Raw genomic sequence first — 72089 nt, 5'->3', positions numbered from 1 at the left:
GTAAAAAAAAGGAAAAAAGTATGCCCCTCCATACCATAACGACGGAGGCCAAAAGACACTCCTTTGGCCTCTGACGGGTAAATGGAGGCCTATGTCTACGCTCTGTGTATTCGTCGGGAGCTTTCCTGGCGCATATATGCCAAACGTGTTTTCATAGCAATATGTGAACATAGCATTAAACCTCTGCAATGGGTCATCATGCAATGTGTGGTCGCCTTGAGAATGCCAGGGAGGGAACCATTTTTTTCAGAAGCTACCACTCTGGGTAATAGAAGGGGGTCCTTGAGTATTAACTGGTCATAAGAAGCAGCAATCACAAGAAGAAGGATTAGGACAAAAGAAAACTGACCTAACTGGTTAAGTAAAGCATCTAAGTCCACAATAATCATATTAATCACATGATCCAATTTCTTGAGCTAAGTCTGAGAACTAAGATCCCTTAATGGTATGTAGATAAAATGAGCTATGTACGGTCCTAGATGTAAAGCACATTGGAAGTATGATCATGTGTCTGAAACCAGATGGCCACAACCTCCCCCCAGATCGTCGGAAGGGTCACTGCACCCCAAAAATCCTAATGACGAAAAACTTGCAAAAAGTTAACAATAAAAATATAGAAATAAATGATAAGTGCTTGGCAACAATGGCCTAGTCCTCTTACTCAAATGGTATAAAAGGACACCCTACTCACCCAGTGAGTTCACTATCTCCAAGTGATTTTGGATTGCCCACTGGGTCACCCCTCCCAACCTCATGGCTAAGATTAGGTGGCCGCCTGGGTTACCTACAGGTAGCATCTAAACCAGCCGTTGTACTACCTTGTGTAAGGTGATGGAGGGGAGAACTAGAGGGAGTAGGTATATAGAGAGGCTTGGGTAAGGAGGAAAAGATGCAAGGGACTGAGGGATGCTGAAAGTATTACCCATAATAATTGTCACACCGTGTCTATTTCCTAGTGGGAGATTTAAAGGGGCGTTCCAGGACTTTAACATATCGACATCTGACCTCCAGGACAATCAGCACAATAAGCCGCGGCTTGAATTAAATGGGACAAGCTGCAGTACCAGGCACAGCTGCTCGTACAGACAAGCCGAGCAGATTTATCCAAACTGTCTAACAGTAAAGCTGTCCTTGTTGTCCACAACAACCAATCACCCGAGGACGGCTACGTTGGTAGCGAAACATGTCGGGGGCTTTCTCTTTCGTTTTAATCTCAACGCTTAGCTGATAGTTAAAACGTGTGTGTATATATATATATATATATATATATATATATATATATATATATATATATATCGCTTCCGACCAAGTGTATTTTGGCAATGTGCCATACTAACTAGTTACTGTCAGCTGGTGTTGGCTACTTTTAATTGTGTGGTTATTGTTAGTTTACTGTTAGTTTATAAAAATTCAATGAAAGCTATATTTTAGTACCAACTTTATTTAGGTAGCCGGAAATTAGGGTATCTTTTTGCCTATTGGCAAATTAGTAACATTTTGAATAATTCTTATACCTGCCGGTTGCTAGCGTCTTTATCTTGCTTTAGTATTAGCAACCAATCACAGCACAATTTTATATTTTTCAGAGCATCTTAAGAAATGAAAGCTGAGCTCTGATTGGTTGCTATGGGCAACAAGGACAGTTTTATTGTCAGACAGTTCAGATGAACCTGCCCACTTTGTAAACAATGAAGACAGCTTCTTCATTGTGCTGATTGGCAGGGGTACTAGAGGTTGGATCCCCACAGATCAATCATTGATATCCTATAGATAGGCCATCAATGTTAATGTTAAGCCATTCAGAATTCAGGTCTAATTTTTCAAAGGTCCTTTTTTAAATGAAAGCTGCAATGTGATTGGTTGCTATGAGGAACCTGGCTCTCCACTAGCTGGGCCCTATATCTGTGGTGCATTCTGCCTCTCACCAAATATTATATATATATATATATATATATATATATATATATATATATATATATACACGAGTGGGACAGCAAAGGTTAATGTTTTTTTGTGTTTTTTTGGTGTGTATTAATTTATTTAAAGGGAACCTGTCACCAGCATTTCACCTATTGAACTTTACTTCTCCCTCACTGGCCGCTGCTATAAAAAGTTAATTGCCGTTATCCCCTCTGCTAAACTCCTCTTCCGACTGTAAATATCGGTCTGCAAACGTTTTGCGCCTTTTATCGTAATTATGCGGTGTCCCTTTGTGCGCACACACCAAAAGAGGACATCAATGCACAAGCGCAGGATTTTGTGTGCTGGGGGGAGGTGAGGAGCTGTCAATCAAAAGTAAGGAGGCAAAGTAAACTTGGAAAGACTTGAGGAATGAAGATTTGACTCTTTTCAAATGAAGATTTGACTCTTTTCAAATGAAGATCTGACTCTTTTCTGCTCATTAGCATACGGTGTGGGAACACTAAAAAGCTAAATACTAAAGCTACAGAGCCGACTAAGAAGATAATTATAGGTTATATAGAAATTATTTTTCACCCACTACCACCAGGTATAGTCATTTTAAGGGTATGTTCACACGAGGGCGTCCGTTACGGCTGAAATTACGGGGATGTTTCAGCCTGAAAACATCCCCGTAATTTCAGCCGTACCGGCATGTGCAGGCGCTTGAACGCCGCGTCAATTACGGCCGTAATTAGCGCTGCTATTCATTGGAGTCAATGAATAACGGCTCCAATTACGGCCAAAGAAGTGACAGGTCACTTCTTTGACGCGGGCGTCTATTTACGCGCCGTCATTTGACAGCGGCGCGTAAATATACGCCTCGTGTGAACAGACAAACGTCTGCCCATTGCTTTCAATGGGCAGATGTTTGTCAGCGCTATTGAGGCGCTATTTTCAGACGTAATTCGGGGCAAAAACGCCGGAATTACGTCCGTAAATAGGCCGTGTGAACATACCCTAATAGGTGAAATGCTGGTGACAGGTTCCCTTTAAAGGGGTTGGCCTACAAAAAATATTCATTACCTATCCACATCATAGGTGATAAATGACTGATCGCTGGGGGTCCCAGCGATCACGAAGAACGAGGGTCCCGTATTCTCCGTTTGAATGGAGCGGCTGACATGTGCGCATCCCCACTCCATTCACTATCTATGAAACTGACGTAGCTCGCCAAAATACAGTGCTCAGCTATGTCCGCTAGTAGGATAGACAGTGGTAGTGTGCACGTGTGTCCGATGCTCCATTCAAACCCTTGTGAATGTGGGGGACCCAGCGCTGTGGGTCAACCCCTTTAATGCTACTATACAGATATAGCAGAGCTGAATTTGTTATTTAACGTTTTGTGGCTGCATTTTTTGTACATTGTGAAAGTTTTCTGTATAGTAATAGAGTAGGTTTACCAGCAGTCCTAGTTACAGAAACAGATAACACATCAGGATATCCCCATGAGATGTGCCAGATGACAAACTCAGCTCTACATACAATGCTATAGAGACAATTCATTTTAATGATGCAAATCACAACTGAATCGACAACGCGTATTTTAAAAAAATCCTCAAATATGGGTAACCATTAAACAACAACGATCTATTTGACTCTAGAAGACTTTTCTGATTTATGATAATGCATTAGGTGTTCCTGCATATATTGTCCACATTGTGGTGTCACCCCATGACAACCTCAACCCTGCTGCACCGGACAACCTTGGCTCTGCTATTTGTGTACATAGCTCATACTCACTGCTCCTCCACCAGTTGCCTTTGATACTCCTCATACTCTTCATGGGTCATTCCTTGGGCAGCAGCCGGGTCAGTAGTATCTCCACTTTCCTTCTTCTCCTCACTCGATTCTCCAAATCCAAAGCTCTTCACCTGGTTGCCCACCATGCTCTTGATTAAGAACGCCATGTCGCTGCCTATTCAACCATACAAACCTTAGATAAAATAGGAATAGAGTGTATAAAGTCAGGCAGGGGAGATATGTGCAGCAGTACCAGCTGGTCAAGGGCACACTGTTACCGGGAACTGTATGCCAAAAATGGTTTGTCAGCCATAATCTGGATTAGCGGGTGAACTGCTCCGTACTGAGGCAGATGGTTCAGATTACTTCAAAAATCATTAGATGCAGCTGCCTACTTTCCATATTAATACCTTAAGCTAATTTCCAATCAACGTATATGAAATAGAAGAAGGAATATTAGGAAGGTTGAAAATTTAATTCAGAAGGTAAAAAAATGTATAATTTTAAGTGGGTTTATTACATTTTTATCCTCAAATTAAAAGTCCTTGACTTGTCCCCTTTTGTCAAGTTATAAAAAATTTATTTCAACAGATTCTTAGGCCTCATTCACACGGCTGTATTACTGTGGAAGCTGCCCGTTGTATGGAGTCGTAATACGGCACCAACCGAATTCCATTAGGCCCTACAGTACCTCTGTGCGACTCAGATCTCATAAAGAGGCATATAGAGGTTTTCTATTGGATTTTTTATGAAACCTATGTTTTATCAGATGCCGTATTACGGAAGTACTCTTGTATTACTGTCAAGTAATGCTGGGAGTTGTAGTTATGCATTAGTTGAAAAGCCATATAGTACTTATCTGCTTTTGAAATCTGATACAGCAGCAGGTCTGGATTATAGGGAGAGCACAAGGCGCACATACCTTGGGGTCCCCACAACCTAAAAGTCCTATTACATAGCCTGATATCGGCTGTGAAAACAAGCGCCGATCAACGAGGCTTGTCGTTGATCGCCGCTCTTTTGCTCCTGTCACAAGGAGCAATGATTGGTTATGTATGGGGACCAACGATTATAAGGGTATGTTCACACGCAGCAAAATACGTCTGAAATTACGGAGCTGTTTTCGCCTGAAAACAGCTCCTGATTTTCAGACGTTTTTTTAACAACTCGCGTTTTTCGCAGAGTATTTTACGTCATTGGAGCTGTTTTTCAATGGAGTCAATGAAAAACGGCTCCAAAAACGTCCCAAGATGTGAAATGCACTTCTTTGACGCGGGCGTCTTTTTACGTGCCGTCTTTTGACAGCGACGCGTAAAATTACACCTCGTGGGAACAGAACATCGTAAAACCCATTGCAAGCAATGGGCAGATGTTTGTAGGTGTAATGGAGTCGTTTTTTCAGGCGTAATAAAATGCCCGAATTACGTCTGAAAACAGTGCGTGTGAACATACCCTTACTACGATCGTTGGTCCCCATACATTTCCATCATGTCGGCAGCACATCTTCCTGTTTTGCTGTTGACAACAATAATATTTATTGCTGCATAAACAAGCTGATCAGCCGATGAACGAGCATTTGCTCATTCATTGGCTGATTGTTGCCCTGTATACACATGGGGTTCCAAAAGCCCAGACCTGTTCTTCTGAACCAGACGGAGAGGACCAGGCGTGGCTCTCTCCTATATGGGGCGGGAGGGGGGGGGGGGTTTAGGTGGGATCTCAGTCCCCAGCTTTGTAATGGATGTTTCCACCAACTTTATCGAGTCATGTACAGCAGACACAAATACTGATGCCGCATTTTCATTGCATCTATGATTTTGCCATCGTGGGGTTGTCAACTTTGGTAAGGTTCAGAACAAAAGCTAACGAGTAATTCTAGGAATAAAATGAAATAAAGTTATTTGTGGGGTGAAATTGGAAAACAAAACCAGTAATTCCTCCATTGTTCTTTGGGGTTTGTTTTTATGGCCTTCACCGTGCAGTAAAAAACGTCATGTTAACTGTATTTTGCTGGTCAATGCGATTATGGCGATACCAAATTTATATCGTTTTCCACCCACAGTGTTCACCCGGTAGATTAAATAATGTGATATTTGACTAAAGAGTCAAAGGCAGGCACAGCATGTATATTGCCACATACCCTGTAAACCGCAGAAGCTGAACGACAAAAGAAGGGGTATGTATGAGGCAATGAAAGAATGTCATATAATGACCATATGAATATGCAAAATATATTCATTTAATTAATCAAGACTCAATATGCAAAACAGAGGTTAAAAACATTTAAAATCGGCACCAAAAATGCCATATAGGAATCATTTGGAGGGGGGAGAGAGAGAGAGCCACCATGATAGGCGGCAACAAGTATAGTAACCCCCACTCGCTCACCTAAACCCCTAGAGCAGACATGCAATGCAAGAGATAATGATCAAAGAACAAACATGTTGCATCAGGTAAGCATAGATCAGCATGTCCTCTATGAAGTCTGTTAGGGGAGGAGACAGATACCCCACGCGTATCGCCAACAAGTGGCTTCCTCACGGCTTGAGGGGGCCCGTGCCGCTAGCTGACACGCCCCTCATATGTCCGGTGGCGCAGCTAGCAGCCGTTATGGCTGCTACAGCGGTAGCAACGCTACTACGGGGCCCATGCTGCCGAGCCGCTAACGTTTATAGGCCGGGTGACACGGGCCCTCTCATGCCCGGGGGCGTCGCTAGCACCGGAGGGGGCCCCGGTGCTAGCGACAGCCACGCCATCTTGCAGTAATTGTACCTGCGTCTATAGCACGAGGTACAAATACATGCATTAGCGCTGAATGGCCGGCCCGAACATTCAGCGCCTTACAATGATGATGATTGGCGGGGCAAAATGACTTGCCCCGCCAATGAGCGACTTTCAACGATGCTAGTGGCACGATGACATCATCACGCCGCTTCCATGCTTGAAAAGCGCTGATTGACGGGGCAAATTAATCTGCCCTGCCAATCAGCGCATTTGAATGATGTGTCATTCAGCTCCAGCAGACCTGCTCAGAATAGAGCAAGTCTGCATTGTCACCGGACGGCGCGGGGACAGGATCATGTATGTAAAGTTTTTTGTTTTTTTCTAATAAAACTGTGAGTGGCATTATTTAGAGGGGGGTTTATATGTGGGCCACTGTATACAGGGGGGGTCTATATGTGGGCCACTGTATACAGGGGGGGTCTATATGTGGGCCACTGTATACAGGGGGGTCTCTATTTGGGGATGTGGGGCACTATTTACATGGGGATCTATATGTGGGGATGTGGGGCGCTATATACAGGGGGGTCGATATGTAGGGATATGGGGTGCTATTTACAGGGGGTCTATATGTGGGGATGTGGGCCACTATATACATTGGCGTCTACATGTGTGGATATGGGCCACTATACACAGGGGGGTCTATATGTGGGGCACTATCTACAGGGGGGTCTATATGTGGGGCACTATCTACAGGGGGTCTATATGTGGGGCACTATATACAGGGGGGTCTCTACGTGGGAATGTGGGGCACTATATACAGGGGGAGCTATATGTGGGACACTATATACAAGGGTGGGATATATGTAGAGCATTATCTATAGGGGAGCTATTTGTAGGGCACTAGCTATAGGGGTGGGCTATATGTGGGACACTATATACAGGGGTGGGTTACTTGTTTGACACTAGCTACACAGGGAGCTATATATAGGCCACTGTCTACAGGGGTAGGCTATATGTGGTACACTATATACAGGGGGAGCTATATGTGAGGTACTATCTATAGAGGTGGGCTATATGTGGAGCACTATCTATAGGGGGAGCTATTTGTAGTGCACTATCTACAGGTGTGAACTATATGTGGGATACTATATACAGGGGTGGGTTACCTGTGGGGCAATATCTACAGGGGGGCTATATGTAGGGCACTGTCTACAGGGGTGGGCTATATGTGAGGCACTATCTACAGAGGTGGGCTATATGTGGAGCAGTATCTATAGGGGAAGCTATATGTAGGGCAGCATGATGGCTCAGTGGTTAGCACTATTGCCTTGCAGCTCTGGAGTCCATATGTGGGCACTATCTACAGAGGGCTGTATGTGGGGCACTATCTACAGAGGCTTATATGTAGGGCACTATCTACAGAGGCTCTATGGGGGTCACTGTCTACAGGGGCACTATCTACAGGGGGCACAGTGTGTGTGTGTGTGTGTGTGTGTGTGTGTGTGTGTGTGTGTGTGTGTGTGTGTGTGTGTGTGGGTGTGTGTGTGTGGGGGGGGGGACACAGTGTATGGTACTATTATAATCAGGGACACAGTGTATGGTGTTATTATAATTAGGGGTGCAGTTTATGGTACTATTATAATCAGGGACACAGTGTATGGCGCTATTATAGTTAGTGGTGCAGTGTATGGCGCTTTAGAGGTGTTGAAAATGTTAAAGAGGCTCTGTCACCAGATTTTGCAACCCCTATCTGCTATTGCAGCAGATAGGCGCTGCAATGTAGATTACAGTAACGTTTTTATTTTTAAAAAACGAGCATTTTTGGCCAAGTTATGACCATTTTCGTATTTATGCAAATGAGGCTTGCAAAAGTACAACTGGGCGTGTTGAAAAGTAAAAGTACAACTGGGCGTGTATTATGTGTGTTACATCTGGGCGTGTTTACTACTTTTACTAGCTGGGCTTTCTGATGAGGTGTCATCCACTTCTCTTCAGAACGCCCAGCTTCTGGCAGTGCAGACCTGTGACGTCACTCACAGGTCCTGCATCGTGTCGGCACCAGAGGCTACAGTTGATTCTGCAGCAGCATCAGCATTTGCAGGTAAATAGCTACATCGATTTACCTGCAAACGCCGATGCTGCTGCAGAATCATCTGTAGCCTCGGGTGCCGATGTGTCCTCGCTCGTCTGACACGATGCAGGACCTGTGAGTGACGTCACAGCGTGATCTCTGGAGAACACGGCTGTGTCTGCACTGCCAGAAGCTGGGCGTTGTGAAGAGAAGTGGATGATACTTCTATACACAACGCCCAGCTAGTAAAAGTAGTAAACACTCCCCGATGTACGCACATAATACACGCCCAGTTGTACTTTTACTTTTCAACACGCCCAGTTGTACTTTTGCAAGCCTCATTTGCATAAATACGAAAATGGTCATAACTTGGCCAAAAATGCTCGTTTTTAAAAAATAAAAACGTTACTGTAATCTACATTGCAGCGCCGATCTGCTGCAATAGCAGATAGGGGTTGCAAAATCTGGTGACAGAGCCTCTTTAACTTTGTTTATAGGTACAGACATTTATTAAAAGTGAGAAGCTGAAGACATCTGAGCGGCAAACTGCAGAAATTGATCATGGCCGGTAGAAATCCATCATAGAGGTCTGGACCGGAGGGAGTAGAAAAGAACTAGAATCTGAGACGTCACAGGTGAGTCACTTAATGTAAATGTTTATTCTGCCTCTAATCAGCACTGTAGTCGCTGCATGATCTGGAGCGAGATGATGGGTGGTATGATTTTTTTTTTTGAAACAGCATCTCCCAGCATATCCTTACGATTGTTCGGGCCATGCTGGGAGCTGTAGCTTTACACCGTACAAACCTATACGGCAGGGGTTGCACTAAATTGAGCTGTATTTGTTCTGGTGTTGTATATATGTACTGAGCTTTGTTCTGGGGCTGTATATATGTACTGAGCTTGGTTCTGGTGTTGTATATATGTACTGACCTTAGTTCTGGGGATGTATATGTCAAAGCTTGGTTCTAGTGCTGTATTTATGTACGAAGCTTGGTTCTTGTGCTGTATTTATGTACTGAGCTCGGTTCTGGTGCTGTATATATGTACTGAGCTCAGTTCTGGTGCTGTATATATGTACTGAGCTCGGATCTTGGGATGTATATCTGTATTTAGCTTTGTTCTGGAGCCAAATATGTCAGAGCTTGATTCTGGAACTGTAATTATGTAGAATATACTTATATAACAAAATTGAAGGGCAGATGGAATTGTTCTCAATTTATTGTATATTTCATGGGAACCTGTATGGTAGTTTTAACCCCTTGAACTGCCACCATGCGGTATTATGACCGGACAATATTTCCAAATGTATGTTTTTTTCAGATGCAGCAAAATCTTTAAAATCCACTTTTAAAACGGCGCACACTATATGCTAATTACTCATTAAAGGGTCATGGGGTGGTGCCGCTATCCTGAAGAGTCTCATAGTCCTGCCTCCAAACACACCTTTCCATGTTTGATTAACATCCCCCTGGCAGATACAACTTTCTCGGATGCACCATTGCCTTGTGGCACTATACACAAGGGGGGCTGTCTGGCACTATACACAAGGGGGAGCTGTGTGGCACTATACACAAGGGGAGCTGTGTGGCACTATACACAAAGGGGAGCTGTGTGGCACTATACACAAGGGGCTGTGTGGCACTATCTACTAGGGGGGCTGTATGGCACTATTTACAAGGGGGAGGGATGTGGCTCTATCTACAGCGGGCTGTGTGTGGCACAATCTACAGGGGTCTGTGTATGGCACTATCTACTAAGGGGGGCTGTGCGGCACTATCTACTAAGGGGGCTGTGCGGCACTATCTACAAGGGAGGGGGGCTATGTGGCACAATATACAGTGGCAGCTGAATAGCGCTATATACAGGAGTGGGCTTTATGGCAATATCTACAGGGGGCTGTATGGCACTATCTACAAGGGGGAGGTGGGGGCGCTATCTACAAGTGGGGTGTGACACGGTCTATAGGCAGGGCTGTATAGCACTGTCTACAGGGGGATGTATGGCACATAATACAGGGGGCACTATCTATAAGGGGGGCTGCTTGTGGCACCTGCGGGGGGCCCAGTCAAGAGTTTTCTATGGGGCCCAGTCTTTCCTAGTTACGCCCCTGGTTGTGGGGTTGGGTGATCGGGCTATTGACCACAGCATCTGAGTGGTTAAATGGCCGGGATCAGAGTTATCTCCGATGTCAAGTGTTTGAATTAGCCAGCTCCTGAATCCGTGGCATCTTGGTGTAGGGGATATTTGATGTAACTGTACGTCAAAAGTTGCCTTGGGGTTAAAGAGAATCTGTCATGACGACCGATCTATTTATATTAGCGCATCAGTATGATATCCTTATAGCTATACAAGTGCATGTAACTACCACCACTATGCAGCCCACTAAAGTGCCAATCAGAGGACTGAACATAAAGCACTTCCTGGTGCTGTGGATTCACATGGTGTGTCACATGACCCCTCCCAGCAAGTCAGCTGCTTTGAAAAGGGCCATTTGCCATACACTTCACGACTCCTCCGAAACAGTAGTCACCGATTACGTCACAATCCTTTTCTGCTGACTGGCTTAGATGAATCATGGGATACAATTTGTGGCTCCACAGAACCAGGTAGTAATTATTTTTTTTATACAGCTCCCATTTGACATTGTACCCAATAATTCTATTAGTGTATAACCCTGCTGTTCTCATTTTAAAAGGTCCCTTAAAGTGATAGGTTCCCTTTAAGCACATTGCTTTATAATAGTCCATATAGATTATTTGTTTTATGGGGACATCTAGTAATTAACCCCTTCAGGATCAGGCTAAGTTTGAACAATTTTTTTTTGCATTCCGGGGTCATATAACTTTTTGTGCTTTTAGGTTGTCGTAGCTGTACGAGACCTTGTTTTTTGCAGGATGAGTTGTACTTTATGAACATATAAATTAACATTTAATCTATATTCATTTTTATTTTATAACCAGTACTGAAAAAATAAATTCCACTAGTTTTTTGTTCTGCTGTACAGCGATCATCATAAATTATTGTATCAGTTTTTGCGGTTGTGAAGAGATTAAGTAATTTTAATTATTAACATTTATTTTACAGATTTAATTTTTTACTAGTTTTATTTTTAGGTTTAATAATACAATGTACTGGCATATATTTATGTGCCAGTACATTAGCACATGTACTAGAGTACACATGCAGTTAGGACATACTCAAGTATAACATAACGGCGGGTATTATGGCCACACAACTCTGGGGTCCTGCAACGAACCCTGGGCTATCTGCCCATAGGTATGGGCTACGGTCATGTCACAGGCATTCATCAAAGAGCGTGCCCCCCCCCCCATAGTCTCTGCCGTTGTATGCTGCGATCAGCATTGATCGCTGCATACAAAGGGTTAAACTTCAGAGGTTTCTCTAATCTCTGCTGTTGAAATAGTGGCGTATGCTCATCATGATACGACTACTGGTCGTCAAGCAGAAAACGAGTTATAAATTACATTTCCTAACATGCAAGAAATGGGAATAGGCAGGAATACGTAGGTAGTCATTTGCATGCGGACTCATCAGGGCATGTACTAAACCATCAGTGCAATCAGCTTAATCACAAATCTCTAGAAGAACGGCTATTTTAAGAGTCGGTAAAAGGCGGAGTTTCCTTAATTCCATCATTTGCATTAGTCGCTTTCTAATTAAATTACTCGCTGTTCCCAGAAAGTTGTGGATATTCTGTAATCCCAGATTATCAGCGATCATTTCAAAGAAATTAACTCTCCTTATAAAATCAACACAAGCCAAGGGAAACAAATGGATTGTTCTCACTCGTCCACAACACACTTAATCCTGGCCGTGATTTTACAGCTTCGTTAGTAACGTCTGTATATCCATGTACAGTCTCTCTATAATATAGCGGTCTCTATATGGACCAGGATCATTGCCCAGACTTCCATTTAAAGAGGCTCATTACAGCAGTGTTTTTTTTTTTATATAGAAAAACGATCATTTTTGACGGAGTTATGACCTATATAAGCTATATGCTAATGAGTTTCTCAATGGACAACTGGGCGTGTTTTACTTTTTGACCAAGTAGGCGTTGTACAGAGGAGTGTATGACGCTGACCAATCAGTGACCAATAAGCGTCATACACTTCTCTCCATTCATTCACACAGAACATAGCGATATAGCTATCTGCAGCCTCATACACACACTATAACATTACTGCAGTGTCCTGACAATGAATATACATTACCTCCAGCCGGAACGTGTATTCAGAATCCTGACCACTTCTGTAGCGTCTCTGTGCTTTACAGCACAGCGAGATCTCGCTGTAAATGACAGCTTACATAGTAATCTCACGAGACTACACTTGCTATGCTGTAAGGCCTCATTTACACGAACGTATTATACGCGCGTGCGACGCGCGTGCTTTGCACGCATGTCGTACGCACCTATATTAGTCAATGGGGCAGTTTAGACGATGCGTGAATTGCGCTCAGCGCGCGTGCGTAGAAAAAAACTCACGACATGTTCTATAATCGTGCGTTTTTCGCGCACTCACGCACCCATTGAAGTCAATGGGTGCGTGAAAACCACGCATGCCGCACGGAAGCACTTCCGTACGAACTGCGTGATTCGCGCAAGAGCTGTCAAACTCCTGAATGTAAACAGAAAAGCACCACGTGCTTTTCTGTTTACAAACATCCAAACGGAGTGTCAAATTCGAGATGAGCGCACCGAACTTCACCGGGTTCGGCCAAACTCGTTTTGACCGAAACCGGTAAAAAATGTTCGGGTACGCGACGTCAGGAGACAGTCACTGTCCACGGTGCTGAAAGCGTTAAACTGGTTCAGCACCATGGACAGTGACTTCCGCGCCGAAAATCCATGAACCTGTAAAAAAAAAAAGACGTTCTGACTTACCGATAACTCCGGTCCGACCTCCCGGGATGACAGTTCAGTCAAAGTGACAGCTGCAGCCAATCACAGGCCAAGCACAGGCTGCAGCCAATCACAGGCTGCAGCGGTCTCATGGACTGCGGCGTCATCCTGGGAGGTGGGGCCGGATGACAAGAGAGGGACGCGTCACCAAGGCAACGGCCGGGAGCCCGGACTGGGGGAAGCAGGAAGTTCTTGGTAAGTATGAAAGTCTTTTTTTATTCACAGGTTGGTGTATATTGTGTTCGGCATTCACTGTCGAGGGTGCTGAAAGAGTTACTGCCGATCAGTTAGCTCTTTCAGCACCTTGGACAGTGACGGGCGTCGACTAGCCTCATCTCTATGATGGCGGCTGCGCGAAAATCACGCAGCCGCGCATCATACACGGATGACACACGGAGCTGCCAAGTGCCTTTTGCGCGCGCAAAACGCAGCGTTTTTTGCGCGCGCAAAACGCACACGCTCGTGTAAATGAGGCCTAAATCACAGAGACGCTACAGAAGTGTCAGGATTCTGAATACACATCACGTCCTGGCTGGAGGTAATGTATATTCATTGTCAGGACACCGCAGTAATGTTAGTGTTTGTGTATGTGTACGTGGCTGCACATAGCGATATATCTATATCGCTATCTGCAGAGTAAATGAATGGAGAGAAGTGCATGATACTGATTGATCACTGGTCAGCGTCATACACTCCTCTGTACAACTTCTTGGTCAAAAAGTAAAAAACACGCCAAGTTGTCCATTAGCATAAAGCGAATATAGGTCATAACTCCGTCAAAAATGATAGTTTTTCTATATAAAAAACACACTGCTGTTATCTACATTACAGTGCCGATCACATTATGTACAAGATAGGGCACTTATAATGTGGTGACAGAGCCTCTTTAAAGTGTAGCTAAACGTTTGACAAACTTCTGACATGTCAGTTTGGATTGGTGGGGATCCGAGCACCGAGACCGCCACCAGCCGCTGAAATAAATAGATCGGTGTACGGACTCAATAGAAAGTCTGTGAGCCCGTACTCCGATACATCGGCTTTCTGGAAAAAGCTGACAAGACACGAAGCGGCTGGGCGCTCACACGAGCACTTCAGATGCTTCGTTCTAGCGATTGGTGGGGTCTCAGTGCCCGGACCCCCACCAATCCAAACTTCTGACATGTCTCTATTACATGTCAGAAGTTTGTCAAACGCTTAGATACACTTTAAGGCCTCATTTACACGAACGTATTATACGCGCGTGCGACGCGCGTGCTTTGCACGCATGTCGTACGCACCTATATTAGTCAATGGGGCAGTTTAGACGATGCGTGAATTGCGCTCAGCGCGTGTGCGCAGAAAAAAACTCACGACATGTTCTATAATCGTGCGTTTTTCGCGCACTCACGCACCCATTGAAGTCAATGGGTGCGTGAAAACCACGCATGCCGCACGGAAGCACTTCCGTGCGAACTGCGTGATTCGCGCAAGAGCTGTCAAACTCCTGAATGTAAACAGAAAAGCCTAAGGCCTCATTTACACGAGCGTGTGCGTTTTGCGCGCGCAAAAAACGCTGCGTTTTGCGCGCGCAAAAGGCACTTGGCAGGTCCGTGTGTCATCCGTGTATGATGCGCGGCTGCGTGATTTTCGCGCAGCCGCCATCATAGAGATGAGGCTAGTCGACGCCCGTCACTGTCCAAGGTGCTGAAAGAGCTAACTGATCGGCAGTAACTCTTTCAGCACCCTCGACAGTGAATGCCGATCACAATATACACCAACCTGTGAATAAAAAAAGACTTTCATACTTACCAAGAACTTCCTGCTTCCCCCAGTCCGGGCTCCCGGCCGTTGCCTTGGTGACGCGTCCCTCTCTTGTCATCCGGCCCCACCTCCCAGGATGACGCCGCAGTCCATGAGACCGCTGCAGCCTGTGATTGGCTGCAGCCTGTGCTTGGCCTGTGATTGGCTGCAGCTGTCACTTGGACTTTACTGTCATCCCGGGAGGTCGGACCGGAGTTATCGGTAAGTCAGAACGTCTTTTTTTTTTTACAGGTTCATGGATTTTCGGAGCGGAAGTCACTGTCCATGGTGCTGAACCAGTTTAACGCTTTCAGCACCGTGGACAGTGACTGTCTCCTGACGTCGCGTACCCGAACATTTTTTACCGGTTTCGGTCAAAACGAGTTTGGCCGAACCCGGTAAAGTTCGGTGCGCTCATCTCGAATTTGACACTCCGTTTGGATGTTTGTAAACAGAAAAGCACGTGGTGCTTTTCTGTTTACATTCAGGAGTTTGACAGCTCTTGCGCGAATCACGCAGTTCGCACGGAAGTGCTTCCGTGCGGCATGCGTGGTTTTCACGCACCCATTGACTTCAATGGGTGCGTGAGTGCGCGAAAAACGCACGATTATAGAACATGTCGTGAGTTTTTTTCTGCGCACACGCGCTGAGCGCAATTCACGCATCGTCTAAACTGCCCCATTGACTAATATAGGTGCGTACGACATGCGTGCAAAGCACGCGCGTCGCACGCGCGTATATTACGTTCGTGTAAATGAGGCCTAAGGGGGGATTCACACGAGCGTGATTTGGCAGCGTGTAGGCCGCGTGGTTTTCGCGCGGCACGCAATGCCCTATAGAAGTCTATGGGGCAGTACACACAGTCCGTGTATTTTGGGCAGCGTTTGTTCGCTGCGCAAAATACGCGACAGGTTCAATAACTCTGCGTATTTCACGCATCACGCACCCATTGAAGTCAATGGGTGCGTGAAAACCAGGCAGGTCGCACGGAAGCTCTTCCGTGCGAACCAACTGAAACAGCGCACGAGCTGTCAAAAGGATGAATGGAAACAGAAAAGCACCACGTGCTTTTCTGTTTCCAAGCATCCAAACGGAGTGTCTTTGCGAGGAGCGAACCCCGACAACCGAAGCTAACTTCACCGGGTTCGGCCAAACTCGTTTTGGCCGAACCCGGCAAAAAAAATTCCGGTCCGCGACTTCGGGAGACATTCACTGTGCATGGTGCTGAAAGAGTTAAACTGTTTCAGCACCATGGACAGTGACTTGCGATCCCAAAATACATGAACCTGTAAAAAAACCCGAAGTTCTAACTTACCGATTACTCCTGTCTCCTTCCTGCAGTCCGACCTCCCGGGATGACACTTCAGTTCAAGTGACAGCTCCAGCCAATCACAGGCCAAGCACAGGCTGCAGCGGTCACATGGACTGCCGCGTCATCCAGGGAGGTGGGGCCCGATGTCAAGAGAGGCGCGTCACCAAGGACGCGTCACCAAGGCAACGGCCGGGAAGTTCTCGGTAAGTAGGAACTTTATCTTTTTTTTTTTACAGGTTTTTCGCTGTTGTGTTCGGCATTCACTGTCGAGGGTGCTGAAAGATTTAGCTCTTTCAGCACCTTGGACAGTGACGGGCGTCGACAAGCCTAATCTCTATGATGCCGGCTGCGCGAAAATCACGCAGCCGCGCATCAGACACACGCAGCTGTCAAATGGTTTTTGCGCTCGCAAAACGCTGCGTTGTTTGCGCGCGCAAAAACGCAACGTTCGTGTGAATCTGCCCTAAGGGTAATTTTTAACTAAAAAATAAACACTAAAAAACTCACCTCAGTTCTGACCCTTCTTAGTTATATTGGTTTCTGGCAAAGCTGGTTAACAAGCAATAGGCCTCCCTACCTTATATTATGCATCGGCTATTTTTATTAAAATCATTTAAAGGGAAGGTGTCACGGAAAACATTTTTTTATATGTTATTGCTTTTAGTATGTCATTAAAATAAATTTTATTTATTTGTGTTTTTGTGTTGTACTTTTTTCTCTCTTTTATTTCTCTATGGGGCTGCCATTTTTTTTTTCATCTCTGTATGTGTTGATTAACGACACATACAGAGATGGAATACGGCACATACATCCCCATAGAGAATACGAACGGGAGCCGTTCCATTCACTATAATGTACGCCGTCTATGTGGGAACGGCGCATGCGCCGCTCCCACACAGTCCAAAAGGAAGGTCTTCAGCAGTGACATCCGGCGCCATTTTCATGTGGACCGGAAGCCGCGGCCGGACAGTAAGATGACTACTTCCGGTCGCGGCTTCCGTCCATATGTTCAGAAGCAAGGACTAAGAGCGGAGGCAGCAGGAGTAGGTAAGTTGTTTGTGTATGTTCGTGTTATACTGTCTGATTACCACTGTATCTAATCCTCCTACACTGTACATTCGCTCAAAAAATTTCGGCACACAGTGTAGGAGGTTTGAACATTCCACCCCCTCCTTTCTCCTGGCACTAGCCAGGATAAAGGAGGGGGGCTTGTTTGACGACACTAGAGCGAATGTGTCTTTTCCAATTTTGCAGCATAAAGCAATGAGGTTGCTTTACCACATGCCAATGCTGCAATTTTGGGAATTGCTCCCTCTAGTGACCAGCACATGGAAATGTTATAAATTAGAATCTAATTTAGAATATTTCCTGACTTGTGAAAAAATTAGAACAATGTGTAATCACTTATATACTAACAGTTTAACTAAAAAATATATATATTTTTCTAGCGACACATTCCCTTTAATGTTGCTTATATTGCATCAACATATTCTGCAGCGCTGTACAGATTATCATCACTTATATCAGTCCCGGTCCCCAATAGGGCTCACAATTGTGAGGTCAGACATGGATGTTGGAGGAGATGGTTGGCTTGCAATTGCAGATCCAATTCATTGTAACGGTGTTGGATAGGGTTGTGGTCAGGGCTCTGTGTAGCCACTCAAATTCTTTCACACCAAACACCTCACCCCCATGTCTTTATAAGGCTTGCGGGGTGCACTGGGGCATAGTCATGCTAGAACAGGCCGACGCTCAAACTTCCCACATATTTGGAAACTACAGCTGTGTAAAATATATTTTTATTGTGTAGCATGAACATTTCTCTTCACTGGAAATAAGGGACCAAGCCGTAAAAAGCCCCAGACCATTATCCCCACCAAATATTACAGTTGGCATTGTGTTCCGGTAGTTAGCGTTCTCCTGGCATTCGTCAAACCCAGACTCGTCCATCAGACTCCCAGATAGTGAGACATGATTCATCACTCCATAGAACATGTGGCTCCAGTCCAGTGGTGGTGTGCTTTGCACCACTCCAGCCGACACTTGACATTGTGCATGGTGACCATGGAAACCCATTTCTTGAAGCTTTGGACACACAGTTCTGGTGCTGAGGTTACTTCCAGAGGCCCTTTGGACCTCTGTAGTGAGTGATATAAGAGAGGATAGGCAAATTTTTACACATCATATGCTTCAGCACTCGGCAGGCCCATTCTGTGGCTTATCTGGTCTATTGCTTTGTGGCGGAGCGGTTGTGGCTGACACTTCCACTTCACAATAATTGTACTCATAGGTGACCGGGGTAGATCTAGCAGATCAGAAAGTTGACAAACAAACTTGTGGCAAAGGTGGCATCCAATGCCACGTTTCAATTCACTCAGCTCATCAGTACGACCCATACTACTAGTAATGTTTATCTTTGGTGATTGCATGGCTATGTGCTTGATTTTATGCATCGGTTTGCAACGGTTGTGGCTAACGGAGCACTCTGGACTAATCAAGTTTTAATCTTAAAACAATTGAACCAAGAACCAAATTAATCATTTTATGCATTTATTCTTTTTTGTTTAAAAAAAACAAACAGAACATTGCCCAATTTACACAATTGAACACCCAAACAGGTCTACCCAGCACGGACGCGGTCCTACTCCTGAAACACTGGTTGCATTTGTGAATTGCCAATATCCAGAGAACATCTACATGGAGATAACACAACAAATGCATTGTATTCATTACAGGAAACCATGAGGGAGACACATTGTTGGCCGACTGTGTTACAACATTGAGCTGTTCCATTGGAAATGTATCCACCAGTTGTATAATATGTATCCCAGCTGTAGTAATGGCAGTGGTATTCTTTACAGTCAGTGATTGATTTTCATATTCTTTGCTTGGCTGTTCTCACTTTTGAAGGGATCTTCGGCTTTTACCTAATTTGGTTGTTATTCACATTTTTTATTTTCTTAAAAAGGGGTTGTACAAGATTAGAAAACCTGGCTGATTACTTTATTAAAAAAACAAAACAAAAAAAAAAAAAACAGTGCCGCACATGTCCACAGGTTGCATGTGGTATTGCAGCTCAGTACCCATTCAATTCGAAAGAGCTGAGCTGCAATAACAGACAACCCATGGACAGGGGTGGCACAGTTTCTGGAAGAAAGCAGCCATGTTTTCAAATCTTGTACAACCCCCTTTAAAGGAACATTCTGGGCAAATCTGATCTACTGTGGTACAGGGCCTGTGGCAGTGGTGCATGACACAGGGATTCTCTCTTTGTTGTTCTTTGAATACCTGTGTCATACCCTCTCACACCCTGAACTTGGTATAACACAATTGGTTTTGTCCAGAAATCCTGAGAGAGATTAGCCCAATATACCCAGGAAGGAAATACTTACAGGGGTAGTCTGAAGACCATTGCTACAGGACACTCCTCATTCTGCATTTTGGTGGATATTTAGGGACTCTGAGTGCCCCCTTTAAAAGGGTTGTCCAGCAAGAACAACCCTCTTTGCAAATTCAAACACCCTCCCCCGCTGTAATCAGTAGATCACCAAGGTTCCCTATTGATCAGCTGTCAAGGGAAAATGTAGCAAAATTAAAATCAATGAACAACCATGTAATACATTATTGCGCAGAGTCCACCAGAGCGGTAGTCACTCTTTGAGGGAGCTTTAATGGGGGATGGATGATGTTCTAGACCTAATAAACCATATAGACCTCCCCATTGGTCTCTAAATGTATAAATGTAACAGAAAGCTCTATCTATCGCTCGCTCGCACGCACCCCCCCCCCCCCCTGATTTTCTAGCACCTGTCTTGATCAGGGGTGTTCCAGTAGATTAGAAAAACCCGGACCCCGTTATGACCGGTAGGTGTCCACGGGAGGTTCCAGCTTTTGACGCAATAAAACAAAGACGCAAAGAAGACTAATATCAGGTCAACTTAATTCAGCTTACAACATGGATGGGTACAATGGAGATTTGCACCAGAAAATTCAGATAATACACAGTATATTCTGATATCTGTTTAATTCAATGGTCTATGAAGTTGTATCCGTACCCAAAATGTCTGGCCGTGGCACCAGTGAAATACACAAACTCTTATGAGTCGGCTGATGCTGTAGTCAGAGGAGTAAGGACAGCGTGGGAACTTAGAAACCCTTCCATGTAAAGGGATAACTGCTGTACATTTTCTACAGTGGTAGAAAGTGGAGCTACAAGTTTCTCTAGAGACGAAACGTATATTAAGGCAGCAAAAATGACACTGCACAAAGACACGAACGTTGGGTCTATATTTGATGATACACAGGCAGCAAGTCAATGTTACAATTAAGATGGGGTGGGGGGGGGGGGGGGGGGGGGCAGCCACCTGTATCAACAGGGAGAGGAATTCCAGCAGCATGGAGTCATGTGTATACAGGTCAGGGATAGAACTAAAAGATACAATTCTGGCTCCCTGCAGCCACCACTAGGGGGAGCTTCGGCACTTACTGCAGAATGTTTATTGGCGTTCAATTTAGAGAGTAAATTCCTAATGTCCCCCTAGAGATGGCTGCTGAAAACAGAGCTCAAGCTCCCACGGCCACACTGGGCTGGGGGTTAGGCTTGTAATGGACTTTCATTGCGACGACGCGTGCTGTGGGCATAACAGTTGGATCTTTGTGCCATGTGCCAACCCTTAAAGAGGCTCTGTCACCAGATTTTGCAACCCCTATCTACTATTGCAGCAGATAGGCGCTGCAATGTAGATTACAGTAACGTTTTTATTTTTAAAAAACGAGCATTTTTGGCCAAGTTATGACCATTTTTGTATTTATGCAAATGAGGCTTGTAAAAGTACAACTGGGCGTGTTTACAGTAAAAGTCCAAGTGGGCGTGTATTATGTGGGCGTTTTTAATACTTTTACTAGCTGGGCGTTCTGACGAGAAGTATCATCCTCTTCTCTTCAGAACGCCCAGCTTCTGGCAGATCACGCTGTCACGTCACTCACAGGTCCTGCATTGTGTCAGACGAGCGAGGACACCGGCACCAGAGGCTACAGTTGATTCTGCAGCAGCATCAGCGTTTGCAGGTAAATAGCTACATCGACTTACCTGCTAACGCCGATGCTGCTGCAGAATCAACTGTAGCCTCTGGTGCCGGTGTCCTCGCTCGTCTGACACGATGCAGGACCTGTGAGTGACGTGACAGCGTGATCTGCCAGAAGCTGGGCGTTCTGAAGAGAAGAGGATGATGGATGATACTTCTCATCAGAGCGCCCAGCTAGTAAAAGTATTAAAACCGCCCACATAATACACACCCACTTGGACTTTTACTGTAAACATGCCCAGTTGTACTTTTGCAAGCCTCATTTGCATAAATACAAAAATGGTCATAACTTGGCCAAAAATGCTCGTTTTTTAAAAATAAAAACGTTACTGTAATCTACATTGCAGCGCCGATCTGCTGCAATAGCAGATAGGGGCTGCAAAATCTGGTGACAGAGCCTCTTTAACTCCAAAACACATCGCGAACATCTCTATCAGCTATGAGTGCAGTGCACCGAGCTGCTGTAATAGTCCGATGCAGTACACACATCACATTTTTGCACGCGGTCGATATAGGTTTGAACGTCTCTTTGGATTTGTGTCGGTCTGAACCGATTGTTCACACCTAAAAACGTTCAAGTTATTGGCACATATGATTGACAGTCACAAACAGTTGGAGATTTGGAGACTGATAACACTTTTGTTTTACTAATACTGGACCGGGGGTTCTTTATCTTACGCGGTTTAGTCATGAAAGAAAAAAAAAGAAAAGAAGAAGTATTATAACCTTTAGGCCTCATGGACAGAGTGGTTTCACAGATCCACAATACGGCACCCATAGATTGTTATAGTCCATAATGTACCTCTAAATGGAGTCAACTATGGTTTTCATTCTGGTTGCCATAGCTACGTCCAGGTTCATGTTTACATCACCATAGTAATTGTATTTATTTCACTTCTATTCTAGAAAGTTCTGAACATCGGCATGCGTACTAAATGTCACACGTAATATAGTGTATATTCATATTTCTATTTACATGTATACATAAATACATGTTCCTGGGACATACCACGGCAACCAGAATAAAAATATATCCCTTATAAATAAAGTCGGTTACAACGTTTCTTTTTTCATTCCATGATTAAACAACTTTACTTATAAAGACAACCCCTTTGTAAAAAAACAAAACCCATCAAGTGGTTTTCTTCAGTCAAAACATAAGCATGTAAAAAAAAAAAAAAGACTAAAAAAAACACAAAAAAACAAGCTTAATTATAAAATGGTTGAATTAGCACATTTAGGGTGAATTAGGCATTTTCAAAAAGGAGAAAAAATAAGTTTTGCCCTGAGTCAACGAGTCAAACATATTAAATAAAGAGACCAAATTTTAACGTAACCGGATGCAAGATGGGGAGCTCTCCTATGAACGAATTTTTAAAAAATAGATTAAAAAAATATTTCTCTTCCTCCCATCCCCCGTATCCACGACCGTTCTTCAATAAACAGTAGTTTTCGCTCTCTGTCTCCCCCCCCCCCCAAAAAAAAATCAATAATTTAATCTAGGTGAGCAATACTAAAAAGCCCCTCGTGTACAAACATACGCCAGGCATAGCGCAGAGTTTGCATACAAAGTGACATGTCCCATCAAAAGAACTTCTTGGCCGCCGCTTCTTGTTGACTTCTGCAAAACAAAGAAGAGAAAACGGACCGTCAAACTCCAATACTTCTAGTACACAGGCTACATACAGAGTTGTCGCTGAAAAAAATATTCTAGTGAGTGATCGAGTGCTGACTGCTCAGATCCTGGGCGCAAATTTTTTTCAAACACAGCACAAACTGAAGTTTAGCAAAGAGACCCAAAAAACCTGCGACATCATGGATTTCTGTCTAGAACAACGTGCATGGGAGATGATGGGAAGACAATCTGTGTCCTCCCTTCATTTGTTGATGTACAAATCACAGCTAATAGTTATCTAATAGGAAGTAGCCACTATTATGTGAGATCTGTATGTGGAGAAATGCAGGGAGGGCACGGATTATGTACCATAATCCCTGTAATTTTAGCCATAAAGTACACATACCCATCTGCACTGTAAAAAAAAAAAAATACATCTCTCTCTGGGCAAGCACCGTGGCCACATAAAAAGTAAAGATGAAATTTAAAAATAATAAAAATTAAAAATTATTATTTTTTTTTTTTTTTAAAAAGGTAACTTTTTGAAAACTTGGATTCTCCTTAAGGCTATGTCCAGGCTGAGAAATACAAGGCTGATTTAGAAAGCAAGCAGCCTCCGAAATCCAGGTGTTTGAGACGATTTTCAAAGAATTTTTGATTTTTAAAATGTTTTTGACGTGTCAATGGGAAATGGCTTGTAAAATGCCATTTTACGACAGCCACTTTTTCACTAAGCCTGTTTTACGAGGCGTTTCTTAGCCTACAAAAAAAAAAATATGACTGATTAACTACACAGCGTATTTCACAGTTAAATTAATGGAAAGCTGTTTACAGGGTATTTCGTAGTGTAATACGAGCGTTTTACAAAATGCTGTGTGAACATGGCCTTAGTAATCGTTCTGACTCTGTAATGAAGGCCTTCATGTTCTCTGCTTCTCTAGTAAAAATAGCCGATCTTGCAAGTTGCACACGGGCAGTGAACACCATGCTTACTTATCAAGGCTTGCAACGAGTTCAAAAAAAGCGTAGTGGGTGTAAACTGCGGCTTATGATGGTTAGAAGCACTCGTTCTCCCCACCCCCACCTGCATTCACAACCTGATCCTTGCCCGATCATTGCTTCCACACATCTGCTCAGCTAGAACACGTAACTTTGTAGCCATACAAAAAGATTTTCCAGCCATCCGACGACCCTTCAGATTATTTTGCTAATAGGACTGCTCGTTGACAAAGGGTCATACACAAATATATATTTGCATTTAGACGCATTTTGCATCTTTCGCAATATAAATCCGCATCTGCATCTAAATTTGTATGGCCTCCTCTGTATTTCTCTCAGGCGGAAGTAAATAAGGCTTCAAAACGCCAATAACTGACAAAGACACACCAAATCATCACATTGTAGGGACCGAAACCGGTTAATGCCGCAAGTTCATAAAATGTTACGCTGACTCAAGGACAACCATGTACAAAGCGAAGAAAATGCATAGAAAATACATTGTTCAATCTAAAATGCGTGTAAATCTATGTAAGGTCAAAAACAGAGTAGAAGGAATGTGCAGCCCTCACTTGTACATGATGTAGCCGATGAATAATATGCTCTGCACAGCGACGAATATAAAGAAGTGCGCCGTAGATAGACACGAGGGAACAGGACTTTCAGGGCATTTCTGTTTTTCATGTGGCTGCAAAAAAAAAAAATAATAATATCTATATATAATAATATCTCTATATATGATCACACCACACACACACACACACACACACACACACACCACACACACACACGCGAACACACACACGCGAACACACACACGCGAACACACACACACACGCGAACACACACACACACACACACACACACACACACACACACACACACACACACCTGACATAGCCATTCATTTGTACAGCAAGCAGTGCTGAACACGCTACCTGATCACATTTCCATAATTATAATCCAGAGCTGCATTCACAAGAATGTAGCCTTCCGAGCTGAAATTTTCCAGGTTTTCCTGTAGGTTCTAGGCCTGCACAGATATCATTTAGAAATCAGCGTTTTGGGACGTTTAGTCCTTACACCAGGCAGCGTACAGTAATCTGATATTGGAAAACTTCCCCCTCCATTATGCGAGCTAAGCTAAGCCGTTAGGGGTGTGTCTGATGACAACCTTGTTGACGGTTTCCAATGACAACCAGCATAATCGTGAATACAGATCTGTAGTAGAATACAGGCTGTAACTCAGGATCAGTATAGGATAAGTAATGTATGTACAATGTGACTCCACCAGCAGAATACTGAGTGCAGCTCTGGAGTATAATACAGGATTGAACTCAGGATCAGTAATGTATTTACAAAGTAAAGCAACTTTAAGTAGTTTCATTGTATATATAAAAGGTAAACACAAACTTAAAACAGATCGGTCAGTGGCTACATGTACTTATATAGTGGCCACCTAGACAAGTAGTCAAGAATTTGCTAGGCAACCAGCATTAGCATAGTCTTCAGAGTAGAAGGGGGACCTGTAAATGTAAGGAATAGTAAGAAAATATAACTTTACCATGTTCTTCTGTACTAGAGTCTCAATGTCCCTCTTCACGAGATGGAGATGTTCTTTGATATCATTAAAGTGTTGCGTGTTCTCATAGCCGGCAGCACCCCCATGCTGATTCCCAGCGACCAGTTTTAAAGCTTCACTCATCGAGTTCCTTAAAGAAAATGATAAACTTAATCAAGTAAAAACTTAATCATGTTCTATGTAAATGTTTAAAGTGAATTTCCCTCAAGGTCATGTCTAAGGCTCCATGCACACGACTGTGCCCGTAATTACGACCCGTACTTACGGGCACAGATGGCCAAGGACAGCTGGCCGTATTTACGGGCCGTGCTCCCATTATAAAGTATGGGAGCACAGTCCGTAAAATAAAAAGATAGGACATGTATTTTTTTGCCTAGTTTCTACGGCACGGACACCCTCCCATAAATATACGGGAAGTTGTCCGTCGGCCACAAAAACTAATGGGCCCGTAATTACGGACCGCATTTACGGTGTGTAACTACGGGAGATTTTACGGTCGTGTGCATGGGACCTAAAGCATTTTTGAATCTCCACCTTCTAACACATTTTTATATCTAACATTCTGTGCAAATTAATTTCGGAATATATCACAGGTTGGAGCGCTGTTTTTCTGATACGGAGCTCCCAATCTCGTGCAGACAACATGATAAAATCCTAGCCACCACTAGGGGGAGCTTACCGTATACCGCTTTATTCAATGTTAACATAAGCTCCACCTAATGGCAGCTGCAAGCAGCCTGATTTTTTTTTCTTTTAACACTATATGCAAGGGATTTGGAGCTCCGTATCCGAAAAATAAAGCTCTGCCCGCTATGAAGATATATTAAGTAACCAATCAGCACAGAATTATGGACTGATTGATCTTAAAAACCCAAGGGTGGATATTCACTTACAGAAAACACACAAGTTGGCCACAGTAAAAAGTTTGTATGGACAAAAACAAAGATTTAGACCATATTCTGACATAGCCCCTTTGCGACACGAACAAGCATGAAAGACGCAGACTGAAGACCGGTGTGTGTAAAAAAAAAAAAAACTGATCTGCCCTGTTGGACTGTTTTTGGGTCATTGTTGGTGAAGGTCTTGGAAAGTCATTCATCGTAAAATGACAGATCTGCTACCCATCAATAGAAATCACGACCAGGTCACAAATCAAGGCGGTTGCGGAATTCAGAATAGAGATCAGATCATTCAGGAGCGGGGCAGCAGGTAAGTTAACTATACATTTCCAATGTCTAGTCAAATTATTATTTTTTGGGACTGTATGCTGGCTTTAAGGACTAGTCGAAGGGGCAAGGTCTTTAGATCAAAGTAGTAGCCTAGGCCAAACCACTTTTCCATCTGGAGACAGCACTCGGGGGAGACGTGGGGCTTTTATCTTTTATTATTTTTAAAATTTGACATCCTTTAGACATTGATAAGTCATAAAAAGGAAGAGGATGTTGTAGTAAGTGATTTTTGAATTTTTAGATTTTTTTTTTCCTGTCCCTTTAAAACAAATACACACTAATGAGGCCACTGTTATAATGGGGTTTTATTAATTTTGTGGTTGTGTTTAATATTTCATCATCGTTCGCTGGGGGTCTATTGGGCGTAAAGAAACGATCTCTTTCCTTTGTGTCATAGCCCTAACAGAGACGTATCCCATCAAGAAATACAAAGCCTTCCAAAAGAAATTAATACAGTTGTGCAAGAAATCAAGAGGCTTAAGGATAAGAAAAGATTTAGGGCTAAGGTCCAAGATTACATTTAACATAAGAGAAACTCATTTCCCATATGTGCTCTTCTAGCGCTGGAATATTGCAGCCCTGTTTTTTTCCCCCTTCTGCTGTTACTATAGAAAAAAAGACAAAAAAACAAATTAAAATCCAGGCTGTGTTTCGGCGGCCGGCCGTTTACACAGATCTGTAACGTGATCAGATCAGCGCGCACAGACATGCTGCTTAATCAATATGCTCGTATCACTCAGCCGTCCTGTTATGCTACGTTTTTTCGTTGCAAAGAAGATTAAGGTCTGTAACGGGAATATTTATCATCATGAGGATTTTATTTTAATCCCTTTTCTACTTCTGGCAAAAGACACAAAAGGAAAAAAATATATATATATCCCCAGTAACGGAATTTAGTCCTGAGACGATTATTCATTGTACAGGAAGGTAGTAAACACAGGGAACTACGAAGAAGCAGTGTAGGATAAAATGGCCAAAGACCGAGACGTAAAGACATAAGAGATTTTCTTTTTACCAAATTCAAATTAAAATAGGGCAACAAAAAAAAACAGACAAAAACAAACAAAAAACATTGTGACCATACATATGACTCCTGGCCAAATTCAGCACCCAGTATGGTCACTGCGTCTCACAATAAAAGATCGTTGATTGACCCCCTCATATATATATACACCATGGGCAGCACGGCGTCTCAGTGGTTAGCACTATTGCCTTGGACCTATGTGCAGCGCTGCAGAATATGTTGGCGCTCTATAAGTAACAGCAATAAATCATCATAGTTATGTGTGGTTTTTTGTTCGTTATGCTTTAAATCAAGATTTTTACTTTTATACAATATTTAAAGGAATATATGTGTGTTTTTATAGGTTAAAGTGGTATTCCCATTATATCATTATGGCATATCGCTAGGGTATACCACAACATTATCAGTGGGGTCTGACCTCTAGGACCCTAGTCGATCATCAGGTCCCTCCAGTTTTTCCTGCACATCGGCACACCCGTGTACAGGGCACCGCACCACAGCCCCATTCAAGTAAATGGGGCTGTGCTGTAGTTCCTTGCATAGTGGGGTTTCATACGTAAAGACTATGATCGAACATAAGAGTTACCGCATGGGTTTTTGGGTTATTTACTAGTGGTACTGCATGGTTGCCATAAAGGGCTGAATAATGGTGCATTTTAACGTCTGTATTGTGACCGCGGGAAACTGACTCACCCGTAGTTCTAATGAACACAACTTAGATCAACAAAGTGACTGTAGACGCCCGGATGTTCGATCTGCAATATGGAGGCTATAATGTATATGTATTGCGGTCATAAGTCAATTCTGGTCGGTTTATTATCTTAAAGGCTATGTAAACCTTTGAAAGGTACCGTAAATTATTATTTTTTCAAATAAAAAAGGTGTATCAGTGTTTGATGCAAATTTATAGATACTTATTAAAAATCTGTTTTACTTTTTGAGATACAGCTGCTCTGTATTCTCTACAGAGCAGCTGTATCTAGCGCTCAATCCTGTTCCAATCAGGGCTTGAAAATTAGGTGATAGATTACAGGTGGATCCGGCTTGTATCTGACCCGCTGTCACTGAACCCGTCAGGCCCGCGGGACTGACAGATTCAGGTAATCGCGAATGATACAGCAGCACTGTACAGAGAATACAGAGCAGCTGTATCAAAAAGTAAAATACTTTTTTAATAAAAAAGTATTTAGAAAGTTACACCAAACACACTGATCAACAGCTTTAAAAAAAAAAAAATTGCCTTTCAAAAAGTGTACATATCCTTTAGGCTGGGTTCACACGACCTATTTTCAGACGTAAACGAGGCGTATGATGCCTCGTTTTACGTCTGAAAATAGGGCTACAGTACGTCGGCAAACATCTGCCCATTCATTTGAATGGGTTTGCCGACGTACTGTGCAGACAACCTGTCATTTACGCGTCGTCGTTTGACAGCTGTCAAACGACGAAGCGTAAAAATACAGCCTCGTCAAAAGAAGTGCAGGACACTTATATACATTATATGCAGGACACTTCTTTCAGACGTAATTTGAGCCGTTCTTCATTGAACTCAATGAAGAGCAGCTCAGAATTTACGGCTGTCAGAGAAGTCTCGCAAAATGCAAGGAGGAGCATTTACGTCTGAAACGAGGCAGCTCTTTTCTCCTGAAAACAGTCTGTCATTTCAGACGTAAATGCCTGCTACCGTTTGCACATACCACGAAGGGTATGTGCACATGGGTTTGATTAACTGTGAATTTCCTACTGTTTTTTCTGTGCGGAAAATCCGTATTTTTGACTGCAAGAGAAACGGACGTGCTGCAGATTGAAAAGCCGCGCTGCAAGTCAATTTTCACAGCGTGTGGATGAGATTTGTAGAACGCTCATACGTAAAAGGGGTTGTCCCGTTTCAGCAAATTAAGATTTATTGTATCATGAAAAGTTATACAATTTTCCAATATACTCTGTATCAATTCCTACCAGTTTTCAAGACCTCTGCTAGCAGTCATTAAAGGGGAGCCTTCATTGCTTATTTCCAGGGATAACAATCTGTCCATAGTCATGTGATGGACACACAGGTGCGCGGCTCGTTACAGTATGTGTATCAGAGCTGTGTCATGTAACGAGCCCTGCACCTGTGTGTCCATCACATGACCATGGACCGATTGCTATTCCCTGGAGCTAAACCATGAAGGTTCCGATTGATTGACAGCAAGCCGAGATCTTGAAAATGATGAAGAACTATTGGAAAATGGTCTTACCTTTCATTTGCTAAAACCGGAATACCCCTTTAATAATTGAATGAAAATATACATAACTTGGCCCCTTTTTCATATTCCATGCAGAAGCCTGTCTAAAGTAGTGCAAATTGTCAGAACAGGGACACATGAAATCAATACGCACATGAAGCTTAGGAGATATTTACATGGCGAAATTGGCAATAGGCTTCATACCAGGGTTTAACTAACACACAAATCCTCGGAGAAGCATATTAGATATTAACTGCTATTATTAAATCTTAAGCAACACATGAAAACATGCCGCTCCTAAACCAGAAGAAATCCACCAATCTGTGCAAGAAAATTACTTCATCCTCTCCGCAAAGAAGAGCAGCAATGAATATGAGCAACAAATAAGCATGTAAGAGGATGCCCAGTTATTTATTTATTTTCTCCAAAAATGCCCAGAAACAGCTTTGTAATCTGGCCGCAGCATATTAAGGAAATATTAAATAAGACCCCGGCTTGAGACTTTAACTGGTAAATCTAATTTGCTCACTTGGAATAAAGATTTGGAAAGAATATTAAAGCAAAAGCTGCGCTGGAAAACAAAACTCTGATAATCTTCCGAGCACAGCTGACCTACATAGTGACAACAGCGTCCAATGGAACCATACTGGTCAAACTAGGGACACTATACTGTATATCAGTGGTCCCCAACCAGTGGCCCCTTGCATGTGGCTCCCCAGTTGATAGTTCTAAATGCTATTTTGCTCTAGTGGTACCAAGGATGCCAGACTAGAACAAGGGGGGGGGAGTCTCTAGTGGGGAACCCTGCTCTATGACATCGATAGGGAATAAGGACAGTAGTTGTCTACATGAGGCAACTCCTTTGATACTAGGGTTACATTTTTATAAATTTTTTTAAATAAACATAACTTTATTTGAAAACTTTAATGTATCGGCGTAGATCTATATACTGAAAGTGCAGAGGCAGTTGTTAGGGCATAATGAAGTATGCTCTAACAGGAAATATGGTCAGACAGTCCTGTGGTCTTTCAATGGACCCTGGGTTGCCCGTCCATATAAGGAATGTCCATCGATCGCATCACAGGGATTCCCTGTGACGCTATCATTTCCTTTGAATGCCGCGGTCAACTTTGATTGTGGCATTCAAGGAAATAACGGCAGAGATCAGAGGTTTCTATGGTCTCCGCGGATAGAACGAGGCTTCAGCTGTGTATTACAGTCACTGCCCTGCTACCGATTGCGCAGACATACTTGCTGCTCCTACCCTCTCCCAAGGCTCACCACTCCATTGACTTACATGCAGTGTGTTTTCGCTAAATCACTCTCTCTGCGCCCTTCTCCTGCTCAGCCTCTCCTCTCCATAGACTTGTATAGGAAAGCAGTGAAGTGACACACCCCCACCTTCTGTAGCACGTCTCTTCTGCTCTCTAACCAGGGACGGCCAATGCTTAAAGGAACAGTGTCATCACAAATTATTTTTTTATATGTTAAAGATGTTAGTGCTTTATTAAAAACGTTTATATTCATTTGTGTGTTTGTGTTTTACTTTTTCTTATTTTTACACTTTTTCTTCCCTATGGGGGCTGCCATTTTTTGTTCCATTTCTGTGTGTGTCGATTAACGACACATACAGACATGGAATACGGCAGCCACAGTCCCATAGGGACTGCGAACGGCTCCCGTCCAATTGACTTCAGTGTACGGCGTCTGTGTGGGAACTGCGCATGCGCCGCTCCCACACAGTCCAATTCGAAATTGGCGCCGTCCGGCGCCATTTTCCTGTGGACCGGAAGTCGCGGCCGGACAGTAATATTACTACTTCCGGTCGCGGCTTCCGGATTTGTGCACTTGGACCAGCGGCAGCAAACGGAGCGGACGGGCCGGAGGGAGCCGCGGCGGCAGGAGCAGGTAAGAGATTTCAATGTATGTTCGTGTTTGTGTGTGTTTACTACTGTATGTAAACCTACTACACTGTGTGTTAGCTCAAAAAATGGCGACACACAGTGTAGGAGGTTACACCGTTCAAACCCCTCGTTTATCCCGGCACTAGCCAGGATAAAGGAGGGGGGGATGCTGAGAGCTCACTAGAGCGAGGGCTTTTTACCCAATTTTTCAAAGCTGCAATTTTGGGAATAGCTCCATCTAGTGACCAAAAATGGGTAGTATTATAAATTAGAATTAATTTATAATATTTCCTGACTCGTGAAAAAAATAAAAAAAATGTGAACAATGTTTAATCACCCACACACTAAATGTTTAATTTAAAAAAAAAAAAACATGTTTTTCTGGCAACACATTCCCTTTAACAATAGATTACAGGAAGGGAGACACCGACTGGCAGGAACTTCACACAGAATTTTCATGGATTAAAACAACTGAATTTTAACAGTAAGTAAAATAACAAAATTGATCTATGTCAGGTATACTATTAGATTAGAATAAGTTGTTTGAAAAGCTAGTGCTGATTCAAGCAGGGAAAAATAAAAAAAATAAATAAAAAAAAAAAAAAAGGCACAGGAGATGAAGTTTCTCACCTTATTTCGCTGACATGCGTGAAAACCGCCCTCTGACCAGTGAGCAAAGTTTCCAGTTCCTGCTGAGAAGCCTGAAGGTAACATAAATGAAGTTAAAGAAGGAGGTTCCCAAAACGTTTACATCCCTCCCCTTCCAAAAACAAATAAGTCCATACCCCTCAGTTAAGCTGTGGGAGGGGTTGTCTCATAAAAAGGGAGGCCATTCTATACAATCGGTTTTTCGAGTTACATCAGTTTCTATCTCCATTTGCGGTGTGTTGAAACGCAAGCTATTCTCCCACGCTATCAGCAGCAAGACTATAATGCCAACTAGAATGTTGTTCAATGAAAGGAAATCCAGAAAAATTTCTACCTGGTTGGTACTTGGCTATTGCAGTTATAGGAAATGTTATTATAGTACATTGTACCTGCTGGACGTTTCCACCACTTGCGGCCCTCTTGGATATCTCGTCGGTGACTGCGTTCACATATCTCCGCTGCTCATCCAGTATCATGTCCAATTGCCGATTCAGCTGCTTGATTTCAAGGTGAATACGGTTCTGACCTTCGAAGATCTGCCTGAGCTCCCGATCATTAACAGACTCAAACATGTCATCCACTGCAGAACAAATAAAAAAGATAAAAAAATTAAATAAAATGACATATATATATATATATAAAAACATCTCTATGTCTTTCAAATAATCCACAAGATCTGGTATGTCACGTCTCAAGTCCCATTAATGCCAGATCAATTGGACACTAACTTTACAAACAACTTCTGCTAATCTAATAGTATACCTGATATAAATGTACATACAGTTATAATTTAGTTTTTAGCCATGCAAATTCCATGTAAAAAGTTACTGCCACTAAGTATCTACCTTCCTGTAACCTGCTGTCCACCCCGATGTCAAGCAAAATCTGACCCTGGTTCAAGAGCTGGAAGTGGTGATTTGTCTTTTCACAACCTCCCCATAGAAGGCTATGGAGAAGAGAAAGAGGCAGCAGGGAGAGGAGACACAGACACGCTACCCATAGAACTCTATGGAGAGAGAGGGGGAGGCGGAAGCAGATAGGAGAAGGGACACAAACACTGACCATAGAAGTCTTTGGAGAGGGGAGCAGAAGCACGAGGAGGGATAGGAAACAGACACGCTTCCCATAGAAGTCTATGGAGAAGAAAAGGGGAAGCAGGAGCAGAAAGACACAGAAGCTGGCCATAAAAGTCTATGGAGAGGGAGGAGACGAAAGCGAGACAGACATGCTGCCCATAGAAAGCTATGGAGAGCGGAGGGGGAGAAGAAGGAAACAGGAGAAGGGAGGCAAACACGCTCAATATAGAAGTCTATGGAGGGGAGAAGGGAACAGAGCGAGACACAGACATGCTGCCAATAGAAGTCAATGGAGAGGGGAGCAGGAGGAGGGAACAGGAGAAGAGACAGACACGATGACTGTAGAAGTCTATAGAGAGGGGAGGTGGAGAAGAAGGGGAGGTGGAGAAGAAGGGGAGAGCAGAGACAGACATGCTGCCCATAGATGTCTACGGAGAGGAGGGAGCAAGTGCAGAATAAGAGAGAAATAGATGCTGACACTGCTGCAGCTGCTCATAGTAAGAGATATGTCACCCCAGTGCTGGATTCCAAGCTACATTTCTCATTATTGCTGTATAATCTCCTTCATTATCTGCAGCAGCTTCTATATATGGAATAGATAGGAGAGAAGGATGTTCTCTTCTCGGTGTGCAGTGTATAGAAGACATGACAGAAGTTAGGCTCCACCCACTAGCTCAGAGACAACTGAGAATTAGAGAGAGCCTGCAGGGGGGAAAACTGCTAAATAATGCAGAATACAACTCAAGTAATGGCCAGAATTAGTATTATTCCTCATGTGTACACACACACACACACACACACACACACACACACACACACACACACACACACACACGACAGCTTATTCTGAAAAGTCACCTTAAAAGTTAGCTACGCTTGAAAGCATACTTCATAAATCTGTATACACACACCCAAACGGATTAAAATTTTTTAAACCCAATGCGTAAATTAGATCTATTCGCAGTAAAAGATGCTCAAGCAGAATTTGGCTTTACCACACAAAACCCATGAGCCATAAGAAGTGTGTGATGTGTACATGCCTGGGTGTTCCTTGAGCTCTGGGTGGTCTTTATTGTATTCATCTTTCCTCTTTTCCAGCTCTTGTTGGAAGTTGTCAAACTCCTCCTGGTACTTGTCTTTCTCTTCTTTGGGAATCTCTCCATCTGGAGTAGGCTGAATGACAACAGTGTTATATGCCCATACTAGAAATCCTGTATGCATGCGGAGCACAGATCTCATCTACTGATCTGTAATGAATGGTTGTGTGAGCAGCTACGCAGAATCACTCAACATATTACAACTTTTATAAGGAAAAAATAAATAAAAAAACAAAACTGACTCTAGATCTAAAAACAGAACACAAGGTAGGGCCTAGGGAGAGGACTCAATATTGGTAATTATATCAATTATAGCAAGATATACACAAATACAGTATATAAAATATATACATTATATATAAAAAAAAACTATTTATTGTAATGGTTTAACATCACTATACTAGCTTCATTACATTCAATCATCTCACTCAGTTCCGGACCATTGAAAACAGAGAGTAGGCAAAAGAGCCATATAGTTCCCACATAATACCACAATTCAATTCACAAACACTGCTAAATATTGGGTGGTTTTAGTTTTCTCTGTCCTGGGGGGGGGTGGGTGCCTATATAAAATGGAGGCCCTAGGCAATTGCCCAGTCTGCCAACCCATACAACCGGCCCTGATCTCCCTTTTTCCTTAGTCTGTCAAAAGGTTATAATATGTAATATTAAAAAAAGGACTTGAAATTATAATACCTATGACGAACAGTAAATCCTAGGTGAGGGGTCAGCCACCTTCGGCACTCCAGCTGTTGTGAAACTACAATTCCCAGCAAGCTCTGGAATCCTTTGGCTGGAATAATAAAGCCCTTGGCTGCAAGTGCATGCTGGGAGTTATAGTTGAAAGTTGCTGACCCCTGTCCTAGGTTATATATGGTGACAAGGCATGGCCATTTATATCCCTTTGCTCATATACTTATATTTAGCAGCAATGTACAGAGAAGGTCATCACTCACATACATAAGTCGCTGTTCCCAATGGGGCTCACAATCTAATTTCACTATCTCAATCACACACTAGGGCTGCAGTGTCGCAGTAGGCCAAATTAGACTGTAGGTTTTTGGAGTGTGGGTAGGAGAACTGGAAACAAAACCACCAAACACGGAAAGAACACACAGATGTCGTCCTTGGTTGGATTCGAACCCAGGACCCCAGTGATGCAAGGCAACAATGCTAACCACAGAGCCACCATGCGAATACCACACCGTCCTGAATTAGCATCTGAAAACATTTTAGAAAAGATCACAGTGGACTTCACTACTGTAACATTTTCCGTATCCATTGAATCCACAGTATTCCTCTGGTAGTACAAAAATAAAAAAAGATGGAAAACGGTCATCAAGCGTGCAGTGACTCTGAATGAAGCAAGCACATTTTCGGCGGCATGGTCTACATATGCACTACACAGGCTCTTGGACATGTGATGGGCATCCAAGTCCTCCCGCTGTCTCCCACGATCGCCGTTTTAGGGACATTGAATAAGAGGAGCGCACAGCAGTAGAAGGCAGTGTCTCCACTGGCAGGGCCAAGTTCACCCACATGACGTCATGGCCACCAGAGCCAGTCTTCCCAGACACGTCACAGATCACATCTACGATTGGGAGTGCGCTCAGCAGTGCTTAACAATCATCCATTGTTCATATACTTAGTGCACCCTTAATAGCAACTTACTGTTTCTTTGCCTGGCTCGGTCAGCTGGAAGGTCAGAAATGACAGCACATCATGGTCATCTGTAATAAAAACCAAAACCGTTCTAAGGTCACAGCACCCTTAGATTCTGATAACTGGGCATAATAATCTAGTTATTGGTGACTATACACAAAAGCTCACCGTTTTTAGGATCTCTGCATGCTGTGATTCTATAGTAACTTTTCTTGCAGGGGTCAGCAACCTTCACAGCATGCCCTGACAGCCAAATGCTTTATTATTCCAGCCAAAGGCTGTCAGGACATGCTGGTAATTGTAGTTTCACCACAGCTGGAGGGCGGAAGGTTGCTGACCCCTGTTTTGTTTACTTCCAGTGGATGAAAAGCTGTCCTGGTCATGCCAAGATCATCCGCGCGCCGCTTGATAAATGTACTGTAAGAAGCCGCGCGCCGCTTGATAAATGTACTGTAACAAGCCGTGCGCCGCTTGATAAATGTACTGTAACAAGCCGTGCGCCGCTTGATAAATGTACTGTAACAAGCCGCGCGCCGCTTGATAAATGTACTGTAAGAAGCCGCGCGCCGCTTGATAAATGTACTGTAAGAAGCCGCGCGCCGCTTGATAAATGTACTGTAAGAAGCCGCGCGCCGCTTGATAAATGTACTGTAACAAGCCGCGCGCCGCTTGATAAATGTACTGTAACAAGCCGCGCGCCGCTTGATAAATGTACTGTAAGAAGCCGTGCGCCGCTTGATAAATGTACTGTAAGAAGCCGTGCGGCGCTTGATAAATGTACTGTAACAAGCCGCGCGCCGCTTGATAAATTTACTGTAACAAGCTGCGCGCCGCTTGATAAATGTACTGTAAGAAGCCGCGCACCGCTTGATAAATGTACTGTAACAAGCCGCGCGCCGCTTGATAAATGTACTGTAAGAAGCCGTGCGCCGCTTGATAAATGTACTGTAACAAGCCGCGCGCCGATGTGCCCCTGTCCAGGACAGATAGTTAGCCACTGGACAGGTTTCAAATGAGACAGCAAGCAGAGATCTTGAAAACCATGGGAAACGGTCACAGAAAGCATATTGAAACATTTTATAGTTTTTCATTATACAAAGAAAAAACGTATTTGCTGAAACTGTAACACCCATTTAAGACAATCAAACTATGTTGGGAAATCTGGAAATAAAACTGATCGTTAAAGTGTAAACGAAAACAAAAAAATCTGACCTGTTAAAGTGACGTCAGAAATTTTGATCAGTGGGGGTCCGAGCACGGAGACCCCCACTGAATGCTGAAACAAAGCAGTAAAAGAAATCGGTAAGCGCCGCGCCGCCTTCTATCCAATCGGCTTTCCTCGGAGTGGCGGTGTACAGGCTCAATAGAAAGTCTGTGGGTCCGTACAACGCTCTCTCAGCTTTCCGAGGAAAGCCAATCAGAAATGAAGTGGCAATGTGCTCTCCCGAGCACATCTTCCACTTAATTTTAGCGATCGGTGAGGGCCTCAGTGCTCGGTACCATCAATCAAAACTTCTGACATGTCACTATGACAGGTCAAAAGTTTAAAAAAAAAAAAAGTTTACGCTTTAAAAAAAAAAAAAAACCTCCACTAGTAAACAACCTGATCTGTTTTTATGAAGAGGTGAGCAGAAGCCTAGACAGAGGGGCCGCTGTGGATTTAGTGTTTTTGGACTTTGCAAAGGCATTTGACACTGTCCCTCATAGACATCTAATGGGTAAATTAAGGACTATAGGTTTAGAAAGTATAGTTTGTAATTGGATTGAGAATTGGCTCAAGGACCGTATCCAGAGAGTTGTGGTCAATGATTCCTTCTCTGAATGGTCCCCTGTTATAAGTGGTGTACCCCAGGGTTCAGTGCTGGGACCACGGTTATTCAACTTATTTATTAATGATATAGAGGATGGGATTAATGGCACGGTTTGTATTTTTGCAGATGATACCAAGCTATGTAGTAATGTTCAGTCTATGGAAGATGTTCGTGAATTGCAAGCAGATTTAAACAAACTAAGTGTTTGGGCGTCCACTTGGCAGATGAAGTTTAATGTAGATAAATGTAAAGTTATGCACCTGGGTACCAACTACCAGCATGCATCATATGTCCTAGGGGGCGCTACACTGGCGGATTCACTTGTTAAGAAGAATCTGGGTGTACTTGTAAATCATAAACTAAATAACAGCATGCAGTGTCAATCAGCTGCTTCAAAGGCCAGCAGGATATTGTCGTGTATTAAAAGAGGCATGGACTCACGGGACAGGGATGTAATATTGCCACTTTACAAAGCATTAGTGAGGCCTCATCTAGAATATGCAGTCCAGTTCTGGGCTCCAGTTCATAGAAAGGATGCCCTGGAGTTGGAAAAAATACAAAGAAGAGCAACCAAGCTAATAAGGGGCATGGAGAAAGTGATGAGGAAAGATTGAAAGAATTAAACCTATTTAGCCTTGAAAAAAGACGACTAAGGGGGGACATGATTAACTTATATAAATATATGAATGGCACATACAAAAAATATGGTGAAATCCTGTTCCATGTAAAACCCCCTCAAAAAACAAGGGGGCACTCCCTCCGTCTGGAGAAAAAAAGGTTCAACCTGCAGAGGCGACAACCTTCTTTACTGTGAGAACTGTGAATCTATGGAATAGTCACCGCAGGAGCCGTCACAGCAGGGACAGTAGATGGCTTTAAAAAAGGCTTAGATAATTTCCTAGAATGAAAATATATCAGCTTCTATGTCAACGTGTAGAAATTTTTCCCATCTCTTGGTTGAACTTGATGGACATGTGTCTTTGTTGAACCGTACTATGTAAGCAAAGTCTCACCCGCCGGGCTCCACTGTCCCTTATTATAGCTGTGCTGTTAAACGATGTGCCTCCTTTATAGTTTTGGATACTAGTAGCACCTGGAGATGGAGGATTCCTGGGATGCAAATGCTGGTCATTACACACATCTCCAAAGAATTAAGGAAGTCAAGTCCCCCACTGGCTGCAGCACCTATTGCTAGGTAATGGCTGAAAATATGTGGGTGCTTGCAAAAAAAAACAAAAAACGTTATAGTACATGTGTGAGCTATTCAGGGAAGAACAGTCAGACGCGTCTCTCACCTGCCAGACCTCCAGTGGCTGCAGATATCCCAAAGAAACCTTGTTGGGGCAATATCATATTATCCACTTTGGCACAGAATTCATAGTCTTCCTTGTCAGGGGTGAAGCCGTTGTTAATCATTACCTACATGAACAATACAGAAACAGAGCGTTCAAGGGAAAAAATAAAAAATCTCTAAATCTCCCAAGTCACTGATATGGGGGACACAGAAGGACTCACCGTTAGCGTCTTCTTGTAGTAGGTAATCCTGGCTCGTACTGGGTATGGCTTGTTACGGAAGTCTCTCTGACACGAGGCCAGCGCTTGTGTCGTACCGTCACTGGCAACAGAAGAAAATTATCTGCAAATGTCGAATGCGAAAAACTTTCTAATATACCTTACTATTTTTAAGATCTCTATTTTGTCAGTGAATGGAAATACTCTGGTTTAAATCCATAGGCTGAAAATCCACCCTTGACCTGGTCCCGCTCACACAGCTGAGGCTTTGTTACAATATATCAATGTAAGCAGTCATCTGTGTATTGAGATCTGCTCACACTGCCATGACAGCTATGCCAGATCTGTTTGCAAACGGAGACCAAGGAATCGCAAAAGACCTCATTGCTTTGTATCTGTCAGGATTCTGGTAAATTTTAAATGGAAAGAATAGTGCTGCAGACTGCGCTATTCCAGGGGTGTCAAAAACACTGAAAAGCCCTGACGATCTGGCAAAAAAAACTACATCAAATACAGCAAAGGCACAAATATCTCTCCTAGACTGATCATATTCACTACATGACTTAGGAACAAAAATAATATATAAAAAAAAAAAAAAAGGAACCCAGAGACAAAACAAGTACTTACTTTTGATGGTCGAATACAAGCTTGCCATTATTGCCCACAGCCAAAATTACTGGATTATTTTTCTAGAGGGGGGGGGGGGGGGGAGGAGGGAAAAGAAAGAAATATGTGACAATGAAATCCTGCATACAGTATATTCATGTTTAATTTAGGAGTTATGTTGCTAGGGGTGTCTGTCCACAAGCTTGTTGACTGTTTCCAATGACAATTAGCAGGTTAGTGCAGCTCTGGAGTATAATAAAGGATGTAGCTCCGGATCTGTACAGGATATGTAATGTATGTACACAGTAACTTCACCAGCAGCATACTGAGTGCAGCTCTGGAGTATAATACAGGATATAACTCGGGAACAGTACAGGATAAGTAATGTATGTACACAGTGACTCCACCCGCAGAATAGCGAGTGCAGCTCTGGAGTATAATATGGGCTGTACCTCAGGATCAGTACAGGATAAGTAATGCTTCAAGCCATAATACTGCCGCACAGAAAGTATCAGCCGTTGTATAGTGAATTAATATCTGTATAAATGATCCAGCATGCATCACTGAAGGTAATAATTAACGACTTGCTTGTCACATGGTTGAAGATTTCTTAGTGGAAATATTCTAGTTGTTGCTAAACAGACACTATTTAAATAGCATGTCATGTGCCCTACAGCAGTGTGGAAGAGCTAACAAACGTCAGCACTGTCAGGCTAGAAGGACGACATCCTGCGGCTGATGTAGACTGGATGCTGCTCCGTGTCCACATACCACCTCCCATCTGTGGGTAAAGGGGTTCTAGGATTTGGGGACTTTTTTTTTTTTTTTTGAAGGCTAAAATAACTCAGACTTCTAATATACCTGATCGGTGGAGGTCCCAGCAGTCAGACATTTATCATCTGTCCTATTAATCTTGGGACAACCCTGTTATCTATACAAGGTATTTGGGTCTGCGTATCAAAGACTAAGCTCTGACCTCTATACAGATATAGAATAATAAATCAATATAGTACTTTGGACCTAAAAGCTACCTGATGTAGAAAGGTGGAGAGTCACTATTAAGAGCTGATCACTACAACCACTTCTTGGTGGGATCAGCAGTCTTTGGTCACCTTCAGGATTTATTTGCACACTGCAGTTATGTCACAGTTGTGCCAGAAAATGTAAATAAACCCTCAGGGCCCAGACGCTGGGGTAGCGATTACATGAGGTTGGAAAATTAAAAGACAAGTCCATCTATTTCAGCCTGTTATCATGCAGTGCTGCTCTAGAAGTAGCAAAAACAACCCATACGCGGTTCTCAGTACAGATAACTTGTAATAAGTCAAGAAAGGCTCCAATCTCCTTTAACCCTTTCAGGACCGAGCTCATTTTAGCCTTCAGGACCATCACCATTTTTTCAAATCTGAAGTATCATTTTATGTGGTAATAACTGGAATGCTTTTGCCTTTCCAAGCGATTGAGATTGTTTTCTCATGACATATTGTACTTTGTGTTAGTGGAAAAATTTGGTCAATAAATTCATTGCTTATTTGTGAAAAACACAAAAATGTGCAAAAATTATGTTTTTTTTTCGAATTTTAAATGTATCTGCTTGCAAAACAGATAGTAATACCACACAAAATAGTTTCTAATTCACATATTCCATATGTCTACTTTATATTTGCATCGTTTTTTGAACATTATTTTATTTTTCTAGGACGTTACAAGGCTTAGAACTTTAGCAGCAATTTCACACATTTTCAAGAAAATTTCAAAAGGCTATTTTTCAAGGAGCAGTTCAGTTGTGAAGTGGCTTTGATGGCCTTATGTACTAGAAACCCCATTTTAAAAACTGCACCCCTCAAAGTATTCAAAACAGCATTCAGAAAGTTTCTTAACCCTTTAAGCGTTTCACAGGAATTAAAGCAAAGTAGAAGGGAAATTTACTAATTTTTTGCCGAAATTCATTTTTGATACATTTTTCTCCTGTAACAAAGAAGGTTTTACCAGAGAAACACAACTTAAAGAGGCTCTGTTGCCAGATTTTGCAACCCCTATCTGCTATTACAGCAGATAGGCGCTGCAATGTAGATTACAGTAACGTTTTTATTTTTAAAAAATGAGCATTTTTGGCCAAGTTATGACCATTTTCGTATTTATGCAAATGAGGCTTGCAAAAGTACAACTGGGTGTGTTTAAAAGTAAAAGTCCAACTGGGCGTGTATTATGTGCATACATCGGGGCGTGTTTACTACTTTTACTAGCTGGGCGTTCTGATGAGAAGTATCATCCACTTCTCTTCACAACGCCCAGCTTCTGGCAGTGCAGATCTGTGACGTCACTCACAGGTCCTGCATCGTGTCGGCACCGGAGGCTACAGTTGATTCTGCAGCAGCATCAGCGTTTGCAGGTAAGTAGCTACATCGACTTACCTGCAATCGCCGATGCTGCTGCAGAATCATCTGTAGCCTCTGGTGTCGATGTGTCCTTGCTCGTCTGACACGATGCAGGACCTGTGAGTGACGACACAGCGTGATCTCTGGAGAACACGGCTGTGTCTGCACTGCCAGAAGCTGGGTGTTCTGAAGAGAAGTGGATGATACTTCTATACACAACGCCCAGCTAGTAAAAGTAGTAAAAACGCCCCGATGTACGCACATAATACACGCCCAGTTGGACTTTTACTGTAAACACGCCCAGTTGTACTTTTGCAAGCCTCATTTGCATAAATACGAAAATGGTCATAACTTGGCCAAAAATGCTCGTTTTTTTAAAAATAAAAACGTTACTGTAATCTACATTGCAGCGCCGATCTGCTGCAATAGCAGATAGGGGTTGCAAAATCTGGTGACAGAGCCTCTTTAATATTTATTGCCCAGATTCTGCAGTTTTAGGAATATCCCACATGTGGCCCTAGTGTCCTAATGGACTGAAACACAGGCCTCAGAAGCAAAGGAGCACCTAGTGGATTTTGGGGACTCCATTTTCTGGAAAATATTTTAGACACCATGTCAGGTTTGAAGAGGTCTTGTGGCACAAAAACAGGAGACACTCCCCAAAAGGGACACTGTTTTGGAAACTACATCCCCTCAAGGAATTTATCTAGGAGTATAGTTAGCATCTTGACCTCACAGGTCTTTTGCTATACTTATTGGAGTTTGTCTGTGAAAATGAAAATCTACCTTTTCTCTGAATTTTATTTTATTTTTTTACAAGGAATAAAGAATAAAAAGAACCCAAAACTTGTAAAGCTATTTCTCCTGATTACAGCAATACCCCATATATGTGGTAATAAACAGCTGTTTGGACCCACGGCAGAGCTCAGAAGGGAAGGAGCGCCATTTTGAGCGCAGATTTTGCTGGAATGGTTTTCAGTTCCATGTCGCGTTTGCAACGCCCTAGAGGGACCAAAACGGTGAAAACCCCCAAAAAGTGACCCCATTTCATAAACTACACCTCTCAAAGAATTTTTGTAGGGGTATAGGTAGCATTTTGACCCCACAGTTTTTTTTGCCGAATTTAGTGGAATTAGACCGTGAAAATGAAAATCTTTTTTTTTTTTTTCGAAAAAACATAGAAATGTTTACATTTTACAATGAATGAAGGAGAAAAAGAACCCCAAAATTTGTACAGCAATTTCTCCCGATTACGGCAATATGCCATATGTGGTAATAAACGGCTGTTCGAATCCACGGCAGGCCTCAGAAGGGAAGGAGCAACATTTGGCTTTTAGAGTTCAAATTTAGCTGGAACAGTTTTTTGGGAGTCATGTCGCATTTGCAAAGCCCCTGAGGTACCAAAATAGTGGAAACACCACAAAACTGATCCCATTTGGGAAACTACACCCCTTAAGGAATCTATCTAGGGGTATAGTGAGCATTTAGACCCCACAGGTCTTTTGCAGAATTTATTAGAATTAGGCCGTGAAAATGAAGATCAACATTTTTTTTCCACAACATTTTTGACTTTTCTCATTGTCACAAAGGATAAAGGAGAAAAAAGCTGCCCAACATTTGTAAAGCAATTTCTCCCGAGTACAGCTATACCCCACATGTGGTCATAAATGCTTTTTCAGTAGAAATTAATTAACCCTTTCAGGACTGAAGGGAGGGAGCGCCATTTGGCTTTTGGAGCGCAGATTTTGCTTGGTAGTTCTGTTTGGGGTTATGCTGGTATTTCAGTTTATAATGTGAGGGCATATGTAAGCTGGGCAGAGTACGTCAGGGCAAATAAATAATAATTCATAGATATGTGGCCAGTGCCCAATCTTATCCGCTTTTGGAACGCTATGCACAATTTCTGTCGCTATATTCTGAGAGGCAGAACTTTATTTTTTCTCCACCGGAGCCGTGTGAGGGCTTATTTGTTGCGGGACAATCTGTAATTGGTACATGTGATTTTTTTATCACTTTATTGAATTTTTTGGCGTGCAAGGTGACAAACCCAAATTCTGACAGTATTTTGTCTTTCTTTTTTTTACAGTGTTCACCGTGCGCTATAAATGACATTTGACTTTATTCTGCGGTTCGATACGATTACAGCGATACCATATGTATATTGTTTTTTTTATATTTTGAGGCGTTTGCACAATAAAAAAAAATCACTTATCTATAAAATTTATTTTTTGTGTCACCGTATTCTGAGAGCCATAACTTTTTTATTTTTCAGTCAAAAAAGCTGTGTAAGGGCTTGTTTTTGCGTAACGGGTTGTAGTTTTTATTGATACTATTTTGGGGTACGTGCGACATTTTGATCACTTTTTATTCTATATTTTGGGAGGGGTGGTGACCAAAAAAAATAAAAAAAAATTGTGATTCTGGCATTGTTTTTTCAATTATTTTTTTTGCGGTGTTTACCGTTCAGGGAAAAAAAATATTACATTTTTATACTTTGGGTCGTTACGAATGCGGCGATACCGAATGTGTACTTTAACGTTTTCCTTTTTTTCTTATAATAAGAGACTTTAAGGAAAAAAAGCATTTTTTGTTTTTGTAACTTATAACTTATTTTGACACTTTTATAAAACATTTCTATTACTTTTTTTTTTTTTACTCGAAAACCTGCAGCACTGATGGCTGCTATAATACATTACACTACCTAGGTAGTGTAATGTATTATAAAACGGTCAGTGTGACGCTCAGAGTCACACTGACAGGAAGCCTATGAGGACCAGCCTCCGGTCCTCATAGACTTCCGTGCATGGCAGACCTGGAGGCTGTTGTATGACCAGCGGTTTTGCCATCACAAGCGATGGCACCACCCGCAATCGGTCCCCGGGAAAGTTTGTTGTAGCAACAAACTTTCCCTGCGATCACATGATCGGAACCTGAACCAAACAGGTCCCGATCATGTCTCCAGGACCAGAGGCAGAGGTCAACAGCGCGAGCCGGGTGCCAGAGCTACTCTGTTACACCCGATCGCAATTTTAAGGGTATGTTCACACGGCAGCGTCCGTAACGGCTGAAATTACGGGGCTGTTTTCAGAAGAAATCAGCTCCGTAATTTCAGCCGTAACGGCATGTTACATAGTTACATAGTTAGTACGGCTGAAAAAAGACACATGTCCATCAAGTTCAACCAAGGGAAGGGAAAAGGGAAGGAAAATTTCTATACATAGGAGCTAATATTTTTTTGTTCTAGGAAATTATCTAACCCTTTTTTAAAGCCATCTACTGTCCCTGCTATGACCAGCTCCTGCGGTAGGCTATTCCATAGATTCACAGTTCTCACTGTAAAGAAGGCTTGTCGCCTCTGCAGGTTGAACCTTTTTTTCTCCAGACGGAGGGAGTGCCCCCTTGTTTTTTGAGCGGGTTTTACAAGGAACAGGATATCACCATATTTTTTGTATGTGCCATTAATATATTTATATAAGTTAATCATGTCCCCCCTTAGTCGTCTTTTTTCAAGGCTAAATAGGTTTAATTCTTTCAATCTTTCCTCATAACTTAAATTCTCCATGCCCCTTATTAGCTTCGTTGCTCTTCTTTGTATTTTTTCCAACTCCAGGGCATCCTTTCTATGAACTGGAGCCCAGAACTGAACTGCATATTCTAGATGAGGCCTCACTAATGCTTTGTAAAGTGGTAATATTACATCCCTGTCCCGCGAGTCCATGCCTCTTTTAATACACGACAATATCCTGCTGGCCTTTGAAGCAGCTGATTGACACTGCATGCTGTTATTGAGTTTATGATTTACAAGAACACCCAGATCCTTCTCAACAAGTGAATCCGCCAGTGTAGCTCCCCCTAGGACATATGATGCATGCAGGTTGTTGGTACCCAGATGCATAACTTTACATTTATCTACATTAAACTTCATCTGCCAAGTGGACGCCCAAACACTTAGTTTGTTTAAATCTGCCTGCAATTCATGAACATCTTCCATAGTCTGAACTATATTGCATAGCTTGGTGTCATCTGCAAAAATAGAAATAGTGCTATTAATCCCTTCCTCTATATCATTAATAAATAAGTTGAATAATAGTGGTCCCAGCACTGAACCCTGGGGTACACCACTTATAACCGGGGACCATTCAGAGAAGGAATCATTGACCACAACCCTCTGGATACGGTCCTTGAGCCAATTCTCAATCCAATTACAAACTATATTTTCTAAACCTATAGTCCTTAATTTACCCATTAGGCGTCTATGGGGGACAGTGTCAAATGCCTTTGCAAAGTCCAAAAACACTAAATCCACAGCGGCCCCTCTGTCTAGGCTTCTGCTCACCTCTTCATAAAAACAGATTAGGTTAGTTTGACAACTTCTGTCCTTAGTAAAACCGTGCTGGCTGTCACTTATAATGCTATTTATTGTCACATAATCCTGTATATAGTCCCTCAATAGCCCCTCAAACATTTTCCCCACGATGGATGTTAAGCTTACTGGTCTATAATTACCCGGGGAAGACCTAGAGCCCTTTTTGAAAATAGGCACCACATTTGCGCTGCGCCAGTCCCTTGGCACTATACCAGTCACTAGAGATTCTCTGAATATTATGAAAAGGGGGACAGAAATAACTGAACTAAGCTCTTTAAGAATTCTAGGGTGTAACCCATGTTGAGGCGCTTTTTCGCTGCGTCCATTACGGACGTAATTGGAGCTGCTTTTCCATCGAGTCAATGGAAAACGGCTCCAATTACGTCTGAAGAAGTGACATGCACTTTGACGCAGGCGTCTTTTTTACGCGCCGCCTTTTGACAGCGGCGTGTAAAAATAATGACCGTGTGCACAGAACATCGTAAGACCCATTCAAATGAATGGGCAGATGTTTGCCAACGCTATCGAGGCGCATTTTCGGACGTAAATCGAGGCGTAAAACGCTTGAATTACGTCCGTAAATAAGCCGTGTGAACATACCCTAACACACATTGTGAATTCACGGTGGCGCTGCACAGAGCCCAGCAAGCGCCGATGAAAATTTACTGTGGGCGGTCGGGAAGCGGTTAAAGTTGCTGATGCGAATGTAAAAAAAAAATAAGTGCTTTCCCAGTGTAGCAAAACAAAAAATAGTTCTGCAACTCTACATACTTTGTTTCTATACCTATATGCAGTCAGTGAATTGAAACATTGTGTTTTTACTGATCGCCTGAAAATGCATTCTGGTTTAGGTCTATTTCAGATGTTATGAAGCTACCATTTATCACAGTCACCCGGGCTTCATACAACTACATAGTCCCTGCTCTCTCCTCACTTATGTCTCTATGAATCAAGGCAGCACCTGATCTATGGTAAATAGAGATACAGCCAATCCATAGTATTTTATTACATAACATTAAAGCAGCTCTGTCATCATACTATGCGCTCTTGTAGAAGTATGGAGACAGGTCTGCTGCACTATAAGCCCAAAAAATAATTGTGGTTTGGCTTATAGCAGTTAGCCAGCAATACAGCAGACTGTATTGGTTTAGGCTGCGTGCACATGTTGTATATTTTGCTGCGGAAAACATGCAGCAAAACTGCAGCAATACGCAGGAAATTCGTAGGTAAAAACCGTGTCTAATTGTGCGTTTCAGTGCGTTTTTTTTGTTTTGATGCGTTTTTGAGAGTGTTTTCATGCTGCGGGTTTTGGTGCGATTTTCCACAGCACCGGGCAGATACAATTCGCAAGTGGAAACGCAAGATAAATGGACATGCTGCAGATTCTAAAAAAACACACCGCAAGTAAATTTCCGTCCCGGAAAATACTGCAGCATGTACGAGATTTCCTGTAATCTTATTGACTATGCTGGAACTGTATTACACTGCAGATTTCGCATGGCAAAACCGCACGTAATACGCATCGTGTGCATTGAGCCTAAAGGAGCACTCCCCCCGCCCCCTCACCAGTGACTGACTGGCTGGCATATTTGGCTGTATACACGTCACCCATCAATCACTGCTGAGAGGGGATGGAGAGGTAGGGGGCGCTCCCCTCGCGATTACAGCAAAATCCTAAATCCGCTGTGTTCCTTGCTTGCTGCGATCATCCAAACGGCACAATTTTGTTTTATGCTATTTGGGCTAACGTTAAAGAAGACCTGTCCCCATACTATGCTGCCTTTATCTCATGAAGGACCAAGCTTAAATTGGACCTCCGGACACAGCGTTTAGATTGTCGCATTCCAAGAGCCAGAATTTTTTTTTTTTCCCGTCACCATATGAGGACTTTTTATTTTTTTGCAGTACAAGTTGTGTTTTTTAATGTGTTTTTTTTTTCTACCCCCACCCAAGAAAAATTAAGTTATACAATACATTGTATGTACCCCAAAATGCATTTTGGGGTAAATATAATGTATTGTACAACTTAATTTTTCTTGGGTGGGGTAGAATAAAACAAACTTAAAAAAAAGGACACCATTGATTTTTGGGTTTTGTTTTTACGGGGTTCAGCGTGAGTCATAAATAAATTATATATATATATTTTACGTAAAGGAATTGATGTGGCATTCTCTCTTTTCATTTTAATATTTAACTTTTTTTGTTTACTAGACTATGCAATCTCTTGATCACTGATATAATACAATATGCTGCCAGGCATCCATTAGGCCCAGCCACTGGCAGGGCCTAATAGGTGTAGTAACTTGGGGGCTCCAGATGCCAAACCAACCTATTAGCACCCAGCAATCACGTCGCAGGTGCAAGGGATCCACTTCCCTCTTTCTATCCACCTAGATGCTACAGTCAGCAGACCGCCGTTAGAGCGAGGTGTCAGTACGGGCACAGGAGCCATCACTGACATACAATCATGTCAATTTTGCAAGAACTGCTTAGTTTCCATGAAGTAATGGTGTGTCACAGAGCGGAAAGTGGTTAAACACTAGAGCAAAGTATGACAGATCCGCTTTACGAGATCGCTCCACAATGGTAAATCTGCCCAGGTATTGGCTACAGAAGTCTTCTCAGGACTAGGTAAAATGCTGAAGAGGATGCCTCCCGGACTCCTAACAGGTGACAGGGAGATCATTCCAACAGTTTTGAGGTTACCATTATCGAATACTCTGATAGGCCTGTAAGCTTAGAACATAATGTAGCAATGAACAGTTGGAGCTTTATAAAGAGACAATAGCGACTTATGAAGCGTTAATGTGAGTGTGCCAACACCTCAGGATATTGATCTAAATACGGATTTCACCACCCTAACACTCCATACAGACATTGTGTGCCAGGTTCTCCTAGCACAACCTGAAATCATCTTGTTTCCAAATCACAGCGAGAACAGAAGAGCTCCACGTCCCGCAGACTTCATCCTGAGGTTACTTCGGCTTCCAGCAGAGGTGGATCTGTATATATTGTACCGGAGTCCTCTTATGTGGCAGAAAAGCCCATGGGCCACATTCACTTACAGTTATGTCTTGAACGAGGGTCTCCAGTTTGAACCGTGGCCTTCCTGCAAGAGCATAGCTGGCAGCTCTCAAAGCAAAGCATAGAAATCCGCTCCCTCCCATGATGGATTTAGTACAAATTAGGCCTCATTCACACCACGTTTTTGTCCTACGTTTAACGTATACGTTAGGTAAAGCTCCCGACGTATATGTTAGAGAGGCTCTGTCACCACATTACAAGTGCTTTATCTTCTACATAATGTGATCGGCGCTGTAATGTAGATTATAGCAGTGTTTTTTTATTTAGAAAAACGAACATTTTTGACCAAGTTATGACCTATTTTAGATTTATGCTAATGACTTCAATGCCCAACTGGGTGTTTTTTAGCTTTTGACCAAGTGGGCATTGTAAAGAGAAGTGTATGACGCTGACCAATCAGCATCATACACTTCTCTCCATTCATGTACTCAGCACATAGTGATCTTACGAGATCATGATGTGCAGTCACTTACTCACACATTAACATTACTGAAGTGTCCTGAGAGTGAATAGCCATCACCTCCAGCCAGGACGTGATGTCTATTCACAATCCCGACACTTCGGTAAGGTTTGTGTGGGACTTAATGACAGCAAGCGTGATCTCGCGACACTTCAGTAACGTTAACGTATGAGTAAGTGACAGCACATAGTGATCTCGTAAGTACATGAATGGAGAGAAGTGTATGACGCTGATTGGTCACCATCATGCACTTCTCTTTACAACGCCCACTTGGTCAAAAGCTAAAAAACGCCCAGTTGGGAATTAAGAAAGTCATTAGCATAAATGTAAAATAGGTCGTAACTTGGTCAAAATTGATTGTTTTTCTAAATAAAAAACACTGCTGTTATCTACATTACAGCGCCAATCAGATTATGTAGAAGATAGGGCACGTATAATGTGGTGACAGAGTCTCTTTAAAGGTAGGCTGTGACAGTTTCCAAACAATGGCATCCGTCCCCAATAGACTATTATGGGATACGCTGAGGCACGGTTTTCCCCGGGTACGGAAGCTCCTGCAGTGGTCACGTGCCGCTACAGACAATCGGTGGTCTTAGCAGTGATGCTGCCATGAACGGCACGATTGCTGAGGCTAGCATATGGCTACAGCGGAATGTGACTGCTACAGGAGATTCGGGGATCAAAGTCATGGAGAACAGTGCTGGAGCGGGGGGCACTTCAGGGGGTGAGTATCTGCTAGTTTTTTTTATTTTACACTATTTTGAAAAGTCCCGGATAACCCGTTTCAGGTCTGGACGCTGACTTGGCCATTCCAAAAAACTTATCTTCCTCTTTGTCAGCCATTCTTTAGTTGATTTACTTGTGTGCTTTGGGTCATTGTCCTGTAAAATGCTTTAATACACCTTTGAATTCATTGTTCGCTCAATGATCACAAGTGGTCAAGGCTTTAGGGCAGAAAAACAGCCCCAAACCATGATGCTCCCTCCACCATACTCCAATTTATCATACAGAATGCATTATTTTGATAAATTTGGCGCATTTTCTGACTACCATGTATAAGTTTACACTGTCTAAAACCTAGACAGCATTAGCAAATCCGCCCCATTTTGTCTAACCATGGATTGATGTTTAGCAATGCTTTTGTAGCATTTTCCAGCTTCATGCGTCTCTATAGCAGATCTTCTAAAGGCTTTCTGAAAGTTGTTTGCCTTGAGGCATGGTTCACACTAACCAATCTTTCTTGAGCATAACACATTTGTCAGTAACCAGGCTTTGCATGCCTTTATTTGATAAGCAAAGCACCTGTGAAACCCACACTTCCAATCTCATCTACTTAACTAAAACACATTTTGCCAATTAGTTCTTGAAAGTCATTAATACAGAAGTTCACTCACTTTTTCTCCCTGCTGTGCGGATGTTTTCTTCATGTGCTCAATAAAAGACATGAATAGTACAATAGTTTTTGTATTATTAGTTTGGTTAAATTGCGTTTGTCTAGAATTATGACACACGTAAATATCAGACCACATTTTATTAATAATCTATACAGAAATCCAGGTAATGCCAAAAGGTTCACTTACTTTTTCTTGCAACTAGCATTTTTGGAATTCTCCTATAGCAGGAATCAACAAACTCTAAAGCGGCACAGTTAATGGCGTTATACCCATCTTATAAAGTGATTTAGCGCTGTAGCCATTTACAGTCTCTGCACAGCAGCGCTCGGCAGGGAATGGCAGCATGGCCCCATTCAAGCAAAAGGAGCCGACTGTAATTTCCATGCAAAGCCAGGTGGTCAGGAGCACTGCTGTGCATAGAAAACTCAGAAGGGGATGCAGCACTAAATCAGCGTCGCAGCCTCTTAAATCTCAGGATCGCTCATAATTTGATGGCAAGTCCTAAAGATATGCCATTACTTTATAAAATGGGTAAAATCCCTCAAAATCAAGTTGCATATAGAGAAATAATCTACATAAAAAAATATTACATATCTTGTACTGATCCCTAGTTCCAATCTGTTTTATACTCCCGAGCTGCGTTCATAATTCTGCAGGCTTCAGAGCTGAAATCTTTCAGCATCTTGCTTGCCTAGTGTCTAGACAGAGCTGGGTCTGGTGATTTGATGTACAAAAGTGGAAATATGTTTGACTTCCAACGTAAATTCTCTAAGTACTTGCTTCTATCATTTCACTCAGAATTTTTCTTACAAAAATTATAGTGGCTTGACTGTTAAAGCTACAGATAAAAAATTCCATATCCAAGAAAGTGGAATGAAAGTCACTGCAAATAAGTCATGGATGGATAGTGAAAGCTGCAAGGGTTGCGAAGTGAGAAATAGAGCACCACTGATAGACCCTGGTTATATCAGGTCGCCTCTTACACCCGCTACATCACATGGAAGCAAATATTTTAAAAAATTGGAAAAATAAAAATAGCCTCATTTTACGCCATAGTAAGCACTCACGCATTTTACATAGGACAATGGCAGTGTATTGGTCTGATGCAATTCTTAGTAGTGAAGTAAACAGTTTTGCCGGTGTGTACTTTGGAGCGTGCAGAGATAAATTAAATCAAAGTGCAGAAAGTAAACCAACCTTTCCATCGTTGTCAAACGAGTCAAAGAAAATACCAAGCCCATTCCATGAGTCAGCGGCCCCATACACATTGCCATCCAGCCCCTGGGTTGCCGTGTACCATATAGCCTGAGAGGAAAAGACGGACATAATATAGGAGGTGTGCAACAAACATACAGCTGCAGACTATAATATATCTATCTCTAAACTGCAAGGCTAGAGCTACAATTCTCAGAGTTGTAGAATGCCACAATAATTTGACTTTATCAATGCTGAAGTGTCCCCATAGGCAGCGCATATCTCTTGCATGATAAAGTTACACATCTCCCAATGAACTGGAGGAAGCGCAAATGTTGAGTGTGTCATCTGCAACTTTGTTGTAATATAAAGTTGCAGAAGCATCAAGGCTATGGCTACACATACTGAAGCTTTCATAGGAAAAGTTTATCGTGCAACTTAAATAGGTTATCCCATCAGAACAACCTCTATGAATATGCCCTATAGTGGACACTGAAGGAGGTGGCCCGAGTGTGGGGAAGCCCCTGCCATCACTGTCCATATATGGACAGTGATGGCAGGGGTTTTCAAATACGAAATCCTTGGCCAGAGCATCGGCAACACTCTGGCCAGGAATTCCTCTCCTGGAGGAGCCCCTGACGTCACTGTCCATATATGGGCAGTGAGCTCAGGTGCTTCACCAGGGCCAGAATCCACAGGCCGAGAGCTACCCGATACTCTTCCCGGGGATTCCGTGCCAGGGAAAGCTCCCCGAGGTATACATGTTATCATATTCATGTGACGAATGGCATACAGTGGAATCTCAAAAAAATAAAAAATCCCACAGCACCGGATTATTCGAAATAGATAGGTGCAAGCCTCAACGGGACTGGATCAGGTCCCCTACTGTATGATCCAAGAGAGACAAGGCAGCACATTAAAAAAAAAAGCTTGAACTTTTATTCACCCATACAACATGTCAGCTCAACAGAGACTCTCAAGTACCTGTCACACATAAGCTCCCATGTTAAAAAAGCATACTGCACGGTATACTTTTTTTCGCGGGATCCTTCAGGATGGAATAGTGCAGTATACCATGTTATACCATCATCCACAAATAAAAACCAAGTGTACCATCTGGATAAAAGCATGTTTAGCACGTACATAAGGAGCTTTCCCGACGTACATGCTAAACAAAGGGTAAAAACATGATGTGAACAGGCCCTATGCCATATTACTGTACATACCAGGCCGTCAGCGCCGATTCTTCCACGTCCTGTTACCCGGAAGGTCACGTCTATTTCCCAGTTCTCAAAGCTTGGGGCAGATTTTGTCCAGACAGAACCTTTTTGGCTCTTCAGTGACGGAGTTATCCGGATCTGGTCTGCACTGGGGATAGCATCTAAAAAGAAAAAAAATCTGCGGTTACTGACAAATGACAAAACTATTACACTTTATGGTACAAGAAATAACATACCCGTCGTGGAGGTCTCACAAATACTGAATATTGGTGCAGATTTTAATGTGTAATGGCTGGTTTACACTGGCAATTACCCCTACGATTTATTTATTTCTGAGTGATCGGAATGAGAATTTATAGGGTCAGTTCACACGTTGCGTAAATACTACGGATATTCCACAACGGAATTAATTGTGAAAAATCTGCAGCGAATACAGTAGCAGCAAAGTGGATGAGATAAAACAAATCTCATCCACACACCGCGTAAATACTGAGCGGAAAAAAAAACACCTCAGAAATTGACCTGCGGTGTAGAATTTTATTCCGCAGCATGTCAATTGTATTTGCGTAAACGCTGCTTATTTGATAAATTCAATGGGGGAAGTAAAACCCAAAACAAATAGCAGTGGTTGCATTTTTAGCGGCGGGTTCGCAGAGAATCCGCCGCAAAAAACGAAACTCAGAAAAAAACTAAAATCTCATACTTACCCAGAAGTCTGTGTTCCTCCCTCCAGCGCGGCCTCCTGGGATGACGCTTTTTCCCAGGAGACCGCTGAAGCCAATTACCGGCTGTAGCGGCGGTCACATGGGATGAAACGCATCCCAAGAGGCCGGCCTGGATAACATTTTATCTCCGCTGCAGCTGTCTCCTGGGATGAAACGTCATCCCAGCGGTCCGGACTGCCCGCAGGCCGGCTAAGTGCTGCAGTTTTCCGCAGCAGACATTCCGGACAAAAACCTACACAACAGTTTGGTGCGGTTTTACGACCACAATTTCCGGCGGCGCACAGGGCGGATACACAGCGTACTTTTATGCAGTGTATCAGCCCCGTGTAAACTCAGCCCTACAGTGGAAATGCACCAGTGCAACCCCACTGATTGTATGTGCGTAAAAATGTATGTCAGGCTCGCAGCAGCACTTCGATGTACAATACATATTTCTGCCTAGATCTCAGGTGAGCCATCGCTAGGCAAAAAGGACACTGCTCGTCGGGCTGAGAGGCAACTCCTCCCTCATAATTCTTTGGTGGAAATCATCAGGCCCCCGAAATAAGTTATTTGAGTGAATGGCCATTAAGAGCCCAAACCACCATGAGATCAATTGCTCCGGTCACTGACAAATAGTTTTCACAGTCCTATACAGTCATTTTTTATTTTTTTTTCAAATTAAAAGGAAAGTTAAAAAAAAACAATTCACTAAAGAGTAACTCCACTTTCAAACTTCTGATATGTTATAGAGACACCGTTGCTCAAACGAGAGGTGCAGAAACGCTCAGCACTTTCAGCTGTGATCTGCGCTCCTCATCAGGCGGAAGACGGCACATATAGAACATCTATAAGCAGTCTTCTGCCTGACAGGGAGCGCCGATCACAGCCGAAGGTGCAGAGTGCTCAACTTTTGATATATCTCTATGACATATCAAAAGTTTGATGAACCTGTAGTCACTCTTTAAAGAGACTGTCACCACATTATAAGTGCCGTATCTCGTACATAAGGAGATGGGCGCTATAATGTAGGTGACAGCAGTGCTTTTTATTTAGAAAAACTATCTATTTTTACCACGTTATTAGCGATTTTAGCTTTATGCTAATTACTTTCTTAATGCCCAAGTGGGTGTGTTTTTACTTTAGACCAAGTGGGCGTTGTACAGATGAGTGTATGACGCTGACCAATCAGTGACCAATCAGAGTCATGCACTTCTCTCCATTCATTTAGTCAGCACATAGTGATCCTGCGTTGTTCGCTATGTGCTGTCTTATACTGACACATTAACGTTACTGAAGTGTTTAGACAGTGAATAGACATTCCTTCCAGCCAGGACGGGATGTCTATTCACAATCCCGACACTTCCGTAACATTTGTGTGGTATTTACAGCAGAGCAATCGTAATCTCGCTGTAACCTGTCATTTACAGCGAGATCTCGCTTGCTCTGCTGTAAATACCACAGAAACGTTAGCGAAGTGTCGATATTGTGAATAGTCATCCCGTCCTGTCTGGAAGGAATGTCTATTCACTGTCTAAACACTTCAGTAACGTTAATGTGTCAGTATAAGACAGCACATAGCGAACAACGCAGGATCACTATGTGCTGACTAAATGAATGGAGAGAAGTGCATGACTCTGATTGGTCACTGATTGGTCAGCATCATACACTCCTCTGTACAACGCCCACTTGGTCTAAAGTAAAAACACGCCCAGTTGGGCATTAAGCAACTCATCAGCATAAAGCTAAAATCGCTAATAACGTGGTAAAAATAGATAGTTTTTCTAAATAAAAACCACTGCTGTCACCTACATTATAGCGCCCATCTCCTTATGTACGAGATAGGACACTTATAATGTGGTGACAGAGCCTCTTTAAAGGGAACCAGTCAGCAGTTTTAAAGCCTCTAAACTACAGACAGAGAGAGATATATGGAAAGAGTAGGGCAAGTGTCACTCTGCTCTGAGTGACGGCTTTAGCGGCCAATCAGCAGACCACTAGAGCCGTCACTCAAAGCAGAGGGGCAGAGCTTACAGTGTGCAGAAGCACCTGCAGATCAAGTTCCGCATTAGTGGCCCTTGCGATGAGCGCGCCGATGGCATTTAACATCATAATGTGTGTTTAAAATGCCCCCTTTATCACTTTGTGAGCAGGTTTGAGGCCTCAAAACTGCGGACAGGATCCCTTTAAAAAATAAACAATTTCACCCAACTTTTCCAGACTCCTGAATAGCAAGTCTGCCTAGTTATGCAGCTGATCCCAGTACAAATTTTGCATTCAGTAGACTAAAAAAGCTTGGTAACCTATAGCACCGGCACCTATACTACTGCTGAGGAGGAACAAAGTACACAGGACCCTCTATGGGGAAACCAGTAATCTAATATTTATCATCTCTCCTGAATGTTGGTTCTATTTAAGAACCCCCACTATTATAATCACCTCAAAGAAGCTCTGTGTACAGCAGTGGTCTCTCACCTGTGGCTCTCCAACTGTTGCAAAACTACAGCCCCAAACATGCCCTGCCAGCCACATGCTGGGAAGTGTAGTTTTGTAACAACTAGAAAGCCACAGGTTAGAGACCACGGCTATAGGGGCCGGTACAGCAGCCAGGATTTCCATATTCTGGTGGGGAGGTCCCCTGCTTTATAGAGGAGGTAGCACATAACATATGGATATCACTATTTCCTGCTGACAAAGTTCACCAATCTGCGCAGTACAAATATTAGAACATTGTCAAAGCTGCAACAGCTACAAAGCCACATCAGCACAAGGCGGCTGATCAGATACCCCCAGGGGGGACGGAAACCATGACGTGTCCCACAAGCAGGATATTCTTAGTACAACTCACTCATAACTAAACGCTTCTCAATCTCTCATACACAAGCCAGATTTAAAGGGACATTCCACCTTCACAACACCAATTGTATGATGAGCGATTGCCCAGCATACAACTATTCGGAGGCTATAAAACGCATACGGACTTAAGGATATTCCCAAAATCATAAAATTGTCACCTATCCTAGGTGAAAATTTTCTGATTGTTGGGGTTCACAGCGATGGTGGGAATGGGGGTTTCCAGACTCAAAGATCCTCCTCACTGCGAAGGTTGGAGAGGATTTACTGACTGGCTGAATGACAGAAACAGCAGAGCCCTGTACTCGACTGTTTCCACCATTCCCATAGACTCTGAAGGTAGCGGCAGGGCGTATGCTCCACCGCCACTACATTCAATGTCCGCCTCATTGCGGCCGAGCAGTAAGTAGGCTCTGGGGGTACAAAATCCCTGTTCTCACGATTGGTTGGGGTCCCAGTGGTGGGGCCATCAGTGATCAGAAAATGATCGCCTAGAATAGGTGACAATTTATGATTTGGGGACGAACCCTTTAATATCAAATTCCTTTACTCTGCATCAATGGGACCCGATGGTGACGAATTAGAAATTATTCCGGATAATCGGACGTTTGTAGAAAGGCCTATGGAATTTACTTCTAACAATATGGGATTTCTCAATTGCGTCTGTCTGCTCAGTCTGGTCTTGTAAAATCCCACATTATATTGCATTTCTGCACTGGAAACAAGTGGCAGATGATCAGATGCTGCAAATGTCACTGTACTTCTCCAGCCCAGAGTTTATTACAATTGTATCCAGTCTAGACAATCCTCTGCGACCTAAACAGACTCATACATTGTAACAAACTATCAGAAAAGAAGAGAACCATGTGCGGCGAATGTGTTTGGCTCACAAAAAGTTTAATTTTTTTTCAAATTTTTTTATTTTTAACATGTAAAAAAAGCCTCAGCTGTGAGAAGTATTAGGCTGGGTTCACACAGAGTTTTTTGACGAGTTTTTTTTTACGCGGAACCGCACTGCAAAACTCGTCAAAAACGGCCCGAAAGTGCCTCCCATTGATTTCAAGGGAGGCGGAGGCGGCTTTTTCCCGCAAGCGGTAAAACCGACTCACGGGAGAAAGAAGGGAAATGCTCTATCTTTGGGCGTTTATGGGAGGCAGAGAAAGCATATTTCGCGGAGTTTTAAGCCCGCAGCGCTCAAAGGCCACGGGCGAAAAACGCAGGGAAAATCGGCGTGCAGGGAGAAGAACATCTGCCTCCAACTTCCAAACGGAATTATGAGGCAGAATTTCCGCCTGCAAAAAAACTCTGTATGAACCCAGCCTTAGGTTTGTATGGATTTTAAAACTACATAAAGTTCCCATTCACTGAAAGCAAGCAGATATATTTGAAAGGGTGCAGAGTTAAGACATAATATGTTAAAAAATTGCAGAAATGTGCTGCACCGCTGTTGGGAAATGAAGGATTGCAGGAAAGTCAATGGTGTGCAATGAATGCAATGGGCAGCGCTGGCACTTTACAGCTTGACGTGGCTGTGGCTACTAGAGGGGGTCCCAGATTAGTCCCCCACCCCTGAACATATCTTAACACAGGTCCCGGCAAAATCCCAAGGACCAGGTGGCCTATACTTGTGCCCAACTTTTTGGACGTTTCTATTTGCTGGCTACTTCTCCTAATGGGACGGTTATTCCAGCAGACTACCCCTTCAGGCAACATGCACACAATGCATATTACATGCAGATTTTCCAGCGGCAATACCGCAGCGTAATACAGTACCAAAGTAAATAAGATTTTACGTAAACTCATCAACACGTTGCAGAATTCTTCAGAGCGTTAAATGACCTGCGGTGCAAAATTTTAAAATGCGCAACATGTCAATTTATCTTGCGTTTCCATCTCAGAATTGTATCGGAAAAATGTAAAAACCCGCAGCAGATAATCTGCATCAACATCTAAAATTCGCACCTAAAAACACGTAGAAAAAAAAAGTGCAATATTAAGGGGATTCTGTAGCCAATTTTTTATCTATGGCCTATGAATAGGTCATCGATATCAGATCAGTGGGGGTCCGACTCGCAGCACCCCCACGGATCAGCTGAATGATTTACTGCATCATTGGTCGCCGCTGTCTCTTCACAGTTTACAGGCACAGCGCCGTACGAGTCGGTCCAATTCAAGTGAATCGGACTAAGCTGCAACCCCAGGCACAGCCGCTACGGATGGGCCTGTCAAACATTAAAGAGGTCGTGGCGTTCGCCACCGCAGCCCCTTCTTTCGCCTGATTGGTGCGGGTCCCAGTAGATATCCGATCGGTGGGGGTCTATTGATGACCGATCCTAAGGACAGACGATCAATATAAAGTTCCCAGGACAAGCCCTTTAAAGGGGTATTCCCAAAATCATAAATGTTCACCTATCCAGTTGATAGGTTATGATTGTATGTTCGCTGGAACCCGGGTCCCGAACTGTTTGACCGCAGTGAGGACGACATTGAACGGAGTGGCTGTTTCCGCCATTCTCATAGTAAATGGAGCGGCAGGTGCAGGTGTATGCTCGACTGCCGCAACATTCAATGTCCTACTTGCTGAGGTTGAGCAGTGAGGGGGATCTCGGGGTTCAGGACCCTCTTGCTCATGAGTGGTGGGGCTCCCAGCGATCAGATCATTGATGGTTTTGGGAATACCCCATAAATGCAGTTCTTACCTGCATTTATCTGAGATTTTGATACAGATTTTCCACATCAAATTACGCAAGGTGTGAATGTGGCGCAGTTCTAAATACACGTGGAGAATCTTGGACGGATCATAGTGAAAGCCGATACATGTAAATCCAGCAGTGGACCGTTACAGTATATATATATTCAAGGTGAGTGGGAACATCCCATATGGACCAATCCTGTCTTTAGTTTATAGCTTCAGGCAAGTAGCGGTTACGTTCACCCATCAAACAATGACACCAGCTAGAAGTGGACAATATGTACATTGGCTGTCACCCAGCTTTCCCAGACTCATGAATGATAAAAAGTTACATTACTTTCTTGTTTGGGACTATAGGAAAGCTGGGTGGCAGCTCATTTGTGACCTATAATAGCATTGGAGGGTTGTCACTCAGCTTTCCCAGATGCAGATATAACTAATAAACTTCTATCCCTGATTAGTTTTTTTTATTTTAGGGTGGATGATCTGGAATTGCAGCTGCTTCTCGGACACTTTTTGCACACTTTGGCTGCAAGTGGATGGATAGTTGTAAAACAAGTTCTGCAACTTGCCCCAAAAATTAAAATATGTGCCCCCCCCTCCCCTTCTGATACTTACTGCCAGTGTGGACCCAGAATGGGACCGTCCCATCACCCTGCACAAGGTAGGGACCCTTGAAGCTGTACTTATACTCGAACCTGCGGTGAGGAGGCGTCTGCCCCGCCTGCACCTCCTCAGCCAGAGCACAGCTCAGCGAAGAGAGGATTAGTAACGAGCAAAGCCCGGTGAGAGCTCGAAGATGCTGCCGCTGAATGGACATCGCCATCTTGGATAGTGCTGACGTAGCTGCGACCGGAGAGAACCAACAGAGCCAACAGGGCGCTTTCCGATTGGCCGGCGACTGGACCGGTGGGAGGAGTCGAATGCGTTGCCTAGCCGATCGCAGGGTGACGCTACATTGCGAAGCGTTGTGTGGTCCTCCAGACGTAGGGGTCGCTGTATGCGCAGGACAGAGTTTGCCAACTGGGCGTTCTAAATAGTGATACATTTTGGAACCTGCCGAATATAGGAGGTAGAAATGACTTAAAGGGGCAGTACACCTTACGTCTGTCTTGTCTAGTTTTGTTGTGGTTTGTTAAATGCAATCTGTTGTTCTCTGTTGTCATGCTTTTCATGCTATGAAATGTCTAACCATCGTATTTATCAATGAAAGAGAAAGTCTAGGGAAATGTGAAAAAAAAAGAATAATAATATGGGACAAATTAGGCATACCTGTGTAGCACCGAGGAGACTTGGACATGCCCATTAATAGAGAGGATGATGTACACCATATTGATAAATATGGCGGATGCTGTATAGAAAATGAATACTGCACCAGTCTTAGAAAGTGTAGCACAGTATTATGCCCTCATAGTGCCCCCCACACAGTATCATGCCCCCATAGTGCCCCCACAGTATAATAGCCCATAGTGCCCCCACAGTATAATACCCCCAAAGCACCTCCCTACAGTATAATGCTCCATAGTGCCCCCACACAGTATAATGCCCCCATAGTGGCCCCCACAGTACAATACCCCATAGTGCCCTTACGGTATAATACCCTCAAAGTGCCTCCCCACAGTATAATACCCCCATAGTGCCCACCACACAGTATCATGCCCCCATTGTGCCAGCACAGTATAATGCCCCCATAGTGACCCCCACACAGTATCATGCCCCCATAGTGCCCCCACAGTATAATGCCCCCATAGTGCCCACCACACAGTATAATGCCCCCATAGTGCCCCCACAGTATAATGCCCCCATAGTGCCCACCACACAGTATAATGCCCCCATAGTGCCCCCACAGTATAATGCCCCCATAGTGCCCACCGCACACTGTATAAAGCTCACAAGATCAAGATCATTCTGATAGCAGATTCTGCACCTTCTCTGAGATCTGCGACCCCTCTGCGCTACCTTCTGATAACACCGCAAAGAAAGCATCAAAAAACCAGGGCAGATGCCGCAAGGAGTAAGCAGCAGCGGCTGTAGAGGAGATTCAGGATCCAGAACGCTCCGCAGCTTCTTCTGTGGCGTCTGTCCCGTTCTTTCATCCTCTTTGCGGTGTTATCAGAAGGTAGCGCAGATCTCACACAAGGTACAGAAGTTGCTATCAGAAGGTAGCGTGATCTTGTGTCATTATCATTTATTAGATGTAAGTCTATAGAAGAGAAATTCATTGAGGGAGTGACAGGAGAGCTGCATACAGAGCCTTATCTGTGTGTATTGTGTTGCTTTGCTGCCTTATCTAGGGTCTCCATCAGCATACCTCCCAACTTTTGAATTAAAAAAAGAGGGACATTTTAAGCCACGCCCATAACCACACCCAATATCAAGCATAAACACATCAAATCGCGGCCAGATCCTTCTGCAAATAACATGCGCACATTCTCACTGCGGATCTCTAGACTGTCTGTATATCACAGATATTATGGATCCTGTTATGTCGTCTTTATGTTACTTTTCCTATCTTGGGTATAACATTTGCTCATCACGGCGGCAGCAGCTGCAGGACAAACCAAAAGGCTGAGAATAATGAAAGTCAAGAGGGAGACCCTGTGGTGGATGACTTTTCAATTCACAGGTAGCAGAGTTACATGATGGGATTTTTTTTTCCAGTTGTGTAACTCTGCTACCGGTCAATGGAAAAATGTAGATAGCTCCACAAAGAGCCCCCCTGTAGATAGCTCCAGATACAGCCCCCCTGTAGATAGCTCCAGATACAGCCCCCCTGTAGATAGCTCCACACACACAGCCCCCCTGTAGATAGCTCCACACACACAGCCCCCCTGTAGATAGCTCCAGATACAGCCCCCCTGTAGATAGCTCCACACACAGCCCCCCTGTAAATAGCTCCAGATACAGCCCCCCTGTAGATAGCTCCACACACAGCCCCCCTGTAGATAGCTCCAGATACAGCCCCCCTGTAGATAGCTCCACACACAGCCCCCGTGTAGATAGTTCCAGATACAGCCCCCCATTAGATAGCTCCAGACACAGCCCCCCTGTAGATTGCTCCATACACAGCCCCCCTGTAGAAAGCTCCAGATACAGCCCCCCTGTAGATAGCTACAGATAAAGGCCCCCTGTACATAGCGCCAGATACAGCCCCCCTGTAGATTGCTCCACACACAGCCCCCCTGTAGATAGCTCCACACACAGCCCCCCTGTAGATAGATCCAGATACAGCCCCCTGTAGATAGCTCCAGATACAGCCCCCCTGTACATAGCGCCAGACACAGCCCCCTGTAGATAGTTCCAGATACAGCCCCCCTGTAGATAGCTCCAGATACAGCCCCCTGTAAATAGCTCCAGATACAGCCCCCCTGTAGATAGCTCCACACACAGCCCCCCTGTAGATAGCTCCAGATACAGCCCCCCTGTAGATAGTTCCAGATACAGCCCCCCATTAGATAGCTCCAGACACAGCCCCCCTGTAGATTGCTCCACACACAGCCCCCCTGTAGAAAGCTCCAGATACAGCCCCCCTGTAGATAGCTACAGATAAAGGCCCCCTGTACATAGCGCCAGATACAGCCCCCCTGTAGATTGCTCCACACACAGCCCCCCTGTAGATAGATCCACACACAGCCCCCCTGTAGATAGATCCAGATACAGCCCCCTGTAGATAGCTCCAGATACAGCCCCCCTGTACATAGCGCCAGACACAGCCCCCTGTAGATAGTTCCAGATACAGCCCCCCGGTAGATAGCTCCAGATACAGCCCCCCTGTAGATAGCTCCAGATACAGCCCCCCTGTAGATAGCTCCAGATAAAGCCCCCTGTACATAGTGCCACACACAGCCCCCCTGTAGGTAGCTCCACACACAGCCCCCTATAGATAGTTAGATAGTTCCAGATACAGCCCCCCCTGTAGATAACTCCAGATACAGCCCCCCTGTAGATAGCTCCAGATACAGGCCCCTTGTACATAGCGCCAGATACAGCCCCCATGTAGATAGCGCCATACACAGACTCCTGTACATAGCTCCACACACAGCCCCCCTGTAGATAGCGCCATACAAAGACTCCTGTACATATCTCCAGACACAGCTCCCCTATAGATAGCTCCAGACACAGCCCCCCCTGTAGATAGCGCCAGATACAGCCCCCCTGTAGATAGCGCCATACACAGACTCCTGTACATAGCTCCAGACACAGCTCCCCTATAGATAGCTCCAGACACAGCCCCCCTGTAGATAGCGCCAGATACAACCCCCCTGTAGATAGCTCCAGACACAGGCCCCCTGTATGTAGTGCAACACACAGCCCCTTAGACCTTATTCACACGACAGGGTCCGAGTGTCGGCCGATAAAAACGGCCGTTTTTGGCCATTTTTCCCGGCCGCTTTGCATCCGTACCGATTCCGTTCCGGGCCGTGTTGCCGTTTTTAACACAGCCCCCCTGGTAGGTAATGCCACCCAGCACCCTGTAGGTAATGCCACCCAGCACCCTGTAGGTAATGCCACCCAGCCCACTGCAGGTAATGCCACCCAGCCCCCTGCAGGTAATGCCACCCAGCCCCCTGTATGTAATGCCACCCAGCGCCCTGCAGGTAATGCCACCCAGCCCTCTGCAGGTAATGCCACCCAGCCTCCGGCAGGTAATGCCACCCATCCCCCTGTATGTAATGCCACCCAGCCCTCTGCAGGTAAAGCCACCCAGCCCCCGGCAGGTAATGCCACCCAGCCCCCTGTATGTAATGCCACCCAGCCCTCTGCAAGTAATGCCACCCAGCCCTCTTCAGGTAATGCCACCCAGCCCCCGGCAGGTAATGCCATCCAGCCCCCTGTATGTAATGCCACCCAGCCCCCTGCAGGTAATGCCACCCAGCTCCCTGTAGCTAATGCCACCCAGCTCCCTGTATGTAATGCCACCAAGGCCATTATAATATGAAAAAGAGGGGAGGGACAATAGGAACTGGGAAAGGGACGAGGAAAAGGGAAAAAAATAAAAATAAAGGGAAACCACTGGTAAGTAGGCACTCGGCTCAGCAATATATAAAAAAAAGTATCAAAATGTTATTATCAATAAGTTAAAAAACAGAGGGTAGCACTAGGTGCGACCCTGTATCAATTTAGACAGTCAAACACAAAATACATACAAAGGACAAACAGAAATAGACCCCACAGGCCCGGCCGGGTCACTAATAACTAGTTCACATGAATCATCAAAGATAATCGAAGGATTATGACATCGAGTTCAAGATCAAGTGTTGCAGTAGGGCGAGCTAGTAATAGACCCGTTCAGTAATGGGCAGTATGCAGATCATGCATTTAATAAACCCGTTCAGTAATGGGCAGTGTGCAGATCATGCGTTTTAATAGACCCGTTCAGTAATGGGCAGTGTGCAGATCATGGGTTTTAATAAACCCGTTCAGTAATGGGCAGTGTGCAGATCATGCGTTTTAATAGACCCGTTCAGTAATGGGCAGTGTGCAGATCATGCATTTTAATAAACCCGTTCAGTAATGGGCAGTGTGCAGATCATGCGTTTTAATAGACCCGTTCAGTAATGGGCAGTGTGCAGATCATGCGTTTAATAGACCCTTTCTTTAAGGGCATGACCACACGTGGCGGATTTCCTCCGCAACTGTCCGCATCAATGCCGCACAGAATCTGCGTTGCAGATTCTGCTGCGGATCTGCACAAAATGTGCAGAAAATTGATGCGGACTAGCTGCTGCGGACTGCGGGAAAAGTGCTTCCCTTCTCCCTATCAGTGCAGGATAGAGAGAAGGGACAGCACTTTCCCTAGGGAAAGTAAAAGAATTTCATACTTACCGGCCGTTGTCTTGGTGACGCGTCCCTCTTTCGGCATCCAGCCCGACCTCCCTGGATGACGCACCAGTCCATGTGACCGCTGCAGCCTGTGCTTGGCCTGTGATTGGCTGCAGCCGTCACTTAGACTGAAACGTCATCCTGGGAGGCCGGACTGGAGACAGACGCAGGGAGTTCTCGGTAAGTATGAACTTATATGTTTTTTACAGATACATGTATATTGAGATCGGTAGTCACTGTCCCGGGTGCAGAAACAGTTACTGCCGATCGCTTAACTCTTTCAGCACCCTGGACAGTGACTATTTACAGACGTCTCCTAGCAACGCTCCCGTCATTACGGGAGCCCCATTGACTTCCTCAGTCTGGCTGTAGACCTAGAAATACATAGGTCCAGCCAGAATGAAGAAATGTCATGGTAGTAAAAACAATACGCTCCGCAGCACACATAAGATCTGCGGACTTAATTGCGGAATTTTGACTCTCCATTGAAGTCAATGGAGAAATTCCGCCATGAGTCCGCCACTGCTCCGCAACAGACAGAGCATGCTGCGGACACCAAATTCCGCTCCGCAGCCTATGCTCCGCAGCGGAATTTTACGCCTCGTCTAAACGAACACTGCTAAATTAAAGTGTAAGTCAATGGACAAACGGCACCGCTGCGGATTAACGCTGCGGAGTGTCCGCAGCAGAATTTAAGTGAAATTCCGCCACGTATGAACCCGCCCTAATAGGCAGTGTGCAGATCATGCGTTTTAATAGACCCGTTCAGTAATGGGCAGTGTGCAGATCATGCGTTTTAATAGACCCGTTCAGTAATGGGCAGTGTGCAGATCATGCGTTTAATAGACCCTTTCTTTAATAGGCAGTGTGCAGATCATGCGTTTTAATAGACCCGTTCAGTAATGGGCAGTGTGCAGATCATGGGTTTTAATAGACCCGTTCAGTAATGGGCAGTGTGCAGATCATGCGTTTAATAGACCCTTTCTTTAATAGGCAGTGTGCAGATCATGCGTTTTAATAGACCCGTTCAGTAATGGGCAGTGTGCAGATCATGGGTTTTAATAAACCCATTCAGTAATGGGCAGTGTGCAGATCATGGGTTTTAATAGACCCGTTCAGTAATGGGCAGTGTGCAGATCATGCGTTTTAATAGACCCGTTCAGTAATGGGCAGTGTGCAGATCATGGGTTTTAATAGACCCGTTCAGTAATGGGCAGTGTGCAGATCATGCGTTTTAATAGACCCGTTCAGTAATGGGCAGTGTGCAGATCATGCGTTTTAATAGACCCGTTCAGTAATGGGCAGTGTGCAGATGATGGGTTTTAATAGACCCGTTCAGTAATGGGCAGTGTGCAGATCATGTGTTTAATGATTGGGTATATCTCACACATCAATTGCAATGTGTCAGCTGTGGATGCAAAAATGGGTGTAACTTCTTGATGTACTACGTGAGTGTATTCACATATATAACCTATGAATCCCACTATAAGAATGAAATGAAAGAAATACAATCAATATGTATAACCTATAGATCTCACTGTAGGAAAATACAATGGAAAATTGCAGTAAATTGCATAAACATAGCATGCACATTTCAGCCAACAAAATTTGTTCAACAGCACATGTCAAATTGTATACTTATCACCAATAATTATGGCTTCTGAAGTGTAGATTGACATATTGTCATTAGATTCCATATGTGCTGTCGATCTGGCAGATTGCAAGCTTTAGTACTTTTCCAAAGATCGTGTTGCAGCCGGCATCCAGTCCGGAACCACAGAGGAGCCCAGAAGACAATAGTGGTTTTTAAAGGGAAACAGTTATTGTTCCAATGGAGAGAGTTCCTTGATGGACCATATATGATATGGGTTTAAAGGCATGTAAGCTAGAATGGGACACATATATATCAACCACGTCTCTCTGGTCGACAAGCTCTTAAATCATCAGGCTCAAATCAGCATAAAGGTTATACGTTTCAAACGTGTATGCAGCAAGCGGTTCCACAGGTGAGTCCACAGATCAGTCCACACACTGCTCGGCATGTGACGTCTCAAAAAGAGGGCGTACGCTGACGCGTTTCATCACCCCGTGACTTCCTCAGAGCGTAACAACACCATCAATGGCCACCTATTTTAATGGACTGACAGCCAATTAGAAATCAGAATCGACGTCATACAGTTCAGTCCAATCCTAGGTGCGCAACGCAATACCAGGTAAGTGAACAGATTCATTTTTGTGTTAGTACTCAATTCCGAATCATCGCCAGGTGGATATCAGGAAAAACAAGGTAAGGAGAAAATAGATAAATATAAAATAAATATAAAAGAGAATAGAAAAAGGAGACGAAAAAGAAAAGAAAAGAAAGAGAATAGAGTAGAAACGCACATAGAAAGATGCAGGCTGGGTCCCGAGAGTACGTCCACACGACAAAGTCATGTGAACACAGTCCCGGGACTCATGCCGCATCAAAGAAACATATGTAGTTTAAGTTCATTATTTAAGCCTAGGGGATTAGTAGTTTTAAGAGTATAAATCCACATGCTCTCCTTCTGCAGCAGCAACCGATGACGGTTACCGCCCCTATTTCCTCTAGGGAGTTGGTAAATAGCCATAAATGATAATCCTTCTGGCGATTGTTTGTGATATTCTTTAAAATGCATGGCTAAGGGACTCTTTTCTTCTCCCTTCCGTATATCCCTAACATGTTCGGAAATTCTTAATTGTACTTCCCTTATAGTTTTCCCAACGTAAATTTTTTTACATGGACAATATATTAAGTAGACAACCATCGATGAACGGCAATTAAGGAAACTTCGAACATTGAATTATTTGCAGCCACGAGAGTCTGAGAATGTATTTGATTTTTTTTACTGGACTTTATTTCTATTTTTGTCTCTGCCCGATCGATTGAAGGGGGACATACAAACAATTGGAATAAAAAAACTATAGACGAGTTCATGAAAATCCTATGGCTGATATCATTAAAAAAATAAATCGGAAATTACAATTTGCCTTCGAAGAGGGACTTATTACCAACAATGACTATAAATATCTTTTACTCAAGGAAACGAAAATGCCCACTATATATGTCCTTCCGAAGGTTCACAAGGATAGACAACTACCACCCGGACGTCCTATAATTTCGGGGATAGATGGACCCACAGACAGACTTGGTCAGTTTGTTGATCAAAAATGAAAAACTTTTGTAAAATTGTTACCATCATTTATCTTGGACACTGGTGATATACTAACTAAATTGCATGATCTATGTATCCCTTCGGAATGTCTGCTAGTGGGAATTGACGTTGAATCGCTCTATACGTCGATTCCCCATTGGGCTGGTCTAAAAGCTGTGGAATATTTTTTTGACAGGTATCGGCCACAATTCTCTCATCAAAATGAGTTTATTGTGGATATGTTGGAATTTGTTCTGACTCATAATTGTTTCTGTTTTGACAACAAATACTTTTTGCAGGTGGAAGGCACTGCGATGGGATCATCATGTGCTCCCTCTTATGCATGCCTCCACCTGGGCTATTGGGAGTCGGTGGCTGTCTATCCTTGTGAGCAATTTGAGGGACATGTCTTCTTATAGATATATCAACGATATCTTTATGATATGGGAAGGCACAAATGAGCAGTTGGAGACATTTGTAGGGATACTCAATTCCAATAATTTTAATATCCATCTGACATATACTGCTAGCTCTCAGGAGATCAGCTTTCTTGATCTCTTTATTCGGAAAAAACAATGATAAATTGGAGACTAGCACTTTCAGAAAACCCACTTCAGGTATGCAGGTAATACCCTTTTGTTAGCACAAAGCCATCACCCAAAGTCCCTTATACAGGGCATTCCGTTAGGTCAGTTTCTGCGTCTTCGCAGAAACTGTACTGACTTTGACCATTTCAAAAAGGAAGCCCATGACCTTGCACTTAGGTTCAAACAAAGGGGATAAACAGGGAAAAGCATAAAAATAGGATACAATAGGGCTTTACACACCAATAGAGAGGATCTTTTATATGATCAAAGTAAGGAAAAAAACTCAGAAAAACTTGGCAATCTCAAAAACTGAAAATAAAGTCAGATTTATTTCTAGATATGGCCAACATTGGGGAAAGATAAGAGAAATTCTGCAAAAGAATTGGTCACACTTAATACTCAGTGACGAAATACAGAACATGGTGGGTGATTATCCTAGTATGACTGCTAGAAGAGCACCCAATCTACGTGATCTCCTTGTCAGATCGGAGTTCAGAAGATCTGATGTCCCAGCATGGCCAACTCACCCCTTTAAGGGAATGTTCAAGTGTGGCACATGCTCCCAATGTAAATTTGTAAAAAAAATCAAATACATTCTCAGACTCTCGTGGCTGCAAAGAATTCAATGTTCGAAGTTTCCTTAATTGGCGTTCATCGATGGTTGTCTACTTAATATATTGTCCATGTAAAAAAATTTACGTTGGGAAAACTATAAGGGAAGTACAATTAAGAATTTCCGAACATGTTAGGGATATACGGAAGGGAGAAGAAAAGAGTCCCGTAGCCATGCATTTTAAAGAATATCACAAACAATCGCCAGAACGATTATCATTTATGGCTATTTACCAACTCCCTAGAGGAAATAGGGGCGGTAACCGTCATCGGTTGCTGTTGCAGAAGGAGAGCATGTGGATTTATACTCTTAAAACTACTAATCCCCTAGGCTTAAATAATGAACTTAAACTACATATGTTTCTTTGATGCGGCATGGGTCCCGGGACTGTGTTCACATGACTTTGTCGTGTGGACGTACTCTCGGGACCCAGCCTGCATCTTTCTATGTGCGTTTCTGCTCTATTCTCTTTCTTTTCTTTTCTTTTTCATCTCCTTCCTTTTCTATTCTCTTTTATATTTATCTATTTTCTCCTTACCTTGTTTTTCCTGATATCCACCTGGCGATGATTCGGAATTGAGTACTAACACAAAAATGAATCTGTTCACTTACCTGGTATTGCGTTGCGCACCTAGGATTGGACTGAATTGTATGACGTCGATTTTGATTTCTAATTGGCTGTCAGTCCATTAAAATAGGTGGTCATTGATGGTGTTGTTACGCTCTGAGGAAGTCACGTGGTGACGAAACGCGTCAGCGTACACCCTCTTTTTGTGACGTCACATTCCGAGCAGTGTGTGGACTGAACTGTGGACTCACCTGTGGAACCGCTTGCTGCATACACGTTTGAAACGTATAACCTTTATGCTGATGAGAGCCTTATGATTTAAGAGCTTGTCGACCAGAGAGACGTGGTTGATATATATGTGTCCCGTTCTAGCTTACCTGCCTTTAAA

The 72089-nt window shown here is 43.4% G+C and overlaps 2 protein-coding genes across 2 annotated transcripts in view; both read right to left on the bottom strand.

Moving 5' to 3' along the window:
- CPLX4 (complexin 4) overlaps window positions 1-3869 on the bottom strand; it is a 10523-nt gene extending 6654 nt beyond the window's left edge. Inside the window, exon 1 of the mRNA XM_075854974.1 lies at window positions 3703-3869. Within this exon, the coding sequence (XP_075711089.1) occupies window positions 3703-3869 (167 nt within the window). The remainder of the gene's footprint in view (window positions 1-3702) is intronic.
- An 18104-nt stretch (window positions 3870-21973) lies between these two features.
- On the bottom strand, window positions 21974-61815 carry LMAN1 (lectin, mannose binding 1). Its single transcript, XM_075841048.1, has 13 exons — window positions 61553-61815; window positions 54692-54846; window positions 53469-53576; window positions 40611-40672; window positions 39987-40086; window positions 39767-39890; window positions 36670-36728; window positions 34942-35074; window positions 33215-33405; window positions 32808-32878; window positions 25775-25922; window positions 24783-24898; window positions 21974-23220 (listed from the first exon to the last, which is right to left on the bottom strand). The coding sequence occupies exons 1-13, from the start codon at window positions 61758-61760 to the stop codon at window positions 23184-23186; spliced, it is 1512 nt and encodes a 503-aa protein (XP_075697163.1). The 5' UTR covers window positions 61761-61815; the 3' UTR covers window positions 21974-23183.
- Between the last annotated feature and the right edge of the window lie 10274 nt (window positions 61816-72089).

This window comes from Rhinoderma darwinii, chromosome 1 (genome assembly GCF_050947455.1).
Source record: "Rhinoderma darwinii isolate aRhiDar2 chromosome 1, aRhiDar2.hap1, whole genome shotgun sequence".
NCBI classification, from domain to species: domain Eukaryota; kingdom Metazoa; phylum Chordata; class Amphibia; order Anura; family Rhinodermatidae; genus Rhinoderma; species Rhinoderma darwinii.
This window is presented reverse-complemented; position numbering and strand designations above follow the sequence as displayed.

Coding starts and splice junctions, on each gene's coding strand:
- LMAN1 (XM_075841048.1), bottom strand. CDS start 61,760: ATGGCGATGTCCATTCAGCGGCAGCATCTTCGAGCTCTCACCGGGCTT. Junction 32,879..33,214: donor GTGGTGGAAACGTCCAGCAG/GTACAATGTACT, acceptor TGTTACCTTCAG/GCTTCTCAGCAGGAACTGGA. Junction 23,221..24,782: donor ATCGGCTACATCATGTACAA/GTGAGGGCTGCA, acceptor TTTGTTTTGCAG/AAGTCAACAAGAAGCGGCGG.